Genomic DNA, 71,893 nt, shown 5'->3' with positions numbered 1-71,893 from the left:
TTCAACCCCTCGTCCAAGCCGGAGCCCAAGTTATAGCAGACACATGGTTTCAGCGGCCGGCTCAAGCAACGTCCGGTGCCGTGACTTGCCAGGTGGGCATGGCCCGGCGCATAATGGAGCCTTTAACACGGTAGACCAAGACAGAGCACGTCAAGAGGCGGAGCAGGCGGCTCAGCTGGCAGCTTACCAGCCCTTTCCGGTTTATCTGATGGCTTCTATCGAGGCAGGAATAGCTACGAGGACCGGAGGTGTCCCTTGTCTGGTGCCGGCTCTCCGTAACGAACGTCTGCCCAAAGATTTCAAAGGACCTAGGAAGGTACCTAATTACACGGCTGATTTACAGCCCGGAGCATGGATTGAAAGCTACGAGATGGCTATGGAGTTGCTGGAGGTCAGCGAAGCGGCGATGGCCAAATACTTCACCATGATGTAGGATGGGACTGCCCGCACTTGGTTGAAGGGGCTGCCACCTAATTCCATTGGGTCATGGGCAGAGCTGAAAGCCCGGTTCATCCAAAACTTCAAAGATACATGTAGGAAATCTATGACAATTGTGGATTTGACTAACTGCAAGCAGCAAGAATGCGAGTCTACAACCCATTGGGTACGCCGGGTCAAGGAAATAATACATTCGTCTGATAACATGGATGCCGGCTCTGCGGTCTTAATGTTGGAGCAAAATTGTCGTTTTGCGCCCCTGAAGATGCAGCTTGGGCGGCTCAAGTGCGATTGCAACGATATGGGTACGCTGATGGCGGCTCTGGTCAAGTACGCCGACTCTGATAGTACCAAAGATCCCGCGTCTGATGAGGAAAAGACAGGGAAGGGAAAGAAGAATGGCAACGGCAAGGGCCCTCAACATAACCCGGCGAGTCAAGGAGGTAATAAACGTAAGGCTGATGATGGTATGGAGTTTGTGGCTAACACCAACGCGCAGGGTAACAATCACCGACGTAAGGGGAGACCACCTCCCCGGTCTGGCGGGTCAGGCCCGACGCTTGAGCAATTGTTAAATGAGCCCTGTCCAAGGCATGGCTCTAGGGAGAAGCCGACCACTCATTTATGGAAAGACTGTGCGATCATGAAAGCTTTCAAGAATTCCAACATGGTCAACGGTAACAATGGGCAGGTCGGCGCCTCAGGTGGCGGCGGTTCAAATTCCAATTTTCAGAATTCTCAAGGTAATCAAGGTGGTTTTAACCAGCAATCTGGCCAGGGTAATCAGCAGCAGCAGCAGGGGGATACTAGACCCATCCAAAGCAGCTCAACAGTGGACAGTATCATGTGTTTACTACCAGTTTGTGCAAGCGAGACCAGAAGCTTCATAAGAGGGCTGTGAACGCTATTGAGCCGGCAGTTCCACGTTACTTGTGATGGTCTGAGCAGCCGATTGTATGGAGTAGGGAAGATCACCCTCCCCGGGTTGATAATCCAAGTCACCTGGCCTTGGTGGTGGCTCCTCAGGTTGGTGGGTATAAATTCACTAAGGTACTCATGGACGGAGGTAGTAGCATCAACATCCTCTATTATGAGACCTTCCGTCGTATGGGGTTAACTGATAAAAGCCTCAACCAGTCCAATACTGTTTTCCATGGTGTGGTGCCCGGTAAGTCGGTGTATCCAGTTGGTAAGATCGAGCTGGAAGTAGCCTTTGGAGATGAGTACAACTACAGGGCGGAAAAACTGACTTTTGAGGTGGTCAAAATCAGAAGCCCGTACCATGCTTTATTTGGGCGGCCGGCTTACGCCAAGTTCATGGCACGGCCGTGTTACGTATATTTGCAGCTCAAGATGCCGGGTCACAATGGGACCATTACGGTTCATGGCAGCCGAAAGATAGCGTTGGAGTGCGAGGAAGATGACGCTGCTTACGCTGAATCTGTTTGTGCGACAGAGGAATTAAAGGTTTACACGGATAATGTTGACCCGACAGATATGACGTCTTTGAAAAAGCCGACCACGGAGCATGAGCCGGTAATGAAATTTAAGTCGGCCGATGAGACTAAGCTTATTGACTTTGTACCAGGCGACTCATCTAAGCAGTTCAGCATCAGTGCCAATCTGGATCCTAAATACGAAAGCGCGCTCATCGAGTTCATCCGTGAGAACCGGGACATCTTTGCATGGAAACCTTCTGACATGCCGGGTGTACTGAGAGAACTCGCTGAGCACACTCTTAATATCGATCCAAAATTTAAGACAACCAAGCAATTTCTCCGGCGGTTTAATGAGGAGAGGCGGAAAGCCATTGGTGAGGAGGTAGCCCGGCTCTTGGCGGACGGGTTCATCGTTGAAGTCTTTCATCCAGAATGGCTAGCTAACCTGGTGCTCGTGCTCAAGAAGAACGGCACCTGGCGCATGTGTGTGGATTATACGGATTTAAACAAGGCTTGTCCGGCTGATCCTTTTGCTCTCCCTTGTATTGATCAAATTATTGATGCTACGGCGGGTTGTGAGCGTTTGAGTTTTTTGGATGCTTACTCTGGTTACCATTAGATCAAAATGGCAGTTAAGGACCAAGAGAAGACGGCGTTCATTACCCCTTTTGGAGCCTTCTGTTATGTGTCTATGCCTTTTGGGCTCAAGAGCGCCCAGGCGACTTACCAGCGGTGCGTACAGAATTGTCTTCATAATCAGATTGGGCGCAACGTTCATCCCTATGTGGATGATATTGTGGTAAAATCCAGAGAGAAGGAGACCTTGATAGACGACCTGAGGGAGACCTTTGGTAATCTCCGGGTCTACAAGATGATGCTTAACCCGGCCAAATGTGTTTTTGGCGTTCCTGCAGGCAAGCTCTTGGGTTTTCTGGTTTCTCATAGAGGTATTGAAGCTAACCCGGAGAAGATCAAGGCAATCACCTCTCTGTCTAAGCCGGCGTGTATAAATGACGTCCAGCGTCTGGCAGGTCGGATCGCTGCTTTAAGTCGATTTATAAGTCGGTTGGGTGAAAAGGCCATACCGCTGTATCAGATGATGAAGAAAACAGATGACTTTGTCTGGAGTGAGGCTGCCAACGCCGCCTTTGAGGATTTGAAAAGACAGTTAGCTGAACCGCCAGTTCTTGCTGCTCCTGTTGATAAGGAGCCCTTGTTATTGTATGTAGCCGCTAACACGAGCCGTCAGTGTGGCCATCGTGGTGGAGCGCAAGGAGGTGGGTAAGGAACATCCGGTTCAGCGGCCGGTTTACTACGTCAGCGAAGTACTTATTGAGTCCAAGCAACGGTATCCACATTGGCAGAAGCTTGTTTATGGGGTATTCATGGCAAGCCGGAAGCTTAAGCAATATTTCCAGGGCCACCCTATCACTGTGGTTAGTTCTGCTCCTTTAGGAGATATCATCCAAAACAGAGAAGCCACAGGAAGAGTCGCTAAGTGGGCCATTGCACTTGGGCCTCATGGTCTAAAGTATGTGCCACGCACGGCTATCAAATCACAAGCATTGGTAGATTTCATCAACAATTGGACAGAGCTGCAGATGCCTGAAGAGAAACCGGATAACACATACTGGACTATTCACTTCGACGGGTCCAGGCAATTGGAGGGCTCGGGGGCTGGAGTCGTGTTAGCTTCCCCTCGAGGTGACAAATTTTGTTATGTACTACGGTTGATGTTTCCCTGTACTAACAATGCAGCTGAGTACGAGGCCTTGCTCCATGGTCTTCGGATGGCTAAGGAGATGAGCTTAAGCCGGGTAAGGTGCTTTGGCGACTCAGATTTGGTGGCCCAACAAGTATCAGGCAAGTGGGATTCCAAGGACCCCCTCATGGCGGCTTATCACCGTGAAGTTGATGCCATTGCCGAACATTTTCAGGGTTACCAAGTAGAGCACATTGACCGCAGAAAGAGCGAGGCGGCTGATGCCTTAAGCCGGCTGGGCTCTCAGCGAAAGCCGGTGCCGCCTAATACTTTCTTGGATATTCTGCATAACCCTTCTGTCAAGTTACCTACAGAGGAAGACTTGGCTGTTCCGGACCCTGAAGCACAGTTGGTGGCGGCTCTTCATGTTATCCCAGATTGGACAGTGCCATACTTGGCTTACATGACCCGGGGAGAATTGCCTGAGGATGAAATTTTGGCCAGACAAATAACCCGGCGGTCTAAGTCAATGATAATTGCCAATGGCGAGTTGCATCATCGCAGTGTCACTGGGGCTTTTCAGCGTTGTGTTTCCCCTGAGGAAGGTCAAGAAATTTTACGAGAGATTCACGAGGGAGATTGTGGCCATCATGCCGGCTCAAAATCCCTTGTGGCCAAAGCTTTTCGTCACGGTTTTTATTGGCTGACGGCTCATGCTGATGCAGAGGACTTAGTCAGTAAATGTGACGGTTGTCAGAAGTTCTCAAGACGTGCTCACGTGCCGGCTCAAGAGTTGAGGATGATTCCAATCACTTGGCCGTTTGCAGTCTGGGGGCTTGATATGGTTGGACCTTTCAAAAGGTCCAAGGATAAGAAGACCCACCTCTTGGTGGCGGTTGACAAGTTCACAAAGTGGGTTGAGGCAGAGCCAGTTAGTAAGTGTGATGCAGCCACGGCGGTTCAGTTCATGAAAAAGGTGATATTTCGCTTTGGTTTTCCACACAGCATTATAACTGACAATGGTACCAATCTGTCTAAAGGCGCCATGGAAGAATTTTGTCAACGAGAGCATATTCGACTTGATGTTTCATCAGTGGCTCACCCACAATCTAATGGTCAAGCTGAGAGAGCCAATCAGGAAATCTTGAAAGGCATCAAGCCCCGGCTTTTGGTCCCTTTGCAGCGGACGCCGGGTTGTTGGGTGGAGGAGTTACCCTCTGTGATATGGAGCATCAATACTACTCCTAATAGGTCTACGGGTTATACGCCTTTCTTCATGGTTTACGGAGCCGAGGCGGTTCTCCCTAGCGACATCCGTCATGACTCGCCTCGTGTGGCGGCTTTGAGACAGACAATGAACAAGCGCGTCAGGATGCTCTTGACTTGTTGGACGAATAGCGTGACATAGCAGCAGCTCGCTCGGCGATTTACCAACAAGACCTGCGCCGCTATCACAGCCACCGGGTTAAGTCCAGAACCTTTCAGGAAGGTGACTTGGTGCTCCGGCTCATCCAGGATCAAACAGATGCACACAAGCTATCCCCACCTTGGGAAGGGCCCTTTGTGGTCAGGAAGAACTTGCACAACGGGTCATACTACCTCATCGATGTTCGAGAACACAAAGATTCACGTAAGTCGGAGGAGGAGACCCGCCGGCCGTGGAATATAGCTCAGCTTTGGCCTTATTACACTTGAGCCACCGGCTCTCATAATGTACATAGTTCCGTGACAATGTATATATTATGATAAATAATAACGCAGGACCTCTGTCCTTTTTCCCCTCAAAGGTAAATGTGTCATTGTTATTTTCATTATGATATCACATGATCATTTGGGGGCTGATCCGGCTTACAATCGTATTCGAATCTAGCCGTTAAACATCATGATCACTAGGGGGCTTCCTGTTCAAACATAGGTCGTATTCGAACCAAAGAGAACATAGCTGTCGATACCCATTTGATCGGCACACTGCCGAGCTCATTGGGGAGTTTCTTGGTAATATTTGAACCATAGCTCAACCCCCTTTGGGAACCGACGTGGATCGTATTCGAATCAGCGTCGTTAAACAACTCTCAAGGTCATTTGGGGGCTTCCTGTTCAAACATAGGTCGTATTCGAACCAAAGAGAACATAGCTGTCGGCACCCTCTTGATCGGCAACGCCAAAGCCACTGGGGGCTATATGATCGTATTCGAATCTTAGCTTAACCCCTTTGGGACGGTTTTCTGGTCGTATTCGAATCAGAAGCCTCCAAAAAATTTGAAGTCGTTTTTTGCAAACAATTTTTTGGATTTTATTTGAAGTTCTTTTTGATCATGTCTAAAGTGTTCAAGGGTGGTTCCTATCCCACCGGCTTAACCTTGATCAATAAAGATGATCGCATATAATAAACATCGTATTACAGAGTTGGGTTCTCACCCTCATTGTTCGGGTCACATAAACCGGAAGTATAATCGAAGGGTCACAGGTATGCTGTTATGGTTGTCTCAAAGATATAATTGAGAACCAGCTTTTTATGATTTTGATTCATACTCTGGGTTATATGTAAAATATATGACCCTCTATGCGGTAAGCCGCCAAGGGACTTGTAATTAGTTCTCTATGCAGGACAGTTAAAGGCAGCCCTTTAAACATAAGGAAAGAAGATGATCAGCATAAAACAGGGGAATATAAGATGGCGGCTTAAACAGTGTTGAGCGCCACACAAGTGCGCGATGGCACGACAAAAATAAGTGTTCTCCTACTCTATTACATGACTCCCGAGTCCAAATAGTGAAGCATTGTTTTTTATCAAGACATAAATATGAGCCGCCTGAGGGATCAAAGGTGTTGTTGGGCCGACGCTTCCGGTTCATCCCTTTCCACTCCGCCGGTTGTTTCCCTGTCCTGGAAAGTTGATGATTTCCAGTCAATGCCACTCAAGGCTTCAAAATCAGCTTCATCATTAATTAACCCGGCCGGATCAACTTCAGGGGCGAAGGTATGCTTACGAGTCGGAGGGATCAGGCTGATTGCTTCATAATGTGGTGTTGGAATTCTCTGATTCTCGGCGTCATAACCCGGTTGGTATTTGGTAAGATCCGTGTCATTACCGATCAGAGTGGCCACAGGGCGTATGTCCTTCATGCAAGTGGCGAAATCCTTCTGGTCAAAGGGAGTGCCGTCCTCCTTCAAACTGGGATACCCAAGGGCGATCTCGGCCGGGTCTAGCTCCGGTAGCCACGCCTTGGCCCGGCTTAAAGCAGCTATGGCTCCGGCTCTCGTAGAAGCCCGTCTCAATTCCTGGAATCGTTGAGGTAGCACGGCAAGCCGCCTTAGCACATCCGCCAGATGAATGGGAACTTCATTTGACAGAGCCACGACGGCTAAGGCACGTTGTGACCCGGTGTAGAGTTGTTCCACCAAGGTATACACGGCCTTCAGTTTTGTCAGCATGTTCTGGTTGAGATTGGCACTCCTGGAGCCTGCATTACAAGGTCAGGTGAGCTGAGGACAATTGAGATGTTTGTTGAAAAAGATTCAAGCTAGCTAACACTTACAGAATAACTTACCAAAGATTGCTGAGACCATCTGAGATATATGGCGTTTTAAGCCAGATAGCTCGGCGGTTGTTTCTGCAAGAGTGGCCTCCGCTTGTTCAGCCCGTTTGAGTAAGGCGGTCTTTTCATCCGCCCAGGCCTTTCTCACTGCCTCAAACTTCTTTTTCAATTTCTCTTGTGCGGATACACTGAATTCAAACTTGGAATTCGCCTTTTGGGTTTCACTTTCTTGAGTTTTCAGGCGATTCTTCAAGTCAGAGATCTCCGATTCAAATTGCCTAATGGCGGCCTGTATAAATTTAGGGTTACAGTTAGGATTATCATAATGCCACATTAAGTCCCAAGCACTTTGCAAGCAAAGATACTTGGCACTTGGGGGCTAATGTATGCTAAAGAGCTCTAATTACAGTGGCGGTTCATGGAAATAAAGTCCCAAGCATTTTGCAAGCAAAGATACTTGGCACTTGTGGGCTAATGCATATTGCTGTTCAAGTACTTGGTTAAAATACGGTGAAGACCGGTTCAAATATGTTGTCTAAGCCGGCCCTTGGGTGCTACCAGATAAGCCGGTTTTCTTGCAGTGATTATTAAGCTGGTGATAAGTCTATAACATATTTCATCATAAGTAATAGACTTGGGGGCTGGCATAGTAAGGATAACTAAGGAACAAGCAACAAGAGTTATACCTCAGATTTTTGGTGTATCTGTTTCACCATATCAACTTCCAGATCCCGGCTGTTGTGCACTTGGTTTACATAACCAGAGATGATTTCTCCAATACTCAGATGAGCATAATCAGTGACATCCAGCCGGGTTTTGCAGCGTTCGAGAAGTTCTTCTTTGGCGGAGCACTTGGCCAGCGCCGTGGGTCTCCCCGGTTCAACAAAGTCAGTCCGGATGATTTCGACGTCCGGGTCATTCGCCTTGGCTGGGCTAGGGTTCTTCGGGTTCTCAGAACCTTCCATCGCTTGTTCAACGGACGGATCAGTGGTGAAAGTTGGAGTATCATGGGCTGGTTCAGGCGGCGGCTCATGAGCGGAAGTATCAGGAGCAGCCGTTCTGAGCTCCGGTTCAGCAAGGATTGGCTCTTCGGCCGGCTTACTTCTCTTCGTCCTCTTGCTGGGCTTTACTTGTACACTGAAAATTAAAGGGTTAGCACAAAAACATGAGTAATATAAGCACAAGATAAACAGATTATCATTACCCTGGAACGGTTTTAAAAGCCAGCATGCTAGACTGCATTGATTCGCCGGAGGAAGGTGAAGTTCCCTGGTAGTTTGAGTCAGAGGAATTGAGTGGTTGACGAGTGAAACCCGCCAAAGGATACAAAGAATATAAATCAGAGATAACCTCAGTCCGGCGTTTTCTTGTTGCATCGGGTAAGCCGGAGGAGAGGTCCGCATCTTTACTGGTCCGGGTCTGCCTCCGACTCTCGTGAATCTGTTGCTTCAAAAGAAATTGAGGATCTTGATAAGCTAAAGGATGTGAAAATCTTACTTTCCGGGTTACCCTTCGGACTTTCTGTCTCGGCAAAGGCTCGGAGTCGGAGGAAATTATAGTTACCTCTTCAGTTACTGCATGAGTTGCTCCCGTATCCTCCTGCTGATAATCAGTGTCAATAAGATGGTTAAAGAAGGAGCCTAAAGAGTCAAGAGTTACCTCTGACTCGGAGGTATCGTCCAGATGAAACATATCCGAGGCGCTAGGTTTGTTTCCCTTCTTATGGGCAGCGGCTTTCCTGGCGGCTTTCTTGGCCTTTCTGGCTTTCTTTGCAGCCTCATGGTCATACATGACCTTCCAGAATTTATCACCAGCCTGTAAAATATAGCAAGAGTTTTTGAGTAAAGATGAAATTATCGAAGTGGAAAGTAAGATGCTCAAGTTAATGGTTTACCGCTGGAGCCGGGTTAGCCTTGCAGAAAGGACTTAAGCCCGCTTTCCCGCAATCTGCCAGGCTCTCGTTTAGAAGAGACTTGGTCATGTCATCAACGACATCTTCAGGTAAGTCGTCAGGACTGTGCCGTAGAGGATCATTTTTCTGGCCTGTATAATCACACATCAAGCCGGGGCGGCGGCTCAAAGGAATCACCCGCCAGGCAATCCAAACCCGGACCAAGTCAATGCCGTTTAGGCTATTCCCCAGAAGAGCTTTGATCTTGTTTATGGTGGGGGCAAGTGTCTGACGTTCAGCCGGTGATGATTTATCTGGTAAGGGATGAGTTGACTCTAGGCGCAGGGCGCGAAAGCCGGGCAAAGGGTTCTCATTAGCCGAAGAAGTGTCTTGATAGTTGAACCACATCTGGTTCCAATCTTTAGGGTGACTCGGCGGCTCGGCATAAGGGAAGAGACAATCTCTACGTCGCTGGATTGAGATTCCGCCAAGCTCCAAGCTGGGCCCGTGGGCACATTCGTTTTGACGGTTCAGATAAAATAACTCTCTAAAGAGTAGTATGTTGGGTTCTTCTCCAAGGTACACCTCACAGAATACTTGGAAATTGCAGATGTTTGACAAGGAATTGGGTCCGATGACTTGAGGCCGCAGGTCAAAAAAGTGCAAGACATCTCTTAAATTTTTTGAGTCGGGTGGAGCAAAGCCCCGGCTCATGTGATCAGTAAAAATGACAACTTCCCCATCCTTGGGTTGAGGTTTTTCTTCTGACGGATCAGGAGCACGATAAGACAAGATCTCTTTCTTCGGCAGGTGACCAGTCTTCACAAAACCGTCTAAGATACTATCAGTGACGGTGAATTTAACCCAGTTGCATGTGATGGGTGCTTTGGGAGCCTTGGGCGGCATTGTGAAGGATGGAAGCCTATGACAAAATAAAAATTTTCGGTTCAAATTCTAGCCGGAGAAAATATTTCAATTCATATTCGAGATGGCGGCTTACGAAGGGGCCTAATGATATATGGCTAATTGTGTCAGATTGTTTAAGCCGCCATGGGCATCATAAGCAATTAAGTTATTTAAATCCACTATGAGTGATCAGGATTATTCATTGAGCATTGCCTCGTTAAAGACGGCGATAAGAGCCGCCATGGCTAACGAATACAATTTTTTGCCTAAGTATTGCACAAACAGGTTTCACAGGTTGCAGCTGCTATTTTGGATCAAACGGTGGTTCAGAAAAGAAAATAGTCTAGACCTAAAAACTAGTACAGATGAGTTCGTGAGCTCTAATGAGGTCTTTTCACAAGCAAAAGGGATCTGCTAGTATTGAAAATGGATGTGAAGCAACTACCACATGAGTTCCATACTACTTTTGGATCAAATAAAGCCGCGGTGGAGGAGCTACGAAGAAACTGTGTTGAACCATGAAGAACACGGAAGAACTTGAAAACCCTAAATGCATATCTGAAGTGCGGGAAGGTGAAGACTTACGGCTGTAGATCTACTGCGGAGGATCGCCGCCGTTCTCTGGTCGATTCAGGTTGATGCAGCGGCCAAGATCGGCGAAGATGAGGTGCTCTGCTGCGGCGGCGGCAGAGCTCAAGCAGCAGTGGAGTCGCGAGAGGAAGAAGACGACAGAAAGGGAGAGAATGAAGAAAGACCTAAAGGCCGTGCATATTTATAAGGGAAGACCTATAAGTGGGCGCGAAAAATGAGGAGGCCGAAAACATGATTATCCAACTACAGCGATGCCTCGATTTTCGGGATGGTCATTAAGACAAAGATCCGTTGAGATATGACAGAATAAAAATGAATTTAATGAAAGATGACGTCATGGCGGGTTATCATGAATCCAGAAGATGACGTCATGGAGGGTTATAACTTTTGCACACACAGAAGCCAGAAGGTTTTTTCTTAAAGTATTGAAGATTGACATGAACCGGTTCAAATCAATCTGGGGCCTAATGTTGGGGATATAACTACTAGTGTAACCTGCCCAGGAGGGGCCAGGTTACGCTATGGTAATTCATCATATGAAGCCCAATACTTAAGGCCCGTAGTGATAAACCGCCGTAATGGCATGACTTGTGTTGTAAGGCAAGATTAACTAGTCACCGAGCCGGACACTGTTTATGAGCCGGCCGGGACTCTGTAGGCCACGGGGCGTCAACCCGTGTATATAAGGGGATGACCCGCCGGCGGCTTAAGGCAGGTAACATCAAATCGGTAGCCAGGCATAGCGGAGTTCGCTCCCTGGTCATCGAAACCCTAGTAATTCCACCTCAACTGGAGTAGGCTTTTACCTTCACCGTAAGGGGCCGAACCAGTATAACCCTCATGTCATTTGCCCCGCTTTAACCCCTTTAAGCTTCCTAGTTGCGATGGCTCCACGACTAAGTCCCTTCACGAGGACATCTACCGTGACTATTCCACGACAGGTAGCAAGAAGGATTTCTGGCGCCGTTGCCGGGGAGTCTATGCACAAGTCAAGACATACCAAGTACCCATCACAAACTCTTATCCCTCGCATTACATTATTTGCCATTTGCCTCTCGTTTTCCTCTCCCCCACTTCACCCTTGCCGTTTTATTCGCCCTCTTTTCCGTTCGCCTCTTTTTTGCTTGTTTCTTGTTTGCTTGTGTGTTGGATTGCTTGCTTGTCACGATGGCTCAAGATAATACTAAATTGTGTGACTTTACCAATACCAACAACAATGATTTTCTTAGCACTCCGATTGCTCCTCTTACCGATGATGAATCTTGTGAAATTAATGCTGCTTTGTTGAATCTTGTCATGAAAGATCAATTCGCCGGCCTTCCTAGTGAAGATGCCGCTACCCATCTAAATAGCTTCGTTGATTTGTGTGATATGCAAAAGAAGAAAGATGTGGACAATGATATTGTTAAATTGAAGCTATTTCCTTTTTCGCTTAGAGATCGTGCTAAAGCTTGGTTTTCGTCTTTGCCTAAAAATAATATTGATTCATCGAATAAGTGCAAAGATGCTTTTATCTCTAAGTATTTTCCTCCCGCTAAAATCATCTCTCTTAGAAACGATATCATGAATTTTAAGCAACTTGATCATGAACATGTTGCACAAGCTTGGGAGAGGATGAAATTAATGATACGTAATTGCCCTACACATGGTTTGAATCTTTGGATGATTATACAAAAAAATTATGCCGGATCAAATTTTGCTTCTAGAAATCTTTTAGATTCGGCCGCGGGAGGCACTTTTATGGAAATCAATTTAGGAGAATCTAATAAACTCCTAGATAATATTATGGTTAATTATTCTCAATGGCACACCGAAAGATCTACTAATAAAAAAGTGCATGCGATAGAAGAAATTAATGTTTTGAGTGGAAAGATGGATGAACTTATGAAATTATTTGCTACTAAAAGTGTTTCTTCTGATCCTAATGAAATGCCTTTGTCTACTTTGATTGATAACAATAATGCATGTATGGATGTGAATTTTTTGGTAGGAATAATTTTGGTAACAACGCGTATAGAGGAAACTTTAATCCTAGCCCGTTCCCTAGTAATTCCTCTAATAATTATGGTAATTCCTACAACAATTCTTATGGAAATTTTAATAAGATGCCCTCTGAATTTGAGACTAGTGTTAAGGAGTTTATGAATTCGCAAAAGAATTTCAACGCTTTGCTTGAAGAAAAATTGCTTAAGGTTGATGAATTGGCTAGGAACGTTGATAGAATTTCTCTTGATGTTGATTCTTTGAAACTTAGATCTATTCCACCTAAGCATGATATCAATGAGTCTCTCAAAGCCATGAGAATTTCCATTGATGAGTGCAAAGAAAGAACCGCTAGGATGCGTGCTAAGAAAGATTGCTTTGTGAAAGCGTGTTCTTCTAGTTTCTATGAGAATAAAGATGAAGATCTAAAAGTTATTGATGTGCCTCCTATTAAATCTTTGTGTTGCAATATGAATCTTGATAATGATGGGACTGGAGATGAGTCAACTTTAGTTAGAAGGCGTCCCGAAAATTCGGAGTTTTTAGATCTTGATGCTAAATTTGGTAAAAGTGGGATTGAAGAGGTTAAAACTTTAGATATCATGAACCCAATATTTTGGATTTCAAGGAATTTAATTATGATAATTGCTCTTTGATAGATTGTATTTCCTTGTTGCAATCCATGCTAAATTCTCCTCATGCTTATAGTCAAAATAAAGCTTTTACCAAACATATCGTTGATGCTTTAATGCAATCTTATGAAGAAAAACTTGAGTTGGAAGCTTCTATCCCTAGAAAACTTTATGATGAGTGGGAACCTACTATTAAAATTAGAATTAAAGATCATGAATGCTATGCTTTGTGTTATTTGGGTGCTAGTGTTTCCACGATCCCAAAAACTTTGTGTGATTTGCTAGGATTCCGTGAATTTGATGATTGTTCTTTAAACTTGCACCTTGCGGATTCCACTATTAAGAAACCTATGGGAAGAATTAACGATGTTCTTATTGTTGCAAATAGGAACTATGTGCCTGTAGATTTCATTGTTCTTGACATAGATTGCAATCCTTCATGTCCGATTATTCTTGGTAGACCTTTCCTTAGAACGATTGGTGCAATTATTGATATGAAGGAAGGGAATATTAGATTCCAATTTCCGTTAAGGAAAGGCAGGGAACACTTTCCTAGGAAGAAAATAAAATTACCTTATGAATCTATTATGAGAGCCACTTATGGATTGCCTACTAAAGATGGCAATACCTAGATCTATCCTTGTTTTTATGCCTAGCTAGGGGCGTTAAACGATAGCGCTTGTTGGGAGGCAACCCAATTTTATTTTAGTTATTTGATTTTTGCTTCTTTTTAGGAATAAATATTTGATCTAACCTCTGGTTAGATTTGTTTTTATGTTTTAATTAGTGTTTGTGCCAAGTTAAACCAATAGGATCTTCTTAGATGATAGTTATTTGATCCTGCTGAAAATTCCAGAAACTTTCTGTTCACGAAAACAATTGTTAAAAATCACCAGAACGTGATAAAATACTGATTCTAATTGCAGTAGATCAATAAACAAATTATCTAGGTCTTCCTATTTTGGTAGATTTTTCTGATTTCCATAAGTTTGCGTTAGTTACAGATTACTACAGACTGTTCTGTTTTTTGACAGATTCTTTTTTCGTGTGTTGTTTGCTTATTTTGATGAATCTATGGCCAGTAAAAAAGTTTATAAACCAATGAGAAGTTGGAATACAGTAGGTTTAACACCAATATAAATAAAGAATGAGTTCAATACAGTACCTTGAAGTGGTGTTTTGTTTTCTTTCGCTAACGGAGCTCACGAGATTTTCTGTTGAGTTTTGTGTTGTGAAGTTTTCAAGTTTTGGGTAAAGATTTGATGGATTATGGAACAAGGAGTGGCAAGAGCCTAAGCTTGAGGATGCCCATGGCACCCCAAGGTAATCTAAGGACACCAAAAAGCCAAAGCTTGGGGATGCCCCGGAAGGCATCCCCTCTTTCGTCTTCGTCCATCGGTAACTTTACTTGGAGCTATATTTTTATTCACCACATGATATGTGTTTTGCTTGGAGTGTCTTGTATGATTTGAGTCTTTGATTTTTAGTTTACCACAATCATCCTTGCTGTACACACCTTTTAAGAGAGACACACATGATTCGGAATGTATTAGAATACTCTATGTGCTTCACTTATATCTTTTGAGCTATATAGTTTTTTGCTCTAGTGCTTCACTTATATCTTTTAGAGCACGGTGGTGGATTTGTTTTATAGAAATTATTGTTCACTCATGTTTCACTTATATTATTTTGAGAGTCCTACAAAACAGCATGGTAATTTGCTTTAATTGTGAAATTAGTCCTAATATGCTAGGTATTCAAGATTAGTAAAAACTTTCTTATGAGTGTGTTGAATACTAAGAGAAGTTTGATGCTTGATGATTGTCTTGAGATATGGAGGTAGTGATATTAAAGTTCTGCTAGTTGAGTAGTTGTGAATTTGAGAAATACTTGTGTTGAAGTTTGCAAATCCTGTAGCATGCACGTATGGTAAACGTTGTGTAACAAATTTGAAACATGAGGTGTTCTTTGATTGTCCTCCTTATGAGTGGCGGTCGGGGACGAGCGATGGTCTTTTCCTACCAATCTATCCCCCTAGGAGCATGCGCGTATGCTTGGTTTTTGATGACTTGTAGATTTTTGCAATAAGTATGTGAGTTCTTTATGACTAATGTTGAGTCCATGGATTATACGCACTCTTACCCTTCCATCATTGCTAGCCTCTTCGGTACTGTGCATTGCCCTTTCTCGCCTTGAGAGTTGGTGCAAATTTCGCCGGTGCATCCAAACCCCGTGATACGATACGCTCTATCACACATAAACCTCCTTATATCTTCCTCAAAACAGCCACCATACCTACCTATTATGGCATTTCGATAGCCATTCCGAGATATATTGCCATGCAACTTTCCACCGTTCCATTTATCATGACATGTTTCATCATTGTCATATTGCCTTGCATGATCATGTAGTTGACATCATATTTGTGGCAAAGCCACCATGCATATTATTTCATACATGTCACTCTTGATTCATTGCCCTTCCCGGTACACCGCCAGAGGCATTCATATAGAGTCATACTTTGTTCTAGTATCGAGTTGTAATCATTGAGTTGTAAATAAATAGAAGTGTGATGATCATCATTCATAGAGCATTGTCCCAAAAAGAAAGAGAAAGGCCAAAAGAAAAAAATGAAAGGCCCAAAAAAGGGAAAAGAAAATAAAAAGGGGCAATGCTACTATCTTTTTCCATACTTGTGCTTCAAAGTAGCACCATGATCCTTATGATAGATAGTCTCTTGTTTTGTCACTTTCATATACTAGTGGGAATTTTTCGTTATAGAACTTGGCTTGTATATTCCAACAATGGGCTTCCTCAAATGCCCTAGGTCTTCGTGAGCAAGCAAGTTCGATGCACACCCACTTAGTTTCTTTTGTTGAGCTTTCATACATTTATAGCTCTAGTGCATCCGTTGCATGGCAATCCCTACTCCTCACATTAACATCAATTGATGGGCATCTCCATAGCCCGTTGATTAGCCGCGTTGATGTGAGACTTTCTCCTTTTTTGTCTTCTCCACATAACCCCCATCATTATATTCTATTCCACCCATAGTGCTATATCCATGGCTCACGCTCATGTATTGCGTGAAAGTTAAAAAAAGTTTGAGATTACTAAAGTATGAAACAATTGCTTGGCTTGTCATCGGGGTTGTGCATGATGAGAGCATTCTTGTGTGACGAAAATGGAGCATGACCAAACTATATGATTTTGTAGGGATGAACTTTCTTTGGCCATGTTATTTTGAGAAGACATAATTGCTTAGTTAGTATGCTTGAAGTATTATTACTTTTATGTCAATATTAAACTTTTATCTTGAATCTTTCGGATCTGAATATTCATACCACAAATAAGAAAATTACAATGAAAATTATGCTAAGTAGCATTCCACATCAAAAATTCTGTTTTTATCATTTACCTACTCGAGGACGAGCAGGAAATAAGCTTGGGGATGCTTGATACGTCTCCAACGTATCTATAATTTTTTATTGTTCCATGCTATATTATATTCTGTTTTGGATGTTTATTGGGCTATATTATACACTTTTATATTATTTTTGGGACTAACCTATTAACCGGAGGCCCAGCCCAAATTGCTGTTTTTTTTGCCTATTTTAGTGTTTTGAAGGAAAAGGATATCAAACGGAGTCCAAACGGAATGAAACCTTCGGGAACGTGATTTTCGGAACAAACGTGATCCAGACGACTTGGAGTGGATGTCAAGCAACAGACGAGGAAGCCACGAGGTAGGGGGCGCGCCCACCTCCCCTAGGCGCGCCCTCCACCCTCGTGGGCCCCTCCTTGCTCCACCGACGTACTTCTTCCTCCTATATATACCCATATACCCTGGAAACATCATATACGGAGCCAAAACCCTATTTCCACCACCGCAACCTTCTGTACCCGTGAGATCCCATCTTGGGGCCTTCTCCGGCGCTCCGCCGGAGGGGGCATTGATCACGGAGGGCTTCTACATCAACACCATAGCCTCTCCGATGATGTATGAGTAGTTTACCTCAGACCTTCGGGTCCATATTTAGTAGCTCGATGGCTTTCTCTCTCTTTTTGGATCTCAATACAGTGTTCTCCCCTTCTCTCGTGGAGATCTATTCGGTGTAATCTTCTTTTGCGGTGTGTTTGTTGAGACCGATGAATTGTGGGTTTATGATCAAGTTTATCTATGAACAATATTTGAATCTTCTGAATTCTTTTATGTATGATTGGTTATCTTTGCAAGTCTCTTTGAATTATCAGTTTGGTTTGGCCTACTAGATTGATCTTTCTTGCAATGGGAGAAGTGCTTAGCTTTGGGTTCAATCTTGCGGTGTCCTTTCCCAGTGACAGTAGGGGCAGCAAGGCACGTATTGTATTGTTGCCATCGAGGATAAAAAGATGGGGTTTATATCATATTGCATGAGTTTATCCCTCTACATCATGTCATCTTGTTTAAAGCATTACTCTGTTCTTATGAACTTAATACTCTAGATGCATGCTGGATAGCGGTCGATGTGTGGAGTAATAGTAGTAGATGCAGAATCGTTTCGGTCTACTTGTCGCGGACGTGATGCCTATATACATGATCATACCTAGATATTCTCATAACTATGCTCAATTCTATCAATTGCTCGACAGTAATTCCTTTACCCACCGTAATACTTATGCTATCTTGAGAGAAGCCACTAGTGAAACCTATGGCCCCCGGGTCTATTTTCCATCATATTAATCTCCCGTCAACAAGCTATTTCTGGCGTCGTTTATTTTGCTTTCTTTACTTTTAGTCTTTATCATAAAATACCAAAAATATTATCTTGTCATCTCTATCAGATCTCACTCTCGTAAGTGACCGTGAAGGGATTGACAACCCCTTTTTCTCATTGGTTGTGAGGTTCTTATTTGTTTGAGTAGGTGCGTGGGACTCGAGCGTGGTCTCCTACTGGATTGATACCTTGGTTCTCAAAAACTGAGGGAAATACTTACGCTACTTTACTGCATCACCCTTTCCTCTTGAAGGGAAAACCAACGCAGTGCTCAAGAGGTAGCAGGCTTCTTCTCTCTTTTTGATCTTTAATACAATGTTCCCCTTGATGTTCTTGGAGATCTATTTGATGTAATGACTTTTTGCGGTGTGTTTATTGGGATCCGATGAATTATGAGTTTATGATTTGATATATCCATGAATATTATTTGAGTGTTCTCTGAACTCTTTTATGCATGATTGTTTTAGCCTTGTATTTGTTCTCTGATTCATTGGTTTGGTTTGGCCAACTAGATTGATTTATCTTGCCATGGGAAGAGGTGCTTTGTGATGGGTTTGATCTTGCGGTGCTCAGTCTCAGTGAGAGAAGGAGACATGACACGCATGTATCATTGCTATTAAGGGTAACAAGATGGGGTTTATTCATACGTGAGTTTATCTTGTCTAATCATGTCATCTTGCTTAAAGTATTACTTCGTTTTTCCATGAACTTAATACACAAAATGAATGCTTGATAGCGGTCGATGTGTGGAGTAATAGTAGTAGATGCAGAATCGTTTCGGTCTACTAATCTTGGACGTGATTCCTATATACATGATCATTGCCTTGGATATTATCATAATTAGTTGATTTTCTATCAATTGCCCAACAGTAATTTGTTTACCCAACGTATGCTATTTTCTCGAGAGAAGTCTCTAGTGAAAACTATGACCCCCGGTCTATTTTCTATCATATATTAAAACCAAAAATACCTTGCTGCAATTTTCTTTTATTTATTTATTTTATTTTGTGTTTTAGTTAGATCTATTTATCAAATCATATACAATTTAATGTATCTCAATACCGTTGAGGGATTGAAAACCCCTCTACGCGTTGGGTTGCAAGTATTTGTTATTTGTGTGCAGGTACTGTTTACATAGTGTTGTTTGGTTCTCCTAGTGGATGGATAATCTTGGTTTTATAACTGAGGGAAATACTTATCTCTACTGTACTTCACTATCCCTTCCTCTTGGGGGAAATCCTAACGCAGCTTACAAGTAGCAGTGAGCTGGCCGAGGCGCTCGTCGCCGCCGCGCTACATCACTTAGGTGCTGCTCCTCAAGGCGCATCGCGCCGCCGAGAAGCTCACAGAGACCGCCACCGCCTCGCTCTCCATGGGACCGACTCCGAAGTCAACACCGACGCGACACCTGGGGAGAGCCCCAACGCTGCCGCCTACTCATCATGGATGCGCACCCGCGCTGCCTACCTCGGCCCGCCCTGCTGTTCCTCACCGACACCTGTGTCATGCTCATCCTCTGCCTCGACTGCTTTTGGATAGAGCTTAGGGGAATCAAGCCCGTGCCCAACACCGCCAACAAAGGCTCAGAAGACATCGAGGTCGGCATCCCAGAGGATGTCCCCATGGTGCTTGTCCAGATTCCAACCACGAGAAGGAGGTGAGCTGCACAAATACAAAATGAATTTCCACTTCACCGCCTATTGTTTCTGTGGCTGAAGGTGAAATCAAGGTTCTGGGAATGGGTGTTGAGCGCCCTGGACGGACACCTCCCCCGCGACATCGGAGCCAGGGGCAGCGTGGCCGAGATACGTTGGAGACGTAGAAAATAGTCTTGATAACACACAAGTATAGGGGATCGCAACAGTTTTCGAGGGTAGAGTATTCAACCCAAATTTATTGATTCGACACAAGGGGAGCCAAAAAATATTCTCAAGTATTAGCAGCTGAGTTGTCAATTCAACCACACCTGGATAACTTAATATCTGCAGCAAAGTATTTAGTAGCAAAGTAGTATGGAAGTAATGGTAACGGTGGCAAAGGTAACAGTAGCAGTTTTGTAATAATTGTAACAGTGGCAACGGTAAAGTAACTAAGCGAAGATCAATATGTGAAAAGCTCATAGGCATTGGATCAGTGATGGATAATTATGTCGGATGCGATTCCTCATGCAATAGTTATAACATAGGGTGACACGGAACTAGCTCCAGTTCATCAATGTAATGTAGGCATGTATTCCGAATATAGTCATACGTGCTTATGGATAAGAACTTGCATGACATCTTTTGTCCTACCCTCCCATGGCAGCGCGGTCCTATTGGAAACTAAGGGATATTAAGGCTTCCTTTTAATAGAGTACCGAACCAAAGCATTAACACTTAGTGAATATATGAACTCCTCAAACTACGGTCATCACCGGGAGTGGTCCCGATTATTGTCACTTCGGGGTTACCGGATCATAACACATAGTAGGTGACTATTGACTTGCAAGATAGGATCAAGAACTCACATATATTCATGAAAACATAATAGATTCAGATATGAATTCATGGCACTCGGGCCCTAGTAACAAGCATTAAGCATAGCAAAGTCATAGCAACATCAATCTCAGAACATAGTGGATACTAGGGATCAAACCCTAACAAAACTAACTCGATTACATGATAGAGCTCATCCAACCCATCACCGTCCAGCAAGCCTACGATGGAATTACTCACGCACGGTGGTGAGCATCATGAAATTGGTGATGGAGGAAGGTTGATGATGACGACGGCGACGGATTCCCCTCTCCGGAGCCCCGAACGGACTCCAGATCAGCCCTCCCGAGAGAGTTTAGGGCTTGGCGGCGGCTCCATATCGTGAAACGCGATGAATCCTTCTCTCTGAGTTTTTCCTCCCCGAACGTGAATATATGGAGTTAGTTGAGGTCGGTGGAGCCTCAGGGGGGCCACGAGACAAGGGGGCGCACCCAGGGGGTAGGCGCGCCCCCACCCTCATAGACAGGGTGTGGGCCCCCTGGTCTTGATTCTTTCGCCAGTATTTTTATATATTCCAAAAATATTCTGCGTGAAGTTTCAGGTCATTCCGAGAACTTTTATTTCTGCACAAAAATAACACCATGGCAATTCTGCTGAAAACAGCGTCAGTCCGGGTTAGTTCCATTCAAATCATGCAAGTTAGAGTCCAAAACAAGGGCAAAAGTGTTTGGAAAAGTAGATACGTTGGAGACGTATCAACTCCCCCAAGCTTAAACCTTTGCTTGTCCTCAAGCAATTCAGTTGATAAACTGAAAGTGATAAAGAAAAACATTGACAAACTCTGTTTGCTCTTGTTGTTGTAAATATGTAAAGCCAGCATTCAAGTTTTTAGCAAAGATTATGAACTAACCATATTCACAATAACATTAAGGTCTCATGTTTACTCATATCAATGGCATAATCAACTAGCGAGCAATAATAATAAATCTCGGATGACAACACTTTTTCAAAACAATCATAATATGATATAACAAGATGGTATCTCGCTAGCCCTTTCTGAGACCGCAAAACATAAATGCAGAGCATCTCTGAAGATCAAGGACTGACTAAACATTGTAATTCATGGTAAAAGAGATCCAGTCATAGTCATACTCAATATAAATTAGTAGTAATGGATGCAAATGACAGCGGTGCTCTCCAACTGGTGCTTTTTAATAAGAGGAGGATGACTCAACATAAAAGTAAATAGATAGGCCCTTCGCAGAGGGAAGCAGGGATTTGTAGAGGTGCCAGAGCTCAGTTTTTGAAATAGAGATAAATAATATTTTGAGTGGTATACTTTCATTGTCAACATAACAACCGAGAGATCTCGATATCTTCCATGCTACACACATTATAGGCGGTTCCCAAGCAGAATGGTAAAGTTTATACTCCCTGATAACCCACAAGTATAGGGGATCAATTGTAGCCTCTTTCGATAAGTAAGAGTGTCGAACCCAACGAGGAGCTAAAGGTAGAACAAATATTCCCTCAAGTTCTATCGACCACCGATACAACTCTACGCATGCTTGACGTTTACTTTACCTAGAACAAGTATGAAATTAGAAGTACTTTGTAGGTGTTTTTGGATAGGTTTGCAACAATATAAAGAGCACGTAAATAAAAGCTAGGGGCTGTTTAGATAAAGACACAACTAAATTAGTTTTAGTAAAGAGTTTGTTGTCACGAGAAAGTTATTTGTCCCTAGGCAATCGATAACTAGACCGGTAATCATTATTGCAATTTTATTTGAGGGAGAGGCATAAGCTAACATACTTTCTCTACTTGGATCATATGCACTTATGATTGGAACTCTAGCAAGCATCCGCAACTACTAAAGATCATTAAGGTAAAAACCAACCATAGCATTAAAGTATCAAGTCCTCTTTATCCCATACGCAACAACCCCCTTACTCGGGTTTGTGTTTCAGTCACTCACACAACCCACTATAAGCGAATCATGAACGTATTGCAACACCCTACAGCGGGGATCCCTCACACTTGCGCGACACGGAGAGCACCATAGGACAACACCAATAATAAAACATGCAACTCAAACCAATCTTGATCATCAAATAGCCCATAGGACAAAACAGATCTACTCAAACATCATAGGATAGCCATACATCATTGGGAAATAATATATAGCGTTGAGCACCATGTTTAAGTAGAGATTACAGCGGGTAAGAGAGAGGCTACACCGCTGCATATAGGGGGGAAGAGTTGGTGATGATGGCGGTGAAGTTGTTGGTGAAGACTGCGGTGATGATGATGGCCCCTGGTGGCACTCCGGCTCACCGGAAGCGAGGGGGAGAGAGCCCCCTCCTTCTTCTTCTTCCTTGACCTCCTCCCTAGATGGGAGAAGGGTTTCCCCTCTGGTCCATGGTCTCCATGGCGTGGGAGGGGCGAGAGCCCCTCCGAGATTGGATCTGTCTCTCTGTCTCTCTTTGTTTCTGCGTTCTGTTCTGCTGCCCTTTCACTGTTTCGTATATATATGGAGATCCGTAACTCCGATTGGACTGAGACCTTCGCCATGATTTTTTACCAAAAATTAGCTTTTCTTGCGACCGAAGGGCATCAACCGCCTTACGGGTGGCCCACGAGGGTCAGGGGCGCCCCCTGCCTCGTGGCCCACACAAAATATTCACATCATGCACAACCCCGATGACAAGCCAAGCAATTGTTTCATACTTTTGACGTTCTCAAACCTTTTCAACTTTCACGCAATACATGAGCGTGAGCCATGGACATAGCACTATAGGTGGAATAGAATATGATGGTGGAGGTTGTGTGGAGAAGACAAAAAGGGAGAAAGTCTCACATCAACTAGGTGTATCAACGGGCTATGGAGATGCCCATTAATAGATATCAATGTGAGTGAGTTGGGATTGCCATGCAACGGATGCACTAAGAGCTATAAGTGTATGAAAGCTCAAACTGGAAACTAAGTGGGTGTGCATCCAACTTGCTTGCTCATGAAGACCTCGGGCGTTTGAGGAAGCCCATCATCGGAATATACAAGCCAAGTTCTATAATGAAAATTCCCACTAGTATATGAAAGTGAAAGCATAGGATACTCTCTCTATGAAGAACTTGGTGCTACTCTGAAGCACAAGTGTGGTAAAAGGATAGTAACATTGCCCCTTCTCTCCTTTCCTCTCATTTTTTTCCTTTTTTTATTTTTTTTATTTTTTTGGTGGGCTTCTTTGGCCTCTTTTTTTTATTTGGGCTTCTTTGGCCTCTTTTATTTTTCATAAAGTCCGGAGTCTCATCCCGACTTGTGGGGGAATCATAGTCTCCATCATCCTTTCCTCACTGGGGCAATGCTCTAATAATGATGATCATCACACTTTTATTTACTTACAACTCAATATTACAACTCGATATCTAGAACAAAGATATGACTCTATATGAATGCCTCCGGTGGTGTACCGGGATGTGCAATGATCTAGCGTAGCAATGACATCAAAAAACGGACAAGCCATGAAAACATCATGCTAGCTATCTTACGATCATGCAAAGCAATATGACAATGAATGCTCAAGTCATGTATATGATGATGATGGAAGTTGCATGGCAATATATCTCGGAATGGCTAGGAAATGCCATGATAGGTAGGTATGGTGGCTGTTTTGAGGAAGATATAATGAGGCTTATGTGTGATAGAGCGTATCGTATCACGGGGTTTGGATGCACCGGCAAAGTTTGCACCAACTCTCGAGGTGAGAAAGGGCAATGCACGGTACCGAAGAGGCTAGCAATGATGGAAGGGTGAGAGTGCGTATAATCCATGGACTCAACATTAGTCATAAAGAACTCACATACTTATTGCAAAAATCTATTAGTCATTGAAACAAAGTACTACGCGCATGCTCCTAGGGGATAGATTGGTAGGAAAAGACCCGCTCGTCCCCGACCGCCACTCATAAGGAAGACAATCAATAAATAAATCATGCTCTGACTTCATCACATAACGGTTCACCATACGTGCATGCTACGGGAATCACAAACCTCAACACAAGTATTTCTACTAATCCACAACTACCCACTAGCATGACTCTAATATCACCATCTTTATATCGCAAAAATATTGCAAGGAATCAAACATATCATATTCAGTGATCTACAAGTTTTATGTAGGATTTTATGACTAACCATGTGAATGACCAGTTCCTGTCATCTCTCTAAATAGATACAAGTGAAGCAAGAGAGTTTAATTCTTTCTACAAAATATATGCCCACGCTCTAACAAATATAAGTGAAGCAAAAGAGCATTCTACAAATGGCGGTTGTCTATGTAAAGAGAAACAGGCAATCCAAACTTCAAATGATATAAGTGAAGAAAATGAAGCATTCTATAAAGCCATACTCAAAAGATATAAGTGAAGTGCAAAGAGCATTCCATAAATCAACCAAGGACTATCTCATACCAGCATGGTGCATAAAAGAAAAGTAAAAAAGTAAATGCAAAAGACGCTCCAAGATTTGCACATATCACATGAATGAAACGAATCCGAAAACATACTGATATTTGTTGAAGAAAGAGGGGATGCCTTCTGGGCCATCCCCAAGCTTTAGACGCTTGAGTCTCCTTGAATATTTACTTGGGGTGCCTTGGGCATCCCCAAGCTTGAGCTCTTGCCTCTCTTCCTTCTTCTCACATCGAAACCTTCTCGATCATCGAACACTTCATCCACACAAAACTTCAACAGAAAACTCGGTAAGATCTGTTAGTATAATAAAGCAAATCACTACTCTAAGTACTGTTGCAAACCAATTCATATTTTGTTTTTGCATTGTGTCTACTGTAATATAACTTTTTCATGGCTTAATCCACTGATATAAATTGATAGTTTCATCAAAACAAGCAAACTATGCTCAAAAACAGAATCTGTCTAAAACAGAACAGTCTGTAATAATCTGAACATTCACCATACTTATGATACTTGAAACATTCTCCCAAAATTAGGAAAAATAAAAAATTTGTATAGAAAGACAGTGCAAAAAGAATCAGAACCATTTGACGTTCCAGTAAAAAAATGTAAAATCGCGCACTACAGCCAAAGTTTCTGTCCTGCACCGCACAAACCAACAAGCATTGTAAACATCCTAAAGGCAAACCTTGGCACATTATTTTTATAATACAATGGAATTGTACAAGGGGGTAATTATTTTTGTTGAAAAGTTTCTGTAATCAAGATTCACAAAGTTGCCGTGAGCATGAACAAAGTTCAAGGAGCTCTCCCACTTCAACAATGCTTGTCTTTCTCACTTTCACTTTCCTTTTTGAAAAGTTTCGGGTTCCCCTCTTTATTTTTGTTGTTTTTAAACTATATGAAAGCACTCAACAGAAATAAATGACTCTCTAAAACTTCCGGGTGGTCTCCCTGGCAGCGCTTTCTTTAAAGCCATTAAGCTAGGCATATAGTGCTCAAGTAATGGATCCACCCGGATCCCAAGGTATATCAAAGCCAATTTTAATTAGCAATGATTTGTAATTTAGTAGTGAGCACAAAGTAACATATATCATGTAATGACGAAGTCTAACTCTCTTCCTATGCATCGGCATGTCATAAAAGAACAATTCATGCACACATAGTAAAGGCCAATGCATAGTATAAACAGTTTCTTGCAATTTTATCATGTTGGAAACATAGAGAGGTGGAGATATAGTTCCTCTCTCATAATAATTGCAAGTAGGAGAAGCAAGCACATGCATATTATATCTATCAAAATCATCATGTGCAATGGTAAAAGGCAACCCATCAATATAATCCTTAATAAGCACAAACTTCTCCGATATAGTGTAGTTGGGAGAATTCAAAAAGATAATAGGACTATCATGCGTGGGTGCAATAGCAACAATTTCATGTTTAACATAAGGAACTATAGCAAGTTCATCTCCATAAGCATAATTCATATTGGCATCTTGGCCACAAGCATAGCAAGCATCATCAAAAAGGGATATTTCAAGAGAATCACCGGGATCATAATAGTCATCATAGCAATCATCCTTCGGTAAGCACGAAGGGAAATTAAACAATGTATGAGTTGAAGAGTTACTCTCATTAGAAGGTGGGCATGGGTAGCTAATCCGCTCTTCCTCTTTTTGTTCTTCGCTCTCCTCCTCATCTTTTTCATCCAATGAGCTCACAGTTTCGTCAATTTCTTCTTCCATAGATTCCTGCAAAATATTAGTCTCTTCTTGGACAGCGGAGACTTTCTCAATAAGTGCATTAATATCGTAATTGTATTCATAATTCTCATAGCAATATTTGAGGATAGCTAAATTTTCAGGTCTATAAACATCATCATTAAAAGCTTCATACTTTTCAAACAAAGATTCAATTTCATAAGCACCCTTAAAAGCAACAAATTCTTCTATTTGTTCCACATCATCGTAATCATATATACCATTAGCATAAGAAGCTAAGGTTTTATTATCATTAAATTTGCATGAAAAGGGAAGGTGTGGAGCCTTCATCCTAGAGCAACAAGTATAATCATAACTCAAGCATACTTGCCGAGCATACCACTTCAATATATAAATTTGATCCCATAATAGTTTCCCTTTTTGTGTCAAGCGATAATCCCTAAAGTATTCACGTTGATCCAACATTACTCCCATTACCAAATTGAATGGGGTTTTCTCTGGATTATCAAAGTAGTACATAATATCTGTCACATAACGAGCATCGAGGGTTTTAGGAGGTTCCTCATCTCCATGAGTAGCAAGTAAACCTAATTTTTTTGGTATTTCGTGTTCCATATCCATAACTAAAGATAGAGAACAACTAAGAACAACAAATAAAAATTACTTAGTGATAAAGCAAACAAGCACACACGAGAATATTCACCACACGCTATTGCTCCCCGGCAACGGCGCCAGAAAAAGGTCTTGATAGCCCACAAGTATAGGGGATCAATTGTAGCCTCTTTCGATAAGTAAGAGTGTCGAACCCAACGAGGAGCTAAAGGTAGAACAAATATTCCCTCAAGTTATATCGATCACCGATACAACTCTACGCATGCTTGACGTTTACTTTACCTAGAATAAGTATGAAACTAGAAGTACTTTGTAGGTGTTTTTGGATAGGTTTGCAGCAATATAAAGAGCACGTAAATAAAAGCTAGGGGCTGTTTAGATAAATACACAACTAAATTAGTTTTAGTAAAGAGTTTGTTGTCACGAGAAAGTTATTTGTCCCTAGGCAATCGATAACTAGACCGGTAATCATTATTGCAATTTTATTTGAGGGAGAGGCATAAGCTAACATACTTTCTCTACTTGGATCATATGCACTTATGATTGGAACTCTAGCAAGCATCCGCAACTACTAAAGATCATTAAGGTAAAACCCAACCATAGCATTAAAGTATCAAGTCCTCTTTATCCCATACGCAACAACCCCCTTACTCGGGTTTGTGTTTCAGTCACTCACGCAACCCACTATAAGCGAATCATGAACGTATTGCAACACCCTACAGCGGGGATCCCTCACGCTTGCGCGACACAGAGAGCACCATAGGACAGCACCAATAATAAAACATGCAACTCAAACCAATCTTGATCATCAAATAGCCCATAGGACAAAACAGATCTACTCAAACATCATAGGATAGCCATACATCATTGGGAAATAATATATAGCGTTGAGCACCATGTTTAAGTAGAGATTACAGCGGGTAAGAGAGAGGTTACACCGTTGCATAGAGGGGGAAGAGTTGGTGATGATGGCGGTGAAGTTGTTGGTGAAGACTGCGGTGATGATGATGGCCCCCGGTGGCACTCCGGCGCCACCGGAAGCGAGGGGGAGAGAGCCCCCCTCCTTCTTCTTCTTCCTTGACCTCCTCCCTAGATGGGAGAAGGGTTTCCCCTCTGGTCCATGGTCTCCATGGCGTGGGAGGGGCAAGAGCCCCTCCGAGATTGGATCTGTCTCTCTGTCTCTCTCTGTTTCTGCGTTCTGTTCTGCTGCCCTTTCACCGTTTCGTATATATATGGAGATCCGTAACTCCGATTGGACTGAAACCTTCGCTGTAATTTTTTACCAAAAATTAGCTTTCTTGCGGCCGAAGAAGGGCATCAACCGCCTTACGGGTGGCCCACGAGGGTCAGGGGCGCGCCCAGGGGGGCAGGGGCGCCCCCTGCCTCGTGGCCACCTCGGGCACCGTCTCGCGTGGATTTTTCTTCCAGAATTTTCCAAATATTCCAAAACTAAGCTCCGTCCGTTTTTATCCCGTTTGGATTCCGTTTGATATGGATATTCTGCGAAACATAAAACATGCAACAAACAGGAACTGGCACTGGGCACTCGATCAATATGTTAGTCCCAAAAATAATATAAAAAGTTGCCAAAAGTATATGAAAGTTGAATAATATTGGCATGGAACAATCAAAAATTATGGATACGACGGAGACGTATCACTCTCCCACCACCAACAAGCATCAATCCATGGCTTGCCCGAAACAACGGGTGCCTCCAACTAACAACAATCCTGGGGGAGTTTTGTTTGCAATTATTTTGATTTGGTTTGAGCATGGGACTGGGCATCCCGGTGACCAGCCATTTTCTCGTGAGTGAGGAGCGGAGTCCACTCCTCTTGAGAATAACCCGCCTAGCATGGAAGATACAGACAGCCCTAGTTGATACATGAGCTATTCGAGCATACAAAACAAAATTTCATTTGATGGTTTAGAGTTTGGCACATACAAATTTACTTGGAACGGCAGGTAGATACCGCATATAGGAAGGTATGATGGACTCATATGGAATAACTTTGGGGTTTATTGAAGTGGATGCACAAGCAGTATTCCCGCTTAGTACAAGTGAAGGCTAGAAAAAGACTGGGAAGCGACCAACTAGAGAGCGACAACAATCATGAACATGCATTAAGATTAATCAACACTGAGTGCAAGCATGAGTAGGATATAATTCACCATGAACATAAATATCGTGGAGGCTATGTTGATTTTGTTTCAACTACATGCGTGAACATGTGCCAAGTCAAGCCACTCGAATCGTTCAAAGGAGGATACCACCCTATCATACCACATCACAACCATTTTAATAGCATGTTGGCACGCAAGGTAAACCATTATAAACTCCTAGCTAATTAAGCATGGCATGAGCAACTATAATCTCTAATTGTCACTGCAAACATGTTTCATTCATAATAGGCTGAATCAGGAACGATGAACTAATCATATTTACAAAAACAAGAGAGGTCGAGTTCATACCAGCTTCTCTCATCTCAATCAGTCCATCATATATCGTCATTATTGCCTTTCACTTGCACGACCGAACGGTGTGGATAATAATAATAGTGCACATGCATTGGACTAAGCTGGAATCTGCAAGCATTTAATTCAACGGAGAAGACAAGGTAATATGGACTCCTGGTTAAATCAACAATAATGCATATAAGAGCCACTTCAACATTTTCATCATGGTCTTCTCCTCTCAACCCCCAAAGAAAAGAAATAAAATAAAACTATTTACACGGGAAAGCTCCCAACAAGCAAAAGAAGAACGAGAAATCTTTTTGGGTTTTCTTTTAATTACTACTACTACAGGCATGGAAAGTACAATGAAAAAGTATGAGCACCGACAACTAGCATGAGTGTGTGAACATGAATGTAATGTCGGTGAGAAATACGTACTCCCCCAAGCTTAGGCTTTTCGTTGTCCTTGAATTTTACCTTGGGGTGCCTTGGGCATCCCCAAGCTTAGGCACTTGCCACTCCTTATTCCAAAATCCATCAAATCTTTACCCAAAAACTTGAAAACTTCACAACACAAAACTTCAACAGAAAATCTTATGAGCTCTGTTAGTATAAGAAAATAAACCACCACTTTAAGGTACTATAATGAACTCATTCTTTATTAATATTGGTGTTCAACCTACTGTATTCCAACTTCTCTAGGGTTCATACCCCCCGATACTACTCATAGATTCATCAAAATAAGCAAATAACACACGAAAAACAGAATCTGTCAAAACAGAACAGTCTGTAGCAATCTGTATCATTCGAATACTTCTGTAACTCAAAAAATTCTGAAAACTAGGACAACCTGGATAATTTTTTTTATTGATCTACTGCAATTGGAAACAATATTTTATCACTTTCTGGTGATTTTTAACAATTAATTTCGTGAGCAGAAAGTTTCTGTCTTTTTCAGCAAGATCAATTAATTATCACCCAAGAATATCCTATAGGTTTTACTTGGCACAAACACTAATTAAAGCATAAAACCACATCTAACCAGATGCTAGATGAATTATTTATTACTAAATAGGAACAAAAAGCAAGGAACAAAAATAAAATTGGGTTGCCTCCCAACAAGCGCTATCGTTTAACGCCCCTAGCTAGGCATTTTTTTTGCAAGAATAATTCAGAAAACAGACAAAAAATACTATTTTTGCTTTATTTAATCTAAATAACAGAAAGTAAAAGGAGGGTACAGAGAGTTTTTCTTTCTAACTTCATCCATCTCATGCTCATCAAAAGGAATCCATTAACAAGGTTGATCAAGTCTTGTTAACAAACTCATTCCGAATCGCATGAAACCAGAGAAATTTCGAATATCACTAGGTTACCTCAATGGGGATATGCATGTCCCCTATAATAAGAATATCATATTTTTTCTTGACAGTAGGAAGAGGAAATTCAAAACCTCCAATAATAATCGATGGAATTTTTCCAATAGAATTGATACCGTGGACTTGAGGTTGTTTCCTCGGAAAGTGTACCGTATGCTCATTACCGTTAACATGAAAAGTGGCATTGCCTTTGTTGCAATCAATAACAGCCCCTGCAGTATTCAAAAAGGGTCTACCAAGAATAATAGACATACTATCATCCTCGGGAATATCAAGAATAACAAAGTCCGTTAAAATAGTAATGTTTGCAACCACAACAGGCACATCCTCACAAATACCGACAGGTATAGCAGTTGATTTATCGGCCATTTGCAAAGATATTTCAGTTCATGTCAACTTATTCAAATCAAGTCTATGATATAAAGAGAGAGGCATAACACTAACACCGGCTCCAAGATCACATAAAGCAGTTTTAACATAGTTTCTTTTAATGGAGCATGGTATAATTGGTACTCCTGGATCTCCTAGTTTCTTAGGTATTCCACCCTTAAAAGTATAATTAGCAAGCATGGTGGAAATTTCAGCTTCCGGTATCTTTCTTTTATTTGTAACAATATCTTTCATATACTTAGCATAAGGATTCATTTTAAGCATATCAGTCAAACGCATACGCAAAAAGATAGGTCTAATCATTTCAGCAAAGCGCTCAAAATCCTCATCATCCTTTTTCTTGGATGGTTTAGGAGGAAAGGCATGGGTTTCTGAACCCATGGTTCTCTTTCTTTACTGTGCTTCCTAGCAATGAAGTCTCTCTTATTATAACATTGATTCTTTGATTGTGGGTTATCAAGATCAACAGCAGGTTCAATCTCTACATCATTATTATTGCTAGATTGAGCATCAACATGAACATCATCATTAACATTATCACTAGGTCATGTTCATCACCAGATTGTGTTTCAGCATCAGAGATAGAGATATCATTGGGATTCTCAGGTGTGTCAACAGCAGGTTCACTAGAAGCCTGCAAAGTCCTATCATTTTTCTTTTTCTTCTTCTTAGAAGGACTAGGTGCATCAACATTAGTTCTCTGAGAATCTTGCTCAATTCTCTTAGGGTGGCCCTCAGGATACAAAGGTTCCTGAGTCATTTTACCCCCTCTAGTCATAACTCTAACAGCATTATCATTTTTCTTATTATTTAATTCATTGAGCAAATCATTTTGTGCTTTAAGCACTTGTTCTACTTGAGTGGTAACCATAGAAGCATGTTTACTAATAAGCTTAAGTTCACCTTTAACTCTAGACATATAATCACTCAAGTGTTCAATCATATAAGCATTGCGTTTCAATTGTCTACCAACATAAGCATTGAAGTTTTCTTGTTTAACCATAAAGTCATCAAACTCATCCAAGCATTGGCTAGCAAACTTAGTAGAAGGGATTTCAGCTTTATCATATCTATAGAGAGAATTTACCTTTACTACCTGTGTCGGGTTATCAAGACCATGTATTTCTTCAATAGGTGGTAAGTTCTTAACATCTTCAGCTTTAATACTTTTTTATTTCATAGACTTCTTTACCTCTTGCATATCTTCAGGACTGAGAAATAGAATACCCATTTTCTTCGGAGTTGGCTTAGAAGTTGGTTCAGGAAGTGTCCAACTATTTTCATTAGTCGACATATTATTCAATAGCAATTCAGCTTGATCAACAGTTCTTTCCCTGAAAACACAACCAGCACAACTATCCAGGTGGTCTCTGGAAGCATTGGTCAGTCCATTATAAAAGATATCAAGTATTTCAGTTTTCTTAAGAGGATGATCAGGCAAAGCATTAAGTAATTGGAGAGGCCTCCCCCAAGCTTGTGGGAGACTCTCTTCTTCAATTTGCACAAAATTATATATTTCCCTTAAAGCAGCTTGTTTCTTATGAGGGGGGAAATATTTAGCAGAGAAGTAATAAATCATATCCTGGGGACTACGCACACAACCAGGATCAAGAGAATTAAACCATGTTTTAGCATCACCCTTTAATGAGAACGGAAATATCTTAAGGATATAGTAGTAACGAATTTTTTCCTCATGAGTGAATAGGGTGGCTATATCATTTAATTTAGTAAGATGTGCCACAACAGTTTCAGACTCATAGCCATGAAAAGGATCAGATTCAACCAAAGTAATTAACTTAGGATCGACAGAGAAATCATAATCCTTATCAGAAATACAGATAGGTGAAGTAGCAAAAGTAGGGTCATATTTCATTCTAGCATTCAAAGACTTTTCTTTCAGCTTAGCTAATAATTTCTTAAGATCATATCTATCATTGCAAGCAAGAAAGTCTCTAGCAGTTTCTTCATCCATAACATAACCCTCAGGCACAACAGGCAATTCATATCTAGGGGGAGAATCTTCATCATCACTTTCATCAATATTATCAGTTTCAATAATTTCATTCTCTCTAGCCCTAGCAAGTTGTTCATCCAGAAATTTACCTAGTGGCACAATATTATCAAGCATAGAAGTAGTTTCATCATAAGTATCATGCATAGCAGAAGTGGCACCATCAATAACATACGACATATCAGAATTAATAACAGAAGCAGGTTTAGGTGTTGCAAGTTTACTCAAAACAGAAGGAGAATCAAGTGCAGAGCTAGATGGCAGTTCCTTACCTCCCCTCGTAGTTGAGGGATAAATCTTGGTTTTTTCGTCTTTCAAGTTCCTCATAGTGATCAGCAGATATAAATCCCAAGTGACTCAAAGAACAGAGCTATGCTCCCCGGCAACGGCGCCAGAAAATAGTCTTGATAACCCACAAGTATAGAGGATCGCAACAGTTTTCGAGGGTAGAGTATTCAACCTAAATTTATTGATTCGACACAAGGGGAGCCAAAGAATATTCTCAAGTATTAGCAGCTGAGTTGTCAATTCAACCACACCTGGATAACTTAATATCTGCAGCAAAGTATTTAGTAGCAAAGTAGTATGGAAGTAACGGTAACGGTGGCAAAGGTAACAGTAGCAGTTTTGTAATAATTGTAATAGTGGCAACGGTAAAGTAACTAAGCGAAGATCAATATGTGAAAAGCTCGTAGGCATTGGATCAGTGATGGATAATTATGTCGGATGCGATTCCTCATGCAATAGTTATAACATAGGGTGACACCGAACTAGCTCCAGTTCATCAATGTAATGTAGGCATGTATTCCGAATATAGTCATACGTGCTTATGGATAAGAACTTGCATGACATCTTTTGTCCTACCCTCCCGTGGCAGCGCGGTCCTATTGGAAACTAAGGGATATTAAGGCTTCCTTTTAATAGAGTACCGGACCAAAGCATTAACACTTAGTGAATACATGAACTCCTCAAACTACGGTCATCACCGGGAGTGGTCCCGATTATTGTCACTTCGGGGTTACCGGCTCATAACACATAGTAGGTGACTATTGACTTGCAAGATAGGATCAAGAACTCACATATATTCATGGTTCATATATGAATTCATGGCACTCGGGCCCTAGTAACAAGCATTAAGCATAGCAAAGTCATAGCAACATCAATCTCAGAACATAGTGGATACTAGGGATCAAACCCTAACAAAACTAACTCGATTACATGATAAAGCTCATCCAACCCATCAACGTCCAGCAAGCCTACGATGGAATTACTCATGCACGGCGGTGAGCATCATGAAATTGGTGATGGAGGAAGATTGATGATGACGACGGCGACAGATTCCCCTCTCCGGAGCCCCGAACGGACTCCAGATCAACCCTCCCGAGAGAGTTTAGGGCTTGGCGGCGGCTCCGTATCGTAAAACGCGATGAATCCTTCTCCCTGATTTTTTCTCCCCGAACGTGAATATATGGAGTTGGAGTTGAGGTCGGTGGAGCCTCAGGGGGCCCACGAGACAGGGGGTAGGCCCCCCACCCTCGTGGACAGGGTGTGGGCCCCCTGGTCTTGATTCTTTCGCCAGTATTTTTTATATATTCCAAAAATATTCTCCGTGAAGTTTCAGGTCATTCCGAGAACTTTTATTTCTGCACAAAAATAACACCATGGCAATTCTGCTGAAAACAGCGTCAGACCGGGTTAGTTCCATTCAAATCATGCAAGTTAGAGTCCAAAACAAGGGCAAAAGTGTTTGGAAAAGTAGATACATTGGCGACGTATCAGGCCGGGACATGCATGAGTTGCAGCAAGATCGGACAGAGGAAGTAGGATGGCACCTCGGCGGGAGGCGTCCTCAACGTGTTTGTGGAAATGACCTACCACAGTCCAACGAGGTCGCCGACATGCTCGGCACTTTTCGCGTCGTCGCCGAGCTTCCGGAAGTCTGCTTGGCTGCTGGTACACTGGCGTCCCCGCTCACGCCGTGGTTCCCTCTTCTGTAGTCTTCCTGCACATACACTGCAATATTCCTGTTAAGTGTAGTTGTTAACTCCTAATCATCATGCATATATGCAACCAAACATCGGGTGAAAGTTGCTTTCCTATGATAAGACCTCATATGCAGGCAACCAAATAGCGCGCCAATGACATATGTATTTTACTCTCAGACCCTTCTCAGCCTTTCCCGTTTTTCTCGTCTCAGCCAGGCCTAGCTAAGAAGTAACCAAACATGCCCCTATGAGCATCTCCACTCGTGCCCCCAACAGGCCCCCAGGACATTTTTTAGCGCCCGCACTCAAAAAACGGCCAGTCGCGCCCCCACGAGCCTGTTTTTCTCCGGTTTGGGCCAAAACTGGCGCAGGCGGACCCAGGCCGAACCGGCGCGCTGGGGGCGCCGGGGAAACCGATTTTGGCGCGAACGGGAATGGGTCCGCCGAGTCAGCGACGCGCCGCTTCGTCGTCCTCATCGCCTCGGTTCCCGTGGGAATCAATGCCAAGGCTGCCACGCCGGTCAGCCTCCATTGATGCCTCACGGGCGGTGCAGCGAAGGCGGCGCGCCGCGTGTCCCGCCCGCTCCTGCCACGCATCACCCGGCATGCAAGTTCTCACCACCCCGCTTCGGCTAGAAAAGCCGACCTCCCCGCCGGTGAACACCACAGTCGCCACAACTCACCTTCTCTCGCCTCGTCTCACCACAGAAGCACCTCTCCCCCTCTTCCCCCTGCCGACGAGCAATGGCTGAGCGGTACCTCGGTGATGCCGCGACCGCGAACGGCTTCGGCCACCGCCATTTCCGCGAGGACGAGGTGCGCCTCCTCTATGAGGCCGACTATCCGGCGCCCCTAGACATGCGGGTGTCGGGCTCGTGGAAGTTGAGCGCCGCAGGTGTCCCAGTGCACACCGGGGCTAAACGGCGGGCCGAGATCGCATGCATCCATTCGTCGCTGTCAGAGGAGCAGCGGAACGAGCCGAGGTACGCCGCTGACAGCCACACGCTGTGGATGATGTACTTCTACCGTCGCCGCGAAGACCAGATCGCCTCGGCCAACGGCACCATCCCCCGCGGCCGACACAACACCGACGGGCGATGCGAATGGTGGGGCATGCCCGGCCGCACCCTCGAGGCCGTCCTCGACCACATTGAGACTGGCAACACGCTGAGCCTCGAGTACCCGGCGCACCTGTCCTTCTCTCGTCATCGTGGTAGCTCCTGGACACCGCGGTGAATGGAGGCCGCAACCTCCTCATCGTTGGGCTCCGGATCGCTCTCCTCCGGGTCGCCAGTGCTCCGCCCCGTCAAGCCGAAGCCGCAGGAGACGCCGCTTGGGCGCCGCACCCGCAGCGGTGCCCTCGTCATCAACTAGGGCGGCCGCCCCTCCCCGCGTTCCCTCCGCCTAGTTCGACCGAAGACCGAGCCGGGGTTGCTCCCCATCAAGAAGGAGCACGCGGAGATGGCCGCCGCCAACAAGACCGCCCTCAAGTAGGCGAATGCGGACTACGTCCGCGAGCAGGTGGCGCGCCAGCGCCGGGCCTACGAGGAGATCAAGGCCCAGCGCCGCGAACGCGAGGAGGGCGGCAGCATCGTCCTTGATAGCGACGAGGAGGACGCGCCCGGGCCATCCAACCCCCCGCGCGTCGGCGACCCTGATCAGGGGTGCAGCAGGGATGGCGGCAGCTCCGGCGGGACGCAGGGCGGCGACGACTACGATGGCGGCAACTACACCCAGTTCTACAGGCTCCTCGGCATGTAGAAGGCGGGCGGCGACCGCGGCGTAGTAGGGCTAGGCATAGTTTGTTCGTTTTCTATTTTTTGTACAACTTTGAATGAAAAAATCGCTGAGTTTGTGCCAAATTCGAATCAAATCGCCGAGTTTGCGATGAGTTGGGGGTGACGACTGGGAACGCAATCGCCCCCACGCTGAAAGTAAGCGCCGGTTCGGCCCAGACGACGCTTTTTCGGCGTTCGGGGGGCCCGAACGGCTGGAGATGCTCTAAGGGCAACTCCAGCGCACGACCCCAAATGGACGTCCGTTTTGCCTGGATTATGTCCGTTTGGGTAGGGCAATGGGGTCGTGTCCGGGCCTGTCCTGGGATGCGGTGGCCGTGCGCCCAACGCGCGGACGCATCCTTTGGCCCCATCCTGCCCGCCACGGCCAAAAATGCCCATATATTCATATTTCAATGTTCAAAACTAGTTTGCACGTCCAAATATTAATTGTCTGGAAATAAAAATAGTTTTACAACCCAATCGAAATTGTCTCTAATAAAATAGTTTTACAACCAAATCGAATTTGTCTTGAATGAACATAAGAGCCAATACATCTATTGTTGCCAATGTGAGTCCACACATGCTCAACCAAGTCATTTGGAAGATCCAAATGAGTGTGCCAATCACGCAGATCACGATGAAATTGGGCAAACTGTTCAAACGTGGCCGGTTCTTGGTGTAGGGGTTCAACATTTTCACCTTTAAAATCAAATCCTTGGTCGAAGATGTTGTTATTACGCTTGTCCTCGACGATCATGTTGTGCATGATCACACAAGCAGTCATCACCTCCCAAAACTTCCCTTCATCCCATGTCAGTGCAGGGTTTTGAACGATACCCCGTCGGGATTGAAGCACACCAAAAGCATGTTCCACATCCTTTCTAGCACTCTCTTGCATTTAGGCAAATCTCTTTCTCTTCTCACCTTGGGCTTCGAGATTGTCTTCACAAAAGTTGACCACTGGGGATATATACCATCAGCTAGGTAGCATCCCTTGTTGTACTGGTGGCTGTTGATCTCAAAGTTGACAGGTGAGGAGTGGCCTTCTGTAAGCCTTGCGAAGACTTGAGAACGCTGCAGCACGTTGATATCATTGTGAGAACCTGCCATGCCGAAAAAAGAATGCCATATCCAAAGATCTTGCGAAGCCACCGCTTCTAATATGACAGTGCATGCTTTAACATGCCCCTTGTATTGGCCCTGCCAAGCAAATTGACAGTTCTTCCACTCCCAGTGCATACAATCTATGCTGCCAAGTATGCCTGGAAAGCCTCTAGCTGCGTTGGTGGCCAACAACCTTTCTGTATCAGCAGCATTTGGCTGCCTCAAGTACTCAGGGCCAAACACTGCCACCACGGCCTGGCAGAAGTTGTACAGTGACAACAGACATGTGGACTCACTCATACGCACATAGTCATCCACCAGATCGCCTGGAATTCCATATGCAAGCATGCAGATGGTCGTGGTGCATTTCTGGTAAGAGGAGAATCCAAACTTGCCAAGGGCATCAGTCTTTCACTCGAAGTATGGGTCATGAGCAACCACTCCCTCTCGGATACGATTGAACAGATGCCTTGCCATACGAAAATGGCGACGGAATTTATCCAGCTTGAAGAGCGGAGTGTTTGCAAAGTAATCGGCATAGAGCAGGGCGTGGCCTCTCTCTCTGTTGCGGTTCAGGTTGGGAGCACGACCAGGACTGACCCCCTGTACCGACAAAGCTGTCATTCAATGTGGTCGTGAACGACCAGTGCAGCCACCACAATATCTTCGTCATCCGAGGACGAATCATCCGATGAATAAATGAAGTGGTTGAAGAAAAATTCATCTCCACTGTCCATACCTTTGTGGGCAAAGTGTCAAACACCTTGGGGTCGTGGTGGCAAAGAGGCCGCGATAATCACCTCGATGCAGCATGGGTGGTTGGCAGCCGGCTACTGGCCGCTCTGGAACACTCGACGGAAGCTGTCGTGGTCCTTATCCGTCGCCGGCGGTCGTATCCCCTCTGGCACCGGCTACGACGGCGACGACCAAATCTCCTCCAAGCGATGGCCAAAACTCCTACGAAAGCGCCGACGTGGTGGCGACCATGTCGAGACGTGGTTTGGTATGGACGGCCGGGGGTAAGCAGTGAGGAGGTGGCCGGAGAATAGTGGCGGCGCCGACGCTGGGGTGGGGTGGGGGAGAGCGGGTGGAGGCGAATGGACTGCTAGTGTCCCCGACAGGCGGGCCACGGGAGGACAAGGGCGTGCATCCATCCCGTCTGCGCGATGTCCGTTTCACCCCAAACTCGACGCAAGTTTGGGCCGGGAATGGGTCGAAAATGGATGAAATCCGGACATTTGTCCGTTTGGGGCTGCGCTATTCGTCCGTTCTATCCCAAACGGACACACCCGGACGGCATGGAGTCGCGCGGTGGATTTGCCCTAAGAGCATCTCCAGCCGCGCCCCCAATAGGCCCCCAGGCGATTTTTTTCGCGCCGGCACCCAAAAATCGGCACAGTCGCTCCCCCAGGAGCCTGTTTTTCGCCGGTTTGGGCCGAAACTGGCGCCGGCGGACTCGGGCCGAACCTGGCGCGCTGGGGGGCGCCGGGGCAAGCAATTTTGGCGCGAACGAGCCGCGGGCCTGCCGAGTCAGCGACACTCGCCTCATCGTCCTCACAACGCCTCGGTTTCCCGCGGGGAATCAATGCCAAGGCTGCCGCCGGTCAGCCTTTCACTGATTCCTCACAGGCGGCGCGGCGACGCCCCCCCTCCCGCCACACGTACACACGGCGCCCCGGCCGCTATTAAAGCAACGCCTCCCCCTCGCCTCTGTCCACACCCGCTATGTTATGCCTCTCCCTCCCCGTGCTTTGCCTCTCTCTCCCCGTGCGCAGCCGCCGCCGACGTTCCTCCCCTCGCTCCCCAAGCCCAACCGCGACGATGGGCAAGCGATTCCCCGGCGATGGGGCGGCGGTCAACGACTTCGACCGCCACTCGCTGCACGAGTGGGAAGCGTACTTGCTGTTCGAGGCCAACATCCCGGCGCCTCCCGACATGCGCGTTGGGCCCGGGGGTGGAGGCTCAGCGCCGGTGGCGTCCCCATTGCCCCGCTGCCCGACGTCGACGCACGTGCCGACTACTTCGCCAACGAGGTCGACCGCGTGCGGGCGTCGCTGATGGAGGAGCAGCGCGCCCTCCCGCAGTACGCCGCCGGCAACCATGAGGTGTGGGCGGCGTACTTCCAGCACCGGCAGGCGCAGCGGCTGGCCTCCACCAAAGGGGCGACGGTGGTCCGGGGCACCAAGAACAGCGAGGGGCGCCGCCTGTGGTGGGGCGCCCCCGGCCGCTCGCTTCACGCCATTCTCCGGCACCTTGAGGGCGGCAACAACCTGCCATTGACGTACCCTGCCGCCCCGGGCCGGGGCGGCGGTCAATGGATGCCAAGGAGGACTGTGTCCTCTTCTTCCTCCTCCCCCCGCTCCTCCTCCTCCAGGTCGCCGGCGCTGTTCAGCGTCAAGGCCGAGCCCGCGGAGACGCCGCTCGACCGGCGCACCCGCAGCGCCGGCATCGTCATCAACGAGGGCGGGCGCGCCTCCTCCTCGGCTCCTCCCCGCTTCGTCAAGCCGAAAACGGAGCCGGGGCTCGCCGCCTGAAGACGGAGCCCGGGCTCGCCGCCGTGAAGACGGAGCCATGACTCACCGCCGTGAAGACGGAGCCGGGGCTCTCCGACGAGGCGGCCTTCAAGTGGGCGCGCGAAGACTGGGCGCGGACAGAGCTAGAGCGCCAGTGTCGCACCCTAGAGCAGTTCGCCGCTCGGCGCCGTGGCCGCGGCGAGGGAGGCGTCGTCGTTCTCGACGACGACGGCGATGACGACGTGCCGTCACCGGTCCGCCAGGGTGACCCCGGGCAGGGGCGGCCGCGTCAAGAAGGAGAAGGACGGCGACGAGGACAACAGCAACAGCGGCGACTTCGCCGCGCTCAGTGCGTTCTTCCTGTAGTCTAGGCCTTTGTTTTTTAATAAATTTCAAGTTTACTATATAAAAACTGTTTAAGTCGCCGAAGCTTATGTCTTCTAAAAATATTTTTTAAAAATCTTTTGGGCCAATCCTGAGACCGGCGGCTGGGAACCGGTCCATTTTTTACCCCAGGGGACGAGCCAACGGCCGGAGATGCTCTAAAGACTCGTCGACTCCAGTCCGCCGGCGCGGCTCACAAAAAACCACTGCGTCGTCCGCCCCGCGCCTCCGCCGTCCCGTTTCGCCCACGCGGCGGAACGCCCATCAGACATGGACGACTCGCGCCACACGCTCCGTTAAAAAAAAAGTTCTCTCCCAGCTCCCTCCCTCCCCGCGGCCTCGCTTTCCTCTCGTGTCCTCGGCAGCCTCGAGCAGCACCGTGCCGTGCGCGCGGCGCGATGGCGTGCGCGGCCCCACCCAGCCCCCTCCCCGTGGTCTCCCTGCCCGCGCGCCGCCGCGGTGCGACTGCCGCCGCGGCCGCCTCCTACCACGCCCCCTCTACCCGGCTGTCGAGGCGTTCGTGGCTCTCCACTGGAAACTCGCCCCGCTCTCGGCTGCGGACCCAGGCCTCCAAGGCCGAGCCGGCCGAGGAGAGCCTTCCCGCCGCGCCGGGCCCGTCGGAGCCCCTGCCCCAGCCACGTACCAGGTCGGCGCCAATTTCTGGACTATTTTACTTGCGATTTCTGCATTTCCCTACTTCTGGTTGATTCGTCAAGTTTCCTTATATTATAAAGTAAAAATAATGGTATTGTTGATTTTTTTCCCTTTCTTCGTTCGTGTGCAGTACATGGAATTGGAAGGGCTACAACATTCGTTATCAGTGCGCCGGAACGTCTGGCCCTGCACTGGTTCTAATTCATGGTTTCGGGGCAAACAGGTGCGCATCGTGCACGCATACTCTTGTTTACAGTTCGCTAAGTATTTGCAGGCAACAAAAGTAATTCAGTGATCATAGATTCATGGCATAGCCGAATAAATACGGTTTAGGACTGCCGTTACGCTTTGGTACCAATTTGCCAAAGTGTCCGGTTGGCGCACTGTTCTTTGAGAAGTATTGAAGTGCTACTGTGCTATTAATGCAAGATTAGACTAGTAAGCAATAGCTAAACAACCCACACACAAAAAATGACAACGACACACTATGCATCCACCGTACCAAAAAACTTGAAATGAAAATCCAATCATCGAGGAACAAAAAAGACACATATCCAATGTGAATAGTGGTGAATTCAAAATCTGCTATGAATATAAGTTAAGACTTTTGGTCTCTGATGATAAAGTATATAAAAAGCTTTACCAGTTAAATTGTTGGGGCAACTATTTGGAGTAGCAATCTATAACTATTCATAATTGATCTCAGTTTGTTAATTTCTTTTTCACCTTTCCTATTTGGAAATATAGGGCTTCATTTATGATAAAAGCTCAATATGCATTGCTCCTGGCAATAATACTTGAACTATTTGATCTTAAGCTAAATTAGTTTTTTTCTTTGAGCGAAAAAAGTAGGGACGGCCCCTACTGCGCCATTTTGTATTTTATAAATAAATGTGTGTGTACATATGGGAAGAACTAAAAACAGGGGAAAAGGTTCTACTGTTTACAAGCTGTCTAGCCAATATTGCATGTCATCTCTGAGGCTAGGCCTGGCTCTATGCATAACAAGAGCAAAAGAGACTTTGAAAGAGCTATGCATGAAGCAATGGATGGTTGTTAATTTTCAGAGATCTTTCCATTTCTCTGCAGCCATATGCTCCAACATCCAATAATCATGATCTCCATGAAGTGCTCATAAGAGTATCTTTGCTTGGCTTGCATGATCATCTCAAAGAAATTTGTATCAGTTTCCCATTCGGTACCAATACTTTTTTTGGCGGGTGATTCGGTAGCAATACTTCAATACCCCACCAGAAACCTTGGCTGAATGAACATCCAAAAAATAAGCGAAGTAGATCTTCAACAAGACATTCATCACAGAGAACACATGTACTAGATTCAATGTGGAAGTGTTTCCTGAGGAGATCTGTAGTGTTGACTCTGTCTTTGAGAAGCAGCAAGTTTTTCAGACCCATTTGATAGGCAATGGTATGTCACAAGTAACAATTAGGGCTTTATATATTTTTCTGGTGCAGAATGATTCATCTCCCATAGGACTTTTGGTTGCGTTGGCTAGTGCATGATGCTTGACATCGCTCAGGTGATGCAGTTGCTGATGTCCCTTACAGACAGGGGCAATTGGAATAGATCATAAAAGTTATTCTGTGCTGCACTAATTGCCTGAAACATAGAGATGTTGTCATCCTTGGCAAATGAGTGTAGTTCTGGATATTTGCTTTGCACAATATTGCCATTTCATATATCTTTACATAACATCATAGTTTTTCCATCACTAGCAGTACAAGATGCAAGCCCTCTGAACAGATCATTTGATCCCAAATAATCTCTCAACCAAAATGATCCCTTGGGTGCAGCTGCATGGGGGACTGTATTTTCAGTATAGTAGGCATTCCATAGCAGATTAACCCATGGGATGTTCTCATGGTTATAAAAGTTGTGGAGGAGGGTGGTGTTTTGAGCCCAGAGATTTAGAACACCAAGTCCACCTTGTTCTTTAGGTCTGCATATATATCTTTTTAGCTAGCAATGCGTTTACCTATTTTGTGAATATCTTTACCATACCATAGGAACTGTCTGTATGATTTTTCATCATGTTGTATGATGGTGATATGAACTTTAGAGGTGCACATAGCATGTATTCATGGAAGAAATGACAGAATTGATTTAAGTGAGTCTGCCAGAGTATATTAGTTCTTCTGTTAGAATCTTTAAACTGGGCTAGTGGTAGGATCACAGTGGTGCATTCCTGCTGACCAAGGTTCAACTCCAGTCATGATGGAATTTCTGGTATCTCACCTGAGGCTGGCCATAGTGGGAGTAACTTAGCTCGTAACATAACGCATCCCAAGGCGAATTTGCTTATGTGGCAAGTAGTTAATGCGGAGAGAGATGTTTGTGGTAACATAATATGTTACCGTAACATAACGCACCCCAAGACAAAATGAGTCTACATCCAAATAATTGAAGATTTGCATGATACTACGCATATGTTACTACCCACTATGGAGGTAGTAACTACTGACATATGCATGTTGCTAGTCTGAAGTTATTTCCCACTATGACCAGCCTCAGACAGGGGTGGGCTCTACCTTAATTTAATTCCATGAGGTCTCTCCCCTGTTAGACTGGGTTTCTTTTTCTTTTGTTAGAATCTTAATGTTTCCTCTCCCCTGTAAGTTAGCCGGCTTCCCTTTTCTTAGGAACCTTGTACTTATTTCTCTTCTTTTCTCAGTGACCATTGGCGGAAAAATATTCCTGCTCTTGCCATGGCAAATAGAGTTTATGCAATTGATCTAATTGGCTATGGGTATTCTGATAAACCTAATCCACGTGAGTTCGAAGAGAGCTTTTATACTTTTGAGACTTGGGGAGAACAGTTGAATACATTTTGTGCTGAAGTTGTCAAGAGTGATGCTTTCTTCATATGCAATTCAATTGGAGGTATGTTGGATGTTTATGCAGAGCAATGGAACATTCTATTTTTATATAGCCAATGAATTTATAGCAATATCCTGGCTATCCTGGCTCAGAAATTAAAAGTGTTAATATTTCTAATTATTACCATGATGAGTAAGTGAATGACGCTGATTAAAATTAGATTGATCAACAATCTTGTGTTTATTTATTTATATGTGAACTGGAGACGATTTATTTTAGCAGAAACATCTTTCTCATCCCTTGCAGTTGTTTCATTATTCTGCAGGGCTTGTTGGTCTGCAGGCAGCTGTTATGAAACCCCAAACATGCAAAGGTATTGTTTTATTGGATATTTCATTAAGGATGCTTCATATCAATAAGCAGCCATGGTTTGGAAGGCCTTTCATCAGATCATTTCAAAATCTCCTAAGGTAACTCACATTATATGCTTTCTCGTTATCATGGTTCGCACTAGTAGTTTGGTATAATGCCTTTTCTGATTGTCAGGAACACTGTTATTGGGAAGCTCTTCTTTAATGCTGTTGCAACACCAGAATCCGTGAAAAATATTCTTTGTCAGGTAATTATTTTAACCTACTATCTTTATAAAGATACTATACCACATAATACTCAGATTACAAACATCATGAATAGGTAGAAGCAAAAGATCTGGATTGCTCCAATTGAATCATATGAGGATAAACAAATCCTTCTCAAAATACAATTAGATGTGCCATAAACATTACTAGTATCAGAGCTAAGGCCTGTAAGCTTGATCCGAAACTGAAAGCTACTATAAGCCCTAAACCAAAATCATGCCTATAAGCTTGCCTTTCTCCATCTGAGAGAAAATTTTACAATTTACAACTATTCATTTTCCATAAGACTGGCAAAGTGTATTCTTCCCATTAATATTTATTTATTTATTTATCTCTTATGTAGAAGTTTGTATGTTTACAACTATACAACAACAACAACAACAAAGCCTTTAGTCCCAAACAAGTTGGGGTAGGCTAGAGGTGAAACCCATAAGATCTCGCAACCAACTCATGGCTCTGGCACATGGATAGCAAGCTTCCACGCACCCCTGTCCATAGCTAGCTCTTTGGTGATACTCCAATCCTTCAGGTCTCTCTTAACGGACTCATCCCATGTCAAATACGGTCTACCCCGCCCTCTCTTGACATTCTCCGCACGCTTTAGCCGCCCGCTATGCACTGGAGCTTCTGGAGGCCTGCACTGAATATGCCCAAACCATCTCAGACGATGTTGGACAAGCTTCTCTTCAATTGGTGCTACCCCAACTCTATCTCGTATATCATCATTCCGGACTCGATCCTTCCTCGTGTGGCTCTGGCACATGGATAGCAAGCTTCCACGCACCCCTGTCCATAGCTAGCTCTTTGGTGATACTCCAATCCTTCAGGTCTCTCTTAACGGACTCATCCCATGTCAAATACGGTCTACCCCGCCCTCTCTTGACATTCTCCGCACGCTTTAGCCGTCCGCTATGCACTGGAGCTTCTGGAGGCCTGCGCTGAATATGCCCAAACCATCTCAGACGATGTTGGACAAGCTTCTCTTCAATTGGTGCTACCCCAACTCTATCTCGTATATCATCATTCCGGACTCGATCCTTCCTCGTGTGGCCACACATCTATCTCAACATACGCATCTCCGCCACACCTAACTGTTGAACATGTCACCTTTTAGTCGGCCAACACTCAGCGCCATACAACATTGCGGGTCGAACCGCCGTCCTGTAGAACTTGCCTTTTAGCTTTTGTGGCACTCTCTTGTCACAGAGAATGCCAGAAGCTTGGCGCCACTTCATCCCTCCGGCTTTGATTCGATGGTTCACATCTTCATCAATACCCCCATCCTCCTGCAGCATTGACCCCAAATACCGAAAGGTGTCCTTCTGGGGTACCACCTGGCCATCAAGGCTAACCTCCTCCTCCTCACACCTAGTAGTACTGAAACCGCACATCATGTACTCGGTTTTAGTTCTACTAAGCCTAAACCCTTTCGATTCCAAGGTTTGTCTCCATAACTCTAACTTCCTATTTACCCCCGTCCGACTATCGTCAACTAGCACCACATCATCCGCAAAGAGCATACACCATGGGATATCTCCTTGTATATCCCTTGTGACCTCATCCATCACCAATGCAACACTATTCATTTACAATTGAATCATATGTATGTTTGCCCCATTGAAGTTGCAGTGTAGCTTCTTTATTTATTTATTTATCTCTTATGTAGAAGTTTGTATAAGATAACTTGTATCACATTAATGTCTGTCATTCAGTTTAAAAGAATGATGCCTGATGGCACATTGTTTTGAATCTGATAAGGGGAGAGATATAGTATGCATGCATGTTATAGCAAGCATGTGAGTTGTATACCTTGCATTCTAGAGGACAGTTTCATTTGGCTTAATTACACGCTAATAGGATTTCCCTCCCAGAAACTTGCAACTGAAACAGCTTCATGCAAATAAAATAATACTATATCGGACTTTTTTCATGAACCATGGAGATGCTTTTGTTTAATTGTCTCTGAAGTACAGGATCTGACTTTCTGTTTTACTTATTTAAAGTTTGCTTGGATAGTTTCACTTACATTGGAACTTATTTTCTCAACCTTTTCTGTTTTAGTTATTTAAAGTTTGCTTGGATATTTTGACTTACATTGGAACTTGTTTTGAAATTCCAGTGTTACCATGACACGTCCGCTGTCACAGATGAATTGGTTCAGATGATCTTGCAGCCAGGGCTTGATCCCGGTGCTGTGGATGTATTCCTTGAGTTCATCTGCTATTCTGGAGGTCCTCTACCTGAAGACTTACTACCCTTGGTGAAGGTTAGGATTCCCCAGTTGTGTTATTGACCGTTTCTTTCGATTTTGTTTGTAATACAAGCTAGGTTTTGTTTTGGATTGTGCAGTGTCCAGTTTTGGTAGCTTGGGGAGAGAAGGATCCATGGGAGCCTGTGGAACTTGGAAGAGCCTACGGGTCTTTTGATGCTGTTGAAGATTTTGTTGTCCTCCCGAACGTTGGACACTGCCCTCAGGTGCTCTATCGGCAGCTGGGTTTAGTTGAATATTTTTGTGCTGTAATCTACCTATCATTTTAGTAACAATCTCTATGCATCAAGTAACATCTGTCTCACTTGTTTGTATTTGTCCTTGCAGGATGAAGCACCTGAGCTTGTAAATCCACTTGTTGAATCATTTGTTAAGCTCCATAGTTAGTACATGGGTAGATTGTTTCCTCTTTACATGGGTACATGGTCAACTCGAGCGAAGAGTTGCTGGAATATGGGGATGCCAATTTTATTTGAGGATCACAAACTGGCCGTTCTTTTGTAGGCTGTGGTAAGAATCTTTACCAGTTACCACAAACACTTGATGTGAAATCGATTGTAGAAAATACTGCATTGCTTATTTCATTGGGAATAAAATTTGCAATTTCTCTCTGCAGAACTTCCATTTGAGCACTGGCGGGAAACACATTTATAGTTGAGGTATGAGACATGAGGAGGAACTATCTGATTTCATCTTATTACAGCAGAAGAACCCGTCTCCTCAGAACGGAGGTCAGTACGAGCAGCACAGGTGTTTTATTCTGTTCGAACTGTTGGAGGTTCATCAAAAGTGAACGCAAGTAGTTCATATGTATGTTTGTATATAATTTTTTTCCTTGTGTCCATTAGTCAATGTTACCAATCTTCTCACTTGAGGTTTCTTTGCGTACAGAAAAAGAGATTTGCATATGTGTGTTTTGTCTCCACAGGTTTAAAGTTTTCAGTATTACTAGTATCATCTTGAAAAGGCAACAATCTTGGTTGCGCTTTTCTGTATTGTTCGAGCAGGTTTTAAAATTCTGGCATACTTTAGTTTCATTTACGTGTCTGCACTGTATTTGCTTTGTATTTGGTTCTGACACCGTGCTCATTTCTGGGATTTTCATATCCGTCTCTGCTTCCGCTAAGAATACGAAAATAAATGTGGCATAAAGTTTACCCGTGTGGTCGTAACATCGGCTGCTACATTTCATGATATGACGAGTTAATTGCACGTTGGTACCACACTTGCGCACCTACTCACGAATCAATACCACTACTCGTGCATGTCGCAGTTCAGTACCAACTCAGGGCCTAAGTGGTGCATAACGGACTGACAGCCGTATAAGCGCGTATTGACCGCGTATCCGATAGGTCGGGCCCACATGTCAGGTGACACGCTGGCCGAATCGGCGCGTGGACGGGTCGCTGACTAGGACGAGGCCGGTGCGGTCGGTTATACTCCATGGGCTCGGTCGGTTACATGGGCTCGGTCGGACTCGCCTCACTCTCGCTCGACCTCACTCTCACTCTGGCTCTTCCTTCTCTCTCCGATTCGCCGCCGCCCGCCGCTTGCCTACCGCCGCCGCCACCTCAACCGGCTTGCCGTCGCGCCATGGAGGACGAGAGCAGCCAGGACTCAAGCGTGCAATACATGAACCTCTCCGACGACGAAGCCATGCATTACCGGGTGAGTTGTAGAGCTAGGGTTAGGGTTGGGTTATCAGTTGGGTTATCAGATTTGGGATTTGGGGGGATTTGATTTGATTTGGGGATTTTGTTTTCCTTTTGTTCCTGTAGATCCCTGCTAGCATTGAAGACCAAGACTACAGTGGCATTGAGACAACACCCAGAGTTCTTTGCCATTAGCATGGCGTGGCGGCTGAGAGGCGTGTAGCATTCGAAGCATTTAACACGGGCAGGAGGTTCTTAGTCTGTCCTATGAGTGTAAGATTCTGTCCAAACTCTGTGTTAATTGTATTGTTTAATCTAGCCATGTGCATAGAATTGTTCAGTCCAGAGCATAGAATTCATGTTCTTTAATCTAGCCATGTGCTGATGCACATTGTTTAATGAGTACTCTTGTACCATAGCTGTGATGGTCATTTTGTAGCTGTGATGGTCATTTTGTAGTTGTGTTTGGCCTGCCTGGCCACACCACCACCAACCTGGAATTGTATTGTTTAATGGGTAGCTGTGAGGGCCATTTTGTAGCCATTTAGTACTACTGATGCTAATCAGTGGATTAGAAAATGTGTTGATGCTTGCCATGAATATTTAATTTGGCCAGTAATTTTATAATTGGTCAACAACTTAGTTTCCAGTGCAAATAATCATTGTTTAGCTCACAAGAGTACTCACTTTGCAAATTATTTGATTGTTTAAGGTCAGAGAGATTCAATGTTAGAAGCTCAAAATTCAGTTAGTGTTTAGTGTCAGAGGTTCATTCTTTAGTTGGCTATATTATTAAAGTTGTTTCTCAAAGATGCTTAAAGTTCATTTTTTAATTCAGTGGCTAGTCATTTAGGGTCCTACATTGTTTAAAGATGCTCAAAGTTCATTGTTTAAAGCCAGTTGCTCAAAGTTTATTGCTTAAATAATTTGCCTAGGAGATTGATTTTGCACATGCTATGGTTGTTTATATTGCAGGAAGATGACAACTGTGGTATTGTTCTCTGGGTTGACCCAGAATGGCCTCCTACATTGCAGAATGCCTTGTTGAAGCTATGGGAAATGTATCATGACAGCAAGAGTCCTAATAGGCTTTTTCCTAAAATCAAGGATATACTTGTTGAACACCTTAGATAGGTTGTTAACAACCAAATTTGTCTTGCAGTTAGTGTCAAAAGCATGCCTTGTCCATGTTTTCTTAGGAATTGCATTAAGCCAGATCCAAGCATCCTCACACTCATTACTCAAATCATTCATAGCAATATTAAACTTATATTCATTGTAAGCATAACTGGCATTATCCATGCATTTCTTTAGATCTCCCCCCCTAAAACCAGCATTCTGGAAATTTGCATATAAGTGTCTAAGACAATATCTCTGGTGGCAGTTTGGAAATACTCTATTCACTGCATTGAGTAGCCCCTGTTGAAATTACAACAGCAAACTAAGCTACTGACTACAGATATAGTTGAAAAAAAACAAACCTAAGCTACTGAAATCACACAGCAAACTAAGTACTTACCTTCTGTCTATCTGACATGATAGTATAAGGACCAAATTGGCCAACTTCTCCTCCTAGACATATCTTGAGTTGGTGCAGAAACCAGCACCAATTTGCTGTATCCTCCTGACCAACAATGGCAAATGCAATTGGATAAATGTTGTTATTGCCATCTCTGCCAGTGGCAGCAAGGATCTGTGCACCTGTAGTCAGCTTAATAAAGCATCCATCAACACCTGTTTTGCAAAAAAAAGAACCAATTAAGTCAGTACATAGCAAAGAAACTACAGCAAAGGTGTAATCATGTACATAGCAATGAAACTAAACCAAAGAAACAACTAACTAACCAATGAAAGGTCTGCATCCATTGAGAAATCCCTCCCTTGCTCCATTTAAGCAGAAAAACATTGCATGAAACCTTGGCCCCGGATGTGGTATTTTTTTGTTGCTTTAGGGACTAGAGTTGTAACTATAACCCTACTTCTAGGGTTTGTCTGCATGATGGTTGCTGCATAGTCCCTTAACCTGGGATACTGCTTCTTGTGCTCTCCTAAGACAGCTTCCACAGCTAAGTTTTTGGCCCTATAGGCCATGTGCTTAGGAACCTCAACACCATACTTCTCATTGCAGGCATCAATCAGAGTTTGTATGCTAGTGGTTGGATCAGACCTGAACAATGACTCATATGTCTTTGCAAGCCACTTTGCACTAACCCTAGAAGACTCTGTAGTGCTAGGGCAAGTGTGCTCCAGGTTCATTTTTTTATAGCAAAAGTCTTCTCACCTTTGATCACAGCAGCAACAATGTGGAACTGACAATGCTCATTTCTGCAACATGCAATGATCCTTTGGTCAGAGTTTCTATGATATCTGAAATCTCTTGCCTGTGAAATGTGCAAGCTCAATAGAGCATCTCTGAATTGCTGCTGATTTGTGAAGCACATGTACTTACATAATTGCTGGTGTGGGTGCTCCATTTTTTCATTGAACCATATCCTAGGTTTTCTTTTCTGTGCCCTACTCTTCTTGCTTTTCTTTAGGACAAATTGCAGTGGCTCATGCCCATCATCTTCACTATCCATCAGCCAACCAGTTTCTTCTTCATCTGATGAAGGAATGAAATCTTTCTTCACCTCCTTTAAAACACTAGAATGTGTTCTAGTGGTGGGGCACCTCCTAATTGGCAGCTTCTGTCTCTTCTTTGGAGGTTCTACCTGCAACTGTTGAGCTACCTCCACATTCAAGCTCTCCTCCCTCTCTTCATCCCCACTCTCTTCCTCCTCCCTCTCAAACAGATCCTCAACCTCAGTGTCACCCTCATAATGCAGTTGTTCCTCCTCTTCTGACTCATCATCTGAATATTCATCTTGATCATCTGCTAGTTGTTCCTCATCTGCTTGTCTCTTTCCATCTATTATCTCTGTGTCTTGAGAAATCCTGTACTTCTCCAAGTAGTTGTCACTGTCATATGCCCCTTCTGAATTATCACTACTGTAATATCCCTCCTCCAACAAAACTCCATCCTCCATCACAGAATTCAGCTTTTGTTTACCTAGATTTTTGCTCTCTTGTGTGCAAAAACCACTAGCTTCAACATTGGTACTACTACTGCCCTGACTATTAAAAACAACCCCTTGGTCATCAACAGCAAGCACAGCTGGCTCACTGAGATCATACACAACTGGTGGTGCATAAAGAATGGTCTGTAGTTCAGCATTTCTCTGAATTGCAGCACTGTCAGTGGCTGTTGCTCTAACTAACAGATTCAAAACTAAAGTATGCTCATGCTGCTTCTTAATTTGCTGCAATTTCATGTTTGTGTCAATCAAGTCTAGGCCATGCTCTCTCTGCTCTCCTATGCATGTGTTCTCCATGTGATACAATTCATCAGAGAATGTAAATCCTTGTGTATGCAACAGTGCATACAGATTGAGAAAAGTGACATCAGAACTGCATATCTTCCTATCCAAATTATGTAGGGCATCAAAGTGAATCCTAACATCCCAGATAGCCTCCTCCACACTACAAGTGCCAGCAAATTTGGACATTTTCATTAACACTAACCCTAGCCCCCAAATTGGAAGAAAGAACAGAGGAGAGGGAGGAGGACTTACAGCACCCCACCACATCCATGGGTCCAGTGATGGCTCGTGAAAGGGTTGGCGACCCAGATCTCTGCCATCCGCAGGCGCTGCTCCATGGTCAGCGGGGCCTCCTCCATTTCTTCCTCGCCGCTCGAGTAGTACGACGACCTGTCGCCGTCGCCCTCGGCCAATCCTGGGTGCGCATCGGCCCCGAGGCCAGGAAGATCTCCGTACCCGCCCACACCGCCACCGCTGCTCGAGCCGCCGCCTACACCGCCGCCTCCCGGATTCGCCGTCGCCATTGACACAGAGGAGCACGGGGAGGAGAGGGAGAGGGGAACGAGAGTTAGGGTTCGAACCGGCGGCTCGGTTCGACCTAGATCGTTAGGTCGGCCTCGTCCTAGTCAGCGACCCGTCCACGCGCCGATTTGGCCAGCGTGTCACCTGACATGTGGGCCCGACCTGTCGGATACGCGGTCAATACGCGCTTATACGGCTGTCAGTCCGTTATGCACCACTTAGGCCCTGGGTTGGTATTGAACTGCGACATGCACGAGTAGTGGTACTGATTCGTGAGTAGGCGCGCAAGTGTAGTACCAACGTGCAATTAACTCTGATATGACGCACATCCGTATTGTATTCTCCTTTTCAATATCATGCGTGGAATGCTTCCTGGCCCGTCCGTCCCCCTTCTAATTTCTCCAGCCCTGACAGGAGCACATGAACAGTTAATCCGTTGAAATCAATGCCAGGACTGTTGCCAGACGGAAGTCGGAAATGGATGTTCTAGTCGCATATTCTCGCGAGTTGTTGGCTGCTTGCCCACCTAGGAACCACTAGTACTCCATGAATGTGAACGCTTGCACAGTCCCACTGGAAGACAAGGCTCGTTCACCCCCGAATATCCAGCTGATAATTGGTCAGCTGCCCCGCGTGATTGGTGTGTGAACCAACTAAACAAACCAACACGCAGAGCATGAACGTGTCTTTCTTATCGCAAACCATCCCTCGACGAAGGCCTGGCCGCCCTGTCGTCATGCCAACCACTACGCGCATCTTGCAATAATCTGGCATATTACAAGTCCCCGCCTTCTTGTCGAGATCGATGCATGTGTTTGCCCATGACTGACCGGACCTGCTCTACAAGTCTATAACAATTACTAGCACAATGCAGCTCATATCCCGTACCTAGCGGCGGATGGTGGCCTTTTGCCGCACGTTTTATAGTCTATCCAAATGTAACGATCCCTTCTACGCTGGCTGGTCTCCAACTAACACACGTCCGGACCGGTAGTCCAGACGGGCACGAAACACTAAACAACGCACCTTGTAGGTACGCATGGAAAGTGAGGTTGGTGTCGTGATACATATGATTAGATGGATAATGGATCAGACCAGAGCAGACTTGTCTTCTCCCAGGGGTGGAAGAGCCGTCAAGCCAAGCCACACTTACTCAAGGCCAGCAAAGCAAAGCAAGGCTAGAGCGAAAGCCAGGGCGGGCTACAAGAAGTGAAGTCATCGGCAATAAAAGCACCGTGCTTACTTGCAAGTAACCACAGGCAGAGGCAGGCCACTGTGTCTATGTACACATAGTTTCTTGAAAGGGGTAGCAAAGGTATAGCCAATAAGCCAGCGAACAGCGACCCTTGCCAAGCCGGCGCCGATCGAAAGGGACGGGTAGGCGGACGGACTCCCCGCCAAGCGCCACCCATTTAAAAGGCACACCATCAGCGCTCGCTTCCTCTCCAGCTGCGTGCGGGTGACTCGATCGAGATCAGACGACCCGTGCACGCCTCGAGCAAGCAAGCCTCGCTCGGCCTAGGTTTCTCGATCTTCTCCCGGCGTTCTCGTCCTCCTCGTTGCTGTCGTCGTCGGTGGCCGGCAATGCAGAGGGGCAGGTCGTGGTTCGGCTGCGTGCCCATGAGCAAGGCGGCGCTGCCCGTGGAGAGGGATTTTGATCTTCCTGCGGTGAAGCCGTCGTGGCCGTCCTCCGGTACGTTTGCATGTTCATGCCGCCATGTGTTTTTGCTCTTCTTCTCAAGAAATAGTAGTTAAGAGGCGGCCTAATTTAGGCATGTCGAGGATGCTAGCTTTGGCTGAAACTACCAAGGGGACAGAATTGCTCTATATATATTAATGTGAACTCATTACGACATTCTAGATAGAGTACGTGATCAAGTTGGGGAGAATATGGATAATACGCCCAAACCAGGAGCATATTCCAGACCCATCGATCACATCAACATGTTTTGGACGTTATGCTTTGTCTTCATTCACAATAATATTTGTGTACAATTTTTTGTTTTCTGTATTTGGTTACGACTTACAAATTTGTGTGCCGGACACAATGATGCCGATCATCTCAACAGTTTGTTTAGATGTCATAACAGCATAATTCAGTACAGTACTTCTTACACTTATGTAGCTAGTCATATACATAAATCGGCTAGAAAATCCTGCCGCATGTTGAGTTCTTGCACTTACATTACATATAGCTATTGTGTTTAACTAGTCCGAACTTTCATTAGCTTGGTTTTGTCAACTCTGAAACATTTTGGTTGACCGCTGGCATGCATTGCTGTTCCAGTTTCAGACGGAGGATTCGCAAAGGGCAGCATCGACCTGGGAGGCATCGAGGTGCGCCAAGTCACCACCTTCGCCAAGGTCTGGTCCACCACGCAGGGCGGCCAGGACGGCCTCGGCGCCACCTTCTTCAAGCCGGCGCCTGTCCCGACCGGATTCCACGCGCTCGGCCACTACGCACAGCCCAACAACCGGCCGCTCTTCGGCCACGTCCTCGTCACCCGAGACGCTTCCGGCACCGGGGCGCTCCTTGCCCCGCCGCTTGACTACGCCCTTGTCTGGTCCAGCGGCCAGGACGATGGTGCGGGCTTCTTCTGGCTCCCGACGCCGCCCGACGGCTACAAGGCCGTCGGCGTGGCGGTCACGGCCACCAAGGACAAGCCGCAGCCCGGCGAGGTCATGTGCGTCCGCGCCGACTTCACCGACGCGTGCGAGGCCGAGGAGTCGGTGTGGAGCAGCGACAAGGACGGCTTCAGCGCCACCGCCCTGAGGCCGGCGGTTCGCGGCATCGACGCCCGGGGCGTGCACACCGGCACGTTCCTTGCACGGAGCGACGTCGCGCCGGCGAGCGTCTCAGCCTTGGCGTGTCTCAAGAACAACAGCGCGGCTTACACGTCATGCATGCCCGACCTGGCTCAGGTGAACGCCGTTCTCGCGGCCTACTCGCCGCATGTGTACCTCCACCCCAACGACCCGTATCTCCCTTCGTCAGTTACGTGGTTCTTCGAGAACGGCACGCTGCTGTACCAGAAGGGCAACCCGACGCCGACGCCCGTGACCGCCGACGGCTCAAACCTCCCGCAGGGAGGCGGCAACGACGACGCCTACTGGCTGGACCTGCCGGCGGACAACGGCCAGAAGGAGCGGGTCAAGAAGGGCGACCTCGCGGGTGCCAAGGCGTACGTGCAGGCGAAGCCGATGCTGGGAGGGACGGCGACGGACCTCGCCTTGTTCTTCTTCTACCCGTTCAACGGCCCGGCGCGGGCCAAGGTCGGCCCCCTCACCATCCCTCTCGGCATGATCGGCGAGCACGTCGGCGACTGGGAGCACCTGACGCTGCGCGTGAGCAACTTCTCCGGCGAGCTGCTCCGGATGTACTTCTCGCAGCACAGCACGGGCGCCTGGGCGGACGCGTCGCAGCTGGAGTACCTCGACGGCAGGCCGGTGGCGTACGCGTCGCGGCACGGGCACGCGTTCTACCCCAGGGAGGGGCTGGTGCTGCAGGGCGACTCGAAGCTGGGGGTCGGGATACGGAACGACTGCGCCAAGGGGAGCAGGATGGACACCGGCGGCGGGCGGTGCGAGCTGGTGTCGGCGGAGTACCTGGGTGCTGCCGGGAAGGTGGCCGAGCCGGCGTGGCTCGGGTTCGAGAGGGGGTGGGGGCCGAGGGAGGAGTACGACATCGGCCGCGAGATCAACCGTGCGGCGAGGATCCTGCCGCGCGCCATCAAGGAGCGGCTGGCTCAGCTGGTGAACAAGCTGCTGGTCGGGGAAGGCCCCACGGGGCCCAAGATGAAGGGCAGCTGGAGAAATGACGAGAGGGATCCCTGAAACGTTCCCGCTCATTGCATGCGCCGGGAACGTTCTAGTGTGAGGCTTCATTCTCTCACCGTCGTCGTCCGATCGATATTATGCATTGATCTGACGGTTAAAGAGAATGCCCTCACGCAATTTGTTCTTGGTAGATGTTTCGTCTGTACATTCATGCAATGTGTGTCATCTGTTGTTCTTTTTTTCGTAACAGGTGTTTTATGCGTGTGTTGTGTTGACTGGGCCGGGATTCTTTGGTTGTAATTATTGCTTGTTTATATAACTTTCTTTGTTTCTTGTTAGTCTGCATATGAAATTTGTCTGAAGTCAAACTTTGTAAAGTTTGACCAATTTCATAGTAAAAAATATCAACATTGACAATACGAAATTAATTCTCATACTATATAACTTTAATAGGAGTATTGTAGGAGAGAGGCGATTTGGAGGCCGAGCTCCATGGAGGCCTTTATTTTTGAAAAAATCAAATTCAAACTTTTATGGTTCAAAAAATTCTGAAAAAAGTATGTGTGTATGTAAGGATGTATCCCACATGTGATGTAGGGTACAACCCTAGTGGCCCAATCTTACATGATTGGAGGGGATCCTACGAAGAACACGAAGAACACGAGGGGAAACACGAGGGAAAACGAGAGGAACACTCAAGAACAAGTCCAATCACACATCCACTAGACAATCAAACACACAAGATCCACAAGGTACATGAACAACAAAGGGAAAGATACAAGGTAAAGTTCATCTCCAAGAGGAGGTCTTGATGGGGTCCACCCGTGAGGGGGTCTTGAATCCAAGGTGGATCTTCTCCGAAGAGGTGTCGGTCCCTCGCGGTGGAGTAGATCCATATGGATGAGCAAAGTTCTATCTCAAATGAGCTAAACCTATGCTAACCCTAACTAGGAGGGAGAGGGGGTCTATATATAGTCTTAGCCACGAAGGGGTAAGTGGGAGAGGATACATGGGCCAAAGGCCCGCGGCTGCGCACAGGCAGGGCGGTAGTACCGCTTACGAAGCTCGGCGGTAGTACCGCTTGTGGGGGCGGTAGTACCGGACTTGTGCCGCTCGATCACAGGAGCTTGTCGGGTTGAGCGGTAGTAGGGCAGATGCTGGGCGGTAGTACAGCTTGGAGGGCCTGAGCGGTAGTACCGCTTGGTTTGGGCGGTAGTACCGCCCGTTCCGGACTGGGCAGATCCTTCTTCTTCCGTCTTCGCTTCCACGTTTCCCTCGCGGATGGTGTAGGCGCTCCTTGGCGCTTGCACTCCTCATCGTCGTCCGTGAAGCTCCGGCAATACCTATGCATGCACACGAGTGGAGTGTCAAGTAGTATGCCATCCTCGAAGTGGTCAAGTGAACACGTGTAAAGGAGAAGATTCACCTTTATGTATGAGAAGTAGAGGTCGCACGTGTCACTTGCCAAACGGACTCTTGACATGGTGATGCCCGTAGGATGCTCCGCATCATCCCCTCCCCCTTGGAAAAGATCCGACCTCGGATCGAAAACCAAATCACCATGGGAAAGAGATGGCGGTGCTGTGTCGAAGTGGTCGGTCACCAAGCACTCATCATCTTCAAGCTCGCAATGGGCACTCTCCAATGTCGCACCTACTAGTGATTCCTTCAAAAGGAGCAAAGACAACAAACACTTGGAAAAACAAATGTGGTTAGCGTTAGTGCAAAACCAAGCATTCAAGTGGTGATTCACCCAACAAGTGTCGTCATCATGCAAAGCATATGGTTTGACAAAGGATTGTGACATGGCATGTAAGCACATAAATTGAGCATAAGCAAAGAAATCATGGGGATAAGCATGTAAGTGTGAGGTAGTGATGCAAATATGTGTGATGAGAGAAGAAGCATCTACCTCAAGGTCATAGCAAACATGGGCAAAGTGCTCAATGAAAGGTCTATGGTAGGCATAGGAATCATTCACAACACCAAAGGAAATGAAGTGTCTAAACACATGGGTCAAATGCAAGACAATCCAAGCATAACGTGCATAGGGTGTAGTGAAGATAGTATGGCACTCAACACAATATAAAGATCAATTGTTCATCATGTGTGAGGCAATCAAGTCAATCATGTGACAAGCAATGGGACATGACATATGTAAAGAAATGACATTGTTGCAACCAAACATATTATAGTAGCAAGTAGTCCAAGAATTGGATGCAAAACACAAGGCATATATATCATGATGCATGGGAATGTGAAAATCGTGAATGGAAGCAATATCACTAACATGTGCACATTCAAGTAGTCCAATAAGTCTCATGGTAGCAACACAAGTAGTATGATCCACAATACTCATGCTCATGGTTTTGGGTTTCTCGAAAGAGAAGGATATCACCTTGAAAGCATGTCCTTGTGCATCCTTCACAATGACAAAGCATAAGCAAGTGAGATTTAGAAGCGTCGTCGTAGAAGGTGGTTCACTCTCAAGAGCTCGAATGGTCAACTCACGTGAAGTGGAAGTCGACACAAAGTCCAAGTATCCTACACATGCACACAACAAAACAAAGAACATATGCGCGTTGTAGATAAACACATCATCCATCATGATGGTTCTCTTCTTTTGCACATAACCATTAGTAGAAAAAGTCCATGAATAATATGATGCAACAATGGCGATATTCATGGCACTAGGTATATGGTGCAAAGAAGTAAACAAGCATGCTTCACAAAGAATATGTCAAAATCTCCAAATATATGCGAGAATGCTATGGGGGCAAACTCATTATCAAGACTAAAGGCATTGTTGCACTCAATACATGGAAAATCATCTAGCATGAGAGAGGCAACATATGGAGATATATGACAAGAAGCAATAACAATCATGCGCAAAGCATGGTAATGGTTGTCATCAACCGCATGAAATGAGCAAGTATGAATCATTGGTAATGCAACATAAGCAAGCATATCAATCAAGTCGTGCAAGCTAGTAGTGTGAAGATGCAACATACTAGAAGAAATCATGGCAATCATGTCATGTGAGCAAATAATGGGCATATATAATGCACATGACATATCACAAGCATGAAAACAAAATATGAGCAAAATATCATCAATGTATTGGCAAGAAGACCTATGTAAATAGTAATGGAACATCATGACTTTCCCAACACAAGAATCAACAATAGCATGAAGCACATGGTAAACATGGCAATAGCAACAAGGATCTCCACCAAGCATGCAAATACACATAGGGGTAGCATAATGGTGAATCATGGGTAGATGCAAGCAAGGATCACAATTGCATCGCAAAAGCATAGTAATAGGCATAAAATGCAAAGTGAACATGATAGTATGGGCATAAGGTGACAAGTGGTAAATAGCCCATAGCCGCGTGATAGCCAAGTAAAAGAGATGCGCGTAGTTGTTGCGCGAAGAGAACGATGGGAAGGACAATCCATGGGATCCCAAGTCATCATTGCTCTCTAGAGCTCATTTTGTCAACTCATGGGATTGTGAGGTTGACAAGTATTCATGGGTACCTACACAAAAGAGACACAAACCAAAGAAATTGTGTGCGTGGTAAATGTACACATCATCTATCATGATGTGTATCTGCACGTGTGAGTTAGCACAAGATAAGTATCGCTCAAAGAAATTTGATGCATGGTATAAGAACATGTCATCCATCATGAAAGAATAGTTATTATGTATGACACGATGAGGACACAAATTGAGAATGCAAGTATATGGCACATCAATAGCATGTTTATTCATGGGGAGCATATTGTGCACACAAGAATTGGGATCATGCAATGGATGGGATGAATCAAAATCTCCTAAAATGTATGAGGAAACTATGGGGGTCTCCTCATGAGCAATATCGGAAACATCATATGGAGAAAATGGACGACATCCAAAACAATGCATATCCAAAGCTAGGTTGTCATGGAATGGCATATGAGATAAATGATGCAAAGGGAGCATATCAATATCATCATAAGAAAAACAAATGCCAATAACCATGGGCTTGTCATCTATGCCATAAGTGCAAATTGGGTTTATTTTAATGGCATATGCATAGTCACTACGATGAGGTTGCAAATTTGACATATGATTAATCTCATGCATAGCATATGACAAGTCAAGCGGATTGTCAAACATGATGTGACCTAAAGAATTATCACAAGAAATCCTATGTAACATGGCATCACAACTAATAGACTCCACATGGCAATCATCATACTCATCATAAATGGGTAAATCATCGCATGAGGAAGTCGCACTAGCATGAAGCATGGTAATAGATGGATCAACATCATGCAAGCAATCAATGTCAAGAATGTCCACTAGTGGGACTAGAGCATCACCTTCACCTATGTTACCTTGTTCATTCCACTCAAGTGGTGTAGGTGAGGTGGGAAAGACCAAATGGTGGTCATCTTCATCTTGATCGAACCATGTGGGGGTGCATCATATTCCACCATGGCCATCGTCTTGCCCAAAGGGAGGACGAAGTCGTCGAGGATCGGCGCATCATCATAAATGGGACCTAGCACCAAACGAGAAGACACAATAGAGGTAGAGGTCAAGTCGTTAGTGTGGAAATTGGTCTCACAAGACCTATGAACTATCTCACTCTCTCTATGTGGTGGTTTACTCACTCCCTCAAAATAGGTGCACTCAAAGTCACATATGGTGGAGTCACTCATATCACTCAAGTGGTGGGCGTTGTGGCTCTCCTCACATGGGAATTGGGGCAACACATCATATATGGGGCTAGTGGTGAACTCACTCTCACTCTCAATATGGTGGCTAAAGTCACTCAAGTCATCATACGTCGCCGTGGTCGAAGGGAAAATCCCATGCTCAACCATCTCGTCGCCGTCGCCGTGGATGAAGGCTGAAGATGGCACATCATCACTCTCCTCCATGACCGAAGGGAAAATCCCATGCTCCATCATCTCGTCATCGTCGCCGTGGATGACGGCCGAAGATGGCAATAATCACTATCGCCTCCAAAGATGGAAACATCATCCTTGCTCGCCAGTTGTCGCTTGCCTCCAAAGCTTGGTCGTTGAAGGTCTCCGTAGTCGTATTCGTCGCCGCACCGTCTTGAAAAAAAGTCGAAGTAGACTCGGCATCATCAATGCCACAAAGAGGGATGGCGGTGAAGTTGAACTTGGGAGCATCGTCTTGAAGCTCGTCGGGCTTGGACATCTTGGTGGTGCTATCCTCATGCTCGGTCTCATGGAGCTTGGTCGTCGCGAAGTGAGCTTGGGGTGGAGAAGCCTTGGCCTTCATGAGTTCTTGTTCCGCCTTGAGAGCACCAATGTAGTAGTCGTCAAGAGACTTGTAGTTCTCGAGGAAGATAGTCTTGGAGATGTCGTTGTGCAATCCCATCATGAAGTGGAACTTCATTGAAATGGGGTCATCCATGCCGGCTCGTCGCAAGGCAATCTTCATCTCCTTGAAGTACTCGTCGATGGACTTGGATCCTTGTATGGTGTACTCCAATTGGCGTAGAAGTTGTTCTGTGTAGGTTGGAGGCACGAACTCTCGCCGCATAGCTTTCTTCGTCTTGGTCCAACTCATGTCGTAGCTCTCCGAAGGTGTGTGAAGCCACCATGTGTACGCGTAGTCGTGGAAGTTCCTTGTGGCACACTTCACTTGATCTTCGGGACGAACTTGATGTAGCTTGAGGTAGTCGTCCATCAAAAGCTCCCACTCGAGATACTCCTCGGGTTCTTGAGTCCCATAGAAAGGAATCTCGTGGTCGTTGTCGAGGTCGTAGTAGTTCGTGGAAGTCGCGGACTTGAGCTTGGGGAGCTTCTCTTGAGTGTAGTCTTGGGGTTCTTGTTGGCGAAGATGTCGTATGTCCGTACGAGAAGATGCTTTGAAGTCACTTGGCGAAGATGCCAAGGGAGATGGTGAAGTCGTTGAGCGGTTGTTGGTGTTGAGCTCTTGACCTTCATGTTCTTGTTGGTGATGGTGTCGATGCCGATGTGATCTTGCCGGAGATGGTAGCTCGGAAGCATGTGCTCTTGAGCGTCTTCTCGAAGATGAGGAAGATCGCTTGTAGGACTTGATGAGGGCTTTGATCTCCTCCATTTGAGCTTGCATAATGGCGTCGGTGGAGTTTTTCGTGGCATAGAACTCACCGTTGTTGTTGTAGACCGAAGGTGAAATGCCTTGCCTATCCATCACAAGACTCGAGTAGAGGTGAGTAGGAAATGAGAATAAACAATACCAAGTTACCTTTTCCCAAAGTTGAGGATGTATCCCATTTCACTCAATGTGAGATGAAAGAATAGTGGAATTGGTACTGGACTTGTTCACTCACACCTATCAAGTAAAGCTTATGGAGTAGCTCGGTTAGGATAGTGGCACAAAAATTTGATGCAAAATGTTAGCAAGAGTCAATAATGTTGAAAGAGATTCACAAATTCGCAAGTGAAACAAGTAGACCAATAGCAATGAATGGCACACGGAAACGCACACACGGATAGATAAATGGGGTCGTGCAACCAAGGAATGAGCTAAAAATGTGGAATCCATGGAAAATGCTCTTGTTGCACAACTCTAGAGAGACGCTAGCACGATTTCTCAATAGGCGGATATGACACTTGTGCACAACCTATAGGAGACAAAAATGCAACGACTTCTATCCCAATTATGCTATGTATATATGGTTCCCGGTGTTTATCAAGATGATCCAAGATGATCGGATATGACAATCTTATGTGCAATGTAATATGATGCTATGGCTCTTGCTTACAAGCTCTTTGTTCACTTTTTCTTTTCTTAAAAGCTTTTTCTTTTTTCTTTTTTTTGATATGGCCACAATGCACAAACCAAGATAGCAATTTGTGTATAGACGGGAACAATCTTGTGACACAAGGGATGGTATGATACCAATATGATATGGTATGTATGTAATGGATGGGATGATCACTAATGTGCACAAGTAACGTTGCCGGCAATACTCAAATGGCTAGTCTCGATAGGCAAGTGACACAAAATGGGATAGGGGTTATCAATGCAATTGCAAGGGGGGTATACAATGGTGTCGTCGAGGTTACCATCCTTGGCGATGATGAGAGGCGGTGTTGCCGATGTCGACCCGTTCCTAGTTAGCCGAAACACCTTCGGAAACGAAAAACTGCAAACTCAAAATCTCAAATGTCAAATGGTGGTAGCGAAAAGCGGTGGTGGAATGCGGAAGTATTGGTGGAAACCCGGTCAAAATGGGGTATGGTGGCGGAAGTGTATGATGGGCTTTACACGGTCTTGGAGTTGAAAGCACGGTCCGTAAGTAGCCGAAACACCTTAGGATACTCGAATCACAACTCAAACAACCTCAGATGCTAAGGGGAACAAAATGGGTTAGGTTGCGGAAGTCGGTGGTAGTTATGCGGATGATGTGGTGAAGTCCCTAGGCAAAGATGCCAAAGTGCCAAAAATTGGATGGAGTCAAATGATGTTGGAACCTATCTATATGTATGGGGGATGTCAATAGCTACTCAACGAGCTAAAGAACGCGAAAATTGGACTCCAGATGTGAAAGTTATGGTCAAAACGGTGAAACTCAGAACGCTGAATTTGGGAGGGGCGATAGTACCGCTAGGATGGGCGGTAGTACCGCTTGTGGTTGATGTAGGGTGGAACCCTATACGGCCGATCTTTCATGAAAGGAGCGGATCGCAACTAAGAACACGAAGAACACGAGGGGAAACACGAGGGAAAACACAAGAGAAATCACTCAAACCAACAAGAACAATCACACATGTGCTAGATCCTCGAAACACGAGAGGAGATACAAGATCCAAATTCAACAAAGGACGATACAAGAGGTAACCGGTTCTTCTCCGTGAGGAGGTCTTGATGGGGCCACCCAAAAGGGGGTCTTGAATCCAAGGTGGATCTTCTCCGTAGAGGGGCCGCGGTCTCTCTCGTGGAGTAGATCCGTAATGGATGAGGAAAGCTCTATCTCAAATGAGCTAATCCTTTGCTAACCCTAAAACGTAGGAGGACGGGGAGTATATATAGTCTAAGGGGTGAAGGGGTACATGGGCCTCGGCCCAGATGCACTGCACGCAGGCAGGGGGGCCGGATGTCCGGGCGTCGGGCCGGATGTCCGGGCCTTCCCGAGACACCGGATGTCCGAGTGCTGGGGCCGGATGTCCGAGCTGGCAAGGTCCAGCTTCTGTGATGGGGCGCCAGATATCCGGGCTGAGGCCGGATGTCCGGCGGCTCACGACGGGCCGGATGTCTGGGCCTGGGGGCCGGATGTCCGGGCTGACTTGGCCGACTCTGGTGCTCTCTGGGTAGAAGGGAGCCGGATTTCCGGGCGTTGGGCCGGATGTCCGGGCCTGGCCGGATGTCCGGGACATGGCCGGATGTCCAGCTGCTGTAGTAGCAGCTCTTCTTCCTTCTCCTTCCTTCGCTCCTGCGCACACTTGGCCTTGGTCCTTGGGCTCTCCATGGTCTCCTCGGGTGTACCTGAGTATGCACAAGGTCCGCGCTTGAAGTAGCATCCATGTCTTATATGCGGAAAGGGAAGATTCGGAAAGGAGTGAGTTCACCTTAGGTCCAATGGTGTATGCGTGAGGTCTCAACATGTGGACACTTGGGGCTTGGGGAGTAGTCGTAGTGTACATGGGGATGATCGTAGGATGCTCCGCATCATCTCCCCTCCCTTGGGAAAGATCCAACCTCGGATCATAATCCTCATCACCATGGAAACGGTTGTCGTGGACGGACTTGTAATTGGACGGAGTGGAAGTCATGGCGCAATCCAAGTACTCCAAGGTGTCTCCGGAGTGGTATACATGCAAAATAGCAAACACAAGCGACACTCGGAAATACAATGGTTAGCGCACACAAAGTGTCCATCAAATAAGCATGAGTTTGTCCGATGAGATGGATCATGACAAGGTGCATGAAGCTTAGCCAAATGATATAGAATGATATGTAAGGCAATCATGGAAGCAAATTCATTTGTTGTGCACACAAAAGGATGGAAATTGGTATGATGCACAAAGCTACAAATTCTACCATTGTGCAAAATGATGTCATAATGGGATGGTTTATCAAGAGCATGAACATGGTAATTGGTGCTCAATGTGACTATGTGATCATGCAATTGATGGTGGGAAATATGATCATAATGTATGAATATGCCATCAAGAAAGATCACAACAAATTTGCTTAGGAAGTGCATAAGCTCATATATCATGGATGACATGGGAATTGTTGCAACAAGGCAAGCATAATGTGAGTCAATCCATGCATAGGGTGCAAACTTGTGGTGAGTATGATATGTCCATCGAGAATGACATGTGTGAGCACAATCAACAAATATGAAGGTGTGGGTGCAATGTGTCAAAGGAGTGTTGATGTACCAATGCTCGATGTCGTGGCATGAGTGGAGGTTCGAAGGTTCATCTAATAAGCACTACTAGGGAAAACCTTATACACAGAACTTTAGCAGTAGCGCTTGTTAAAAAAGCGCGCTACTGCTACACAGCAGTAGCGCGCGCGGAATAACCGCGCTGCAGATACATATATAGTAGTAGCGCGTCCCGTTCTACTACTAAAATTCCCACCACTAAGCCGATAGGCTACACATAGTAGTAGCGCTCTTTTAGAAACAGCGCTGCCGCTAATATTGTTGTAGCAGCGCGTTTATGTGTAAGGCGCTACTGCTAACGAAAATAAAATAAAATGAAAAACAAGTAGAAAAGTAAATGAAAATAAAAGAAATAGAAAAAGGAGAAAGGGAAAAAATAAAATGTAAAGAAAAATAAATGAAAAAAGGGAAAAAGGAGAAAGGCATAGCAGTAGCGCGGTTTTGAAAACGCGCTGTAGCTAACTTGGCTATATCGCGTTTTCAGAAACGTGCTACCATTATGTTTCACTTAACCAGCGGTTTCCCTCCCCCCACCCCCCGGCCACTACTTCTCCCCCAAATCCCTCGCTCCACTTCGCCGCCGTCTCCCCAATTCGCCATCGCCCCACTTCGCCGCCGTCTCCTGCCGGCGTGGACGCCCGCAACCTCACCGTCTCCCCCCGAGGCCGCCCCCATCATCACCGCCGCCGCCCGAGGCCGCCCTCAGCCTCACCGCCGCCGCCCTCGACCTCACCGTCGCCGCCCTTTACCTCACCGCGGCGGCCCTTGACCTCACCGCCGCCCGAGCCCGCCCAGGACCGCCGCTGCCCGTGCCCGAGCCCGCCCTCCCCGCCCCTGCCTCCGTCGCCGAGCACCTCCCCGCCACCGTCTCTCCCCTCTCTGTAAGCCCCCCACCCCTCCCCCGACCACTCCTCTCTCTCTGCATTTTAGAGCAAAAAATAGTAGAGCAAAAGTTAGTTTATAGCAAAAAAATTAGTTTAGAGCAAAAGATGTTAAGTAGTAGATGTTAGAGCAAAAATTAGTTTAGAGCAAAAAAATTGGTTTACAACAATAGTTAGTTAGGGCAGTAGGGTTTAATTAGGGTTTTTGTTTTCATAGATGTTTTTTAAAGAAAAAATGTTGTAGCAGTGCTGCTTGTAGTATATAGTGATACTAGTAGATGTTAATTAGGTTAGGGCAGTAGTGGTACTAGTAGATGTTAATTAGATGTTTTTTAGTTAGGGCAATAGGGTTTGGCTAGGTTAATTAGGTTAGTAGTGCTGCTAGTAGTAGTGGTACAGTAGGTTAATTAGGTGAAGTTAAATGAATAACCTAAATGAATGAAATTAGTAGTTAACTGATTTTTTTCCTTTCATCATTATAGAGCACTAAAGTTAACTGAATTTTGTTCTATTAGTAGTTAAATGAATTTCCTTCTACACTTAGTTTTTGAATTAGCTTGTGAAATTTGGACATGTGGTTGCTCGTGTATATTTGGACATGTGTTGCGGTGTCGAAGATGGATATTTGAACACTGTTTCCAGGGAATGAAGCCGAGTGGCCTATGTTTTGCCGGAATGTCGATTCATTTCTGTTCCGGCAAATTTCAAGTTCTTGATTTGTCCACTTTTTAGCAAAAGTCATGCCAAAATTTTCCGTGAATTTCGGCATGAATTGTGCTACAAACTAGGACATATCGAGTACCCGGGATTTGCCGCACCGCGAAGGAGTCAACGTTCCTGCAAAGCATAGGCCTTTTTTATGTCATTATTCATTTTATTAGGTCTAGAATTAATTGACTAGATTTAATCGTAGGAAACATGGCTAGCAACGATGAAGGACAGGGTTCTGGTGACTGCGACAACGTCTACCTAGCGGCAGAAGAATTTTTGAGGGAAGCCGACGATCAAGAGTTGATGTTGCTGGGTCCACCTGTCTCATCGAAGATTGAGACCGACATCGAGACCGACGCTGAGACTGAGACCGGCGCTGAGACTGAGACCGACATCGAGACCGGCGCTGAGACTGAGAACGGCGCCGAGACTAGTGGAGCCGGTATAGAACCGAAAGCAAAGAGGCAACGGCTTCCTAACAAGATCAGGACTACTAGACTGGTGGTCACGGAGGTGGACGACGACAATTTTGAGCCAGACGCGCCCGAGGAAGCGCGCGCGTGCTACGACAATCAAATAGGTTGCATCATACGGACAACCGCCACCATCAACGATGAGAAACTAAAGAAGATAGATAATATGAGGCCCTCCCTCCTAAAGAAGCTGCACCAGATATTCTTGTTCCCGGGCCGGAATGAAAAGGATTATAAAGATCCAGATAAGGACCCGGCAATGAAGAAGATAAACAAACACGCCATGACCAAGTTTAGCGATGCGTTGGCCGCCTGGAAATCAAGGGTGAAATATCAGATCGTCAACAAAAAGGAACCCTACTCCGAGATTGTAAAGGATAATCCGACAATCACGGCAGAGCACTTTCAAATATTCAAGGCGGCTTGAGAGGCCGAAGCTGCAAAAAAAAGTCAAAGTACATGAAGGGGCTTCAACAGAGGAACATTGGGTTCCACCACCTCGGAAGTCGTGGTTACGGCGGGAAGAGGTCCATATGGGCCAAGGAGGACGCGGAAGCCACGAGTCTGGGCATCCCAGACCCCTTGGCGGAGTTCACCGTCCCGCAGGAGCGTGACGTCCTCAGGGCCCGGCACCGTTGGGACCAAGTGAAGAAGGTTTTCGAAACAAACGCGGTCACGACGGAGTTCATGAGACTGCTGGTAATTTTAGTTTCTGATCAATTCGACTGCACGTTAGTCATATTTGTAAACGATCCTTGTGCCTTTTGCAGAGAGAGCAGCACAGGATTGCGGCCGAAAGCGACTCGCCGTCTGAGGCGTTGGCGAGGCCCAAGTGGGACACTCCATTCAACTAGGCATTGAACATATTGAAAGGACTCCTGGTGGAGACTCGACCGTCGTCTAGACGCGTGCACGGTGTCGGAGACAGCACCATGTGGAAGAAGTACTACCGTGAGACCACGGAGGAGAGAAAGGAAAGACGGAGGTTAACTGAAGAAAACATCGACAAGAAGGTTGAGATTGCGGTTGAGAAGAAATCATCTGAGACAGTCGCAACAGCGGTAGCTGCCGCAAAACAGGTGCATGTAGATATGTCTACTACCTTGGTTCCGGCCATTTTCAATTGGAGCAGGCAAAATCCAGAAAAAAATGCAGCGGACTTTCCCCATGCTGACTTCTTGGGGAGCAGCTCGACTAGCATTGCACCAGCACCTGCAGCTGCACCTGCTCCCACACCGGCTCCTACACCTGCTCCCACACCGGCTCCCGCACCTGCTCCGACATCGGCTCCGGCACTGGACGTGCCCGGCGGTGCTTCGTCTTTGGCTGAGCTCGACGCCCTCACGGTATCTGTCACACCGACCCCCTTCAATAAATGTATAATCTCCCGTTTTCGTTGCCTTTCAGATGTCTCACGTCGCAGACTTTTCTTTGCAGGCCGACGAAACCCCGTGCACCATATTGTACACCATCGGCGACCAGAAGGTGGACGTGGGGAAGGCGACGAAAAATGGAGCCGAAGGAACCATTGTTCCACAGCCGGCCGATCCCCCTGGACATCTTCAAGGTTTCCGTGGCCAGTGTCAAACCGGGCCACGAGAATTTGGCTCCTCTGGTACTAGTGGGGGATGACAGTGAGACCCCGCGGTGGCTTGGTGATTGTTGCAATGGGTGGGTCCTGTTGTGGCCAAAGAGTCTGCTTCGTCTGGAGGCGGCCGGGAGCACACCCAAGAGCACGCAGTTAGGTATGAACATCAACACCTCACCTACCCAATTAGCGTCGGCTATCGTGGTGGGTGATAGCGGAGGGGTGAGGAAAAGGCTCCATTAGTCGTTGGTGACGTCGCCATAGATAAGGATGAGGATGACGATGACACTCAACAGTATGTCAATATTGGCGCCTACTTAGGGTTTGAGCGTCATGAGTCGGTGCCTAAATTGCCGTCTCCGGAGTCTGAACGTATTATGGACAACCTTCCGGTAGTAAAGAAGTCTAGGAAGAGACCAAGGAAAGGCAAAAAAGCTGCTTCTATGATCGAGCCGCCTCAGCAGCCTCGGGTTCAAGACCGTATAGATATCCCCGGTGCGGCAAAATGGCATATCCCCGGTCAACCAATCCTACCTAAAGCAGCGCTAGGGGCCAGATTCGGCAATTTAAGGAGACTTCATGATGATGTGCTGCGGATAGAGAAAGGCCTCATCGCCTCAAAAAATCCAGGATACCAACTCTACGTGGTTAACGTGCCGCGGCAATTGTCGTACGTCGACACATTCCCCGGAGAAGTTCTTCCTTCGATTCGATTACATCTTCGACATGTTTCACTTGAAGAAGCTGGATTTTATGTTTGTCCGCCTTTATGCCTTGCACATGAACTACCTCATCGGGGTTGAGCAGATACCTCATATCTGTGTCGCTGACCCGTACTTCATGCACGAGGGCTTCTTGGGAGTCTGCGCAAAGCACCGTGAATACGCGAGGGAATACATCGTCAATTTCATGCTCGCCAATAAGGACAAGGAGGCGATTCTCGTGCCTTATCATCCCCTGTAAGTCATCCACGCGGATATCCTTCCTTCGATTTCAATCATTCATTTGCACGGTGAAGGCTAATTAATTTGAGGTGTACTTATTTTGCGCAGCGGCGGGCGCGCCGTCCTCATCATCCTTTACCCCCGATACTCCCACGCTCTTTACTTGGACTCGTCGAAGAACATTAACAAAAAGGATTGCACCCACATCAAGTCTGTTCTCGACGGTGCTATGTTTTACTACGGCACACGGGGCGGAGAGGTCAAGGACAAGAAGAAAAGGGACGGCAGGCCCGCCTTCGGCCATAAGACCGACTTCTGCTGCATCCAGCAACCGAGTGATTCTCTTAATGATGGATTCTATGTCCTACACCACATGCTGGAGTACAGACGGGATCACCAGAACCTTCGCATGTCACCTAGATCCGGCGATGCCCATATTCTGCAATGGGCAAAGAACTTAGGGGATATCGAGGATCATCGACTTCGAGCTGAGTTCTATCACATCCAGCGCGAACTTGCCAAAATCATCATGAAGGAGGTCGTCGGAAAAACAGGGATGTTCTACGAAGAAGGACAAATGCCGCGGGAAGACGTCCGAACACGCGTAGCCGCTCAGCGGCTCGACCTGAAGCCTTTCACTGCGCTCGGGGACTATCTCCCTGACTTGGATGGATGGCACGACATGTTGGAGTGATTGTCGATATATGACAATGTGTCCGTTTAGTCCATACTATCTGTATGACGAAACTTTGAGTTATGCACAACGAAACTTTATTTGTGATGTAATTAAACCGTCCTCCTCGACTAGCGAAGATCACTCTAGTTAGGGCACTTTGGGTACGATGAACTTTGTTATTTATGCTTATGATATGTTGCTTCTATTTTTGCCAAGTCTGTCTCTTTCTGTTGCTCAACTATATATGTTGCATATCATCGACTCATGTGACGATGCAGGTGTATAGTGTTGGGGAACGAAGCAACAATTCAAAATTTTCCTACGTGTCACCAAGATCAATC

The 71,893-nt window shown here is 45.7% G+C and overlaps 3 protein-coding genes across 3 annotated transcripts; 2 read left to right on the top strand and 1 right to left on the bottom strand.

Moving 5' to 3' along the window:
- Nucleotides 1–41,319: 41,319 nt before the first annotated feature.
- LOC109746943 (uncharacterized) lies at nt 41,320–48,594 on the top strand. The gene is made up of 9 exons (XM_020306043.4): nt 41,320–41,804; nt 41,943–42,035; nt 44,505–44,713; nt 44,976–45,120; nt 45,197–45,269; nt 47,408–47,554; nt 47,638–47,763; nt 47,885–48,067; nt 48,174–48,594. The coding sequence occupies exons 1-8, from the start codon at nt 41,557–41,559 to the stop codon at nt 47,942–47,944; spliced, it is 1,101 nt and encodes a 366-aa protein (XP_020161632.1). The 5' UTR covers nt 41,320–41,556; the 3' UTR covers nt 47,945–48,067; nt 48,174–48,594.
- Nucleotides 48,595–50,259: 1,665 nt separating this feature from the next.
- Nucleotides 50,260–53,092, bottom strand: LOC141040848 (uncharacterized). Its single transcript, XM_073506963.1, has 4 exons — nt 52,821–53,092; nt 51,491–52,728; nt 50,729–50,943; nt 50,260–50,628 (listed from the first exon to the last, which is right to left on the bottom strand). Exons 1-4 carry the CDS (start codon nt 53,090–53,092, stop codon nt 50,260–50,262), a joined length of 2,094 nt encoding a protein of 697 aa, XP_073363064.1.
- Nucleotides 53,093–54,340: 1,248 nt separating this feature from the next.
- On the top strand, nt 54,341–57,205 carry LOC109746953 (hypothetical protein At1g04090). The gene is made up of 2 exons (XM_020306048.4): nt 54,341–54,783; nt 55,378–57,205. The coding sequence occupies exons 1-2, from the start codon at nt 54,675–54,677 to the stop codon at nt 56,922–56,924; spliced, it is 1,656 nt and encodes a 551-aa protein (XP_020161637.1). The 5' UTR covers nt 54,341–54,674; the 3' UTR covers nt 56,925–57,205.
- The last annotated feature ends 14,688 nt before the right edge of the window (nt 57,206–71,893 follow it).

The sequence above is a fragment of the Aegilops tauschii genome, chromosome 2 (genome assembly GCF_002575655.3).
Source record: "Aegilops tauschii subsp. strangulata cultivar AL8/78 chromosome 2, Aet v6.0, whole genome shotgun sequence".
Taxonomy (NCBI): domain Eukaryota; kingdom Viridiplantae; phylum Streptophyta; class Magnoliopsida; order Poales; family Poaceae; genus Aegilops; species Aegilops tauschii.
The sequence above is the reverse complement of the archived record's forward strand: the minus strand, read 5'-3'. Positions and strand labels throughout refer to the sequence as shown.

Excerpts from the sequence above, each read along its gene's own strand:
- LOC109746953 (XM_020306048.4), top strand. The coding sequence starts at position 54,675 with ATGCAGAGGGGCAGGTCGTGGTTCGGCTGCGTGCCCATGAGCAAGGCG. Across the intron at positions 54,784-55,377 it reads GCCGTCGTGGCCGTCCTCCG|TTTCAGACGGAGGATTCGCA; the intron begins GTACGTTTGCAT and ends TTGCTGTTCCAG.
- LOC141040848 (XM_073506963.1), bottom strand. The coding sequence starts at position 53,092 with ATGGCGACGGCGAATCCGGGAGGCGGCGGTGTAGGCGGCGGCTCGAGC. Across the intron at positions 52,729-52,820 it reads CATGGATGTGGTGGGGTGCT|TGTGGAGGAGGCTATCTGGG; the intron begins GTAAGTCCTCCT and ends TGGCACTTGTAG. Across the intron at positions 50,629-50,728 it reads TCATGTCAGATAGACAGAAG|GGGCTACTCAATGCAGTGAA; the intron begins GTAAGTACTTAG and ends TAATTTCAACAG.
- LOC109746943 (XM_020306043.4), top strand. The coding sequence starts at position 41,557 with ATGGCGTGCGCGGCCCCACCCAGCCCCCTCCCCGTGGTCTCCCTGCCC. Across the intron at positions 42,036-44,504 it reads CATGGTTTCGGGGCAAACAG|TGACCATTGGCGGAAAAATA; the intron begins GTGCGCATCGTG and ends TTCTTTTCTCAG. Across the intron at positions 44,714-44,975 it reads CATATGCAATTCAATTGGAG|GGCTTGTTGGTCTGCAGGCA; the intron begins GTATGTTGGATG and ends ATTATTCTGCAG.